Here is a 59,216-nt window from a genome sequence, read left to right as displayed (position 1 = left end):
CGCCACGCGATGTATTGAAATGCATTTACAGTTATTATGCTTGTCTGAGAAAAAAAAGGTTGAGACGCAGAGAAAAAGTGTCTGCGTTTCCACCGTTTGTGTGCTGTTTAGGCTATCCGCTTCGATATCGCTACCGTATTCAGACTGCAAAAAATACTCTCTAAAATTTTTTTTCTCAGACAAGCATAATATGTCGCGAAATGCTTTGAAATACATTTCGCGACGCTCATGCATTGAATTTCGAGGGCGCGGAAATGCATTTCAATACATATTTTCGCTACATGAATAACCCCATTAGTGACGAGATGTTCCATCCCTCGATTGCATTACTCCTCCAGTTATCAGAACTTCGACACTATGGCTTTCTTCGTCTTCATTTTTGTTCACGACATTGTAGACCGCCTGAAAACATAACCATCGTGTTTAAAATGGTTTTTTTTTCTTCCAGAGCGTTTTTTATAATACTTTTTTTCCGCACTTCAACTGATGAAATGCAGGCACCGCTGATTAGCGATTCAGAAGTTCAATTCAAAGCTTTCGCGTCGAAACCAACGCTAATTTTCCTGTAGAATAACTCAGGGAAATCGTTTCACGTCTAATTAGAAGTTAACTAAATCTAAACTCACCACCCTGAGCTTCCAAAAGTCACCAGTTGCGCGTCATATTGCGCACGCAAATCGCGCCAGGGGTCCTCTTGGCGCAATAAAGGATTTTTGATTTTTTGCTAAAATTTCAGTTTTTTCCAAATTAATCCGTTTTTTTCGCAATTTTTTAAAATTCTGGTTCATAGCAATTGTAGAGCAGTTCGAAATACATCGCAAATGGGTAAATTCTTGAAGTTTTCTCCTTATTTCCAAGTGCTCATTTTAAGAAAAATGTGACTTTTCGATGTACTCCTGAGTGCTTTTCAGCTTCTCAAACTTCTTTTTTTTCACTTTTATTTCTTTGTATCGACTATTCCTAGCATGAAAATAATTTTTCCAGGTTGTAATCGATCTTTAAACTACTTTTCTTCGATTTTTTCAACCAAAAAGGAAAAATCATTGATAAGAAGGAATTTGCGGTTAGTTAACAATAACAGAATCGTACTTCTCCGCCAAAATTATTTTCAGATCAAATTCAACTCGCGAACAACAAAAAGTGGACATAAAAAACGGCAAAACTCATTAGTTCTCAATAGTTTAGTTCTGTGGTTTTTTAAATGCTCCTCCATCGTCTAATACACATGTTCAGAAAACTATTTTCGTTTTTACCTACCGAACCGATTCATTTAATAACTCTTTTTGAGCATTCTACCCGTCTATTTGTTTTCTTTTTCGGCTCTGCAATTTGACTGATTTCAGGCAATTTCTCATAAGAAACGCACAAAAAAAACAACTGGAATCAATACTAATTTATTGTTTTTGTTATAAGATATTTTCCAGAAGAGATTTATCGTTTTTTCTCAGCTGGCTTTATTGAAGTTCTGATCTGGACGTCCGCTTTTGGCTAAATTTTAGTTGTTCGCGAGTTGAATTCGATCTGAAAATAATTTTGGCGGAGAAGTACGAGTCTGTTATTGTTAACTAACCTCGAATTCCTTCCTTTTAATGATTCTTCCTTTTTTGGTTGAAAAAATCGAAAAAAAACGTAATTTGAAGATCGATGACAACCTGGAAAAATTATGTTCATGCTGGGAATAGTCAATAAAAAGAAATAAAAGTGAAAAAACAAAGTTTGAGAAGCTGAAAAGCACTCAGAAGTACATCGAAAAGTCACATTTTTCTTAAAATGAGCACATAGAGTTAAGGAGACGACCAAATGTTGAGAATTTACTCATTTTCGATGCAATTCGAGCTGCTCTACAACTTCTATAAACCAGAATTTTTAAAAATTGCGAAAAAACGGATTATTTGAAAAAAAAACTGAAATTTCAGCAAAAAATCAAAAATCCCTTTTTGCGCCAAGAGGACCTCTGGCGCTATTCGCGTGCCGGCGCCTGGCGGCCTTCGGAAGCTCAGGGTGGTGTGAAACTAGCTAATTCCATGTTCTAACGCAACCGCTTCAGATCGGCAAGCCGGCTAGCTAGATTCGCATATCGCCTAGGTAGATTCGCATGTCGTCTAGTTAGATTAGGATGCTTCCTCATTAGATTTGCTTATTTTTTGAAAGTTTATTGATTTTTGAAAAATTTTCGGATTATAAAAAGGTTTATTCAACAAAAACAAGCAAAATACAACAAATGAGGAGACTAAGAAAAAGATTTAAGAATGGCAATCGAGGAATTATTAAATTATCCTGTTAAATTTGTAGAAATCTTCGCTTCCGCCTATATTTCGAATTTTGAGGTCGTCATGTCTTTGCTGGTATTTTTTTGAATTATAGAGATCCTTCCAAATATCGCTATGACAAGTCGATACCTTTGCTCCAGACAGCTCCGAATCCCAAATATTCGTCGAATTTTTCTGATCGTAGACGTTGAATATTTGGAAACTGAATCTTTTTAATTGTGTCATTTAAAGACGAATTTTCGAACAGTACTATCGATTTCTGCGATCGAATTGAAGTTTTTGGTAAAAACGGAATCCAGATCAGCTTGCAATCTCATTTTCATCAAAATTTCTAAAATCGGTTTAGATAACGACATTAAACATGAAAAAATACATTTTGTGGGCGGACCCATGTCAATAAACAATGGACTCGATTCCGAGAAATTTAGGACCAGAAAATTTATTTCAAAAACTGTGAAAATACGGGCAAACTACGAAAAAACGATGAAAAAAAAAATAAATTTGAGCTAGCCGAATCTAGCTAGTTTCTAATTAGATTCGCTCATTCGCGCATTAGAAAAAAAACAAATCTATCTAGATTCGCAAATATCGACTGGCCGTACCGAATCTAACTAGATCCATATTATATGTGATTATTTTATAATTTTGCTACTACAATCTATTTAGATATGGCATTCCTAGTTAGATGTACAAATCACCTAATTAGCCGTGGTTTTTCTAATGAGAGCTAATTAGACGTGAAACGATTTCCCTGAGAAGGTAATCGCTTTTCAATGCATTCAGACGGCGTCCCGAAAAAACCACCATGAAAAAGAGCTTACATTCAAGTCAACAGCTTCTGCAGCGGCATCACAAATCTTCTTGACCGTCGGATCATCAGTCATTTTCTTGTCGAAAAGCACAGAAGCACCATTCCATCCAACATGAGCGATATGCGTGAAATTCCTGGGAAGGCTAATAGAATCCGCCGACGTTTTCAGCTTTTTCGAGCTTCTATCCACCGGTGGCTTTCTCAACGGGATCTGTACAGTATCCTTTGGTTGAATCAGTGATGGAAGAGGTGGCGGTGGTGGAGGAGGTTTTGAAAGAAGAACGCTTCTAGGCAATGGAATATTCTCTTTCTGTGTTGGAATTGGGGTTGATGGAAGTTCTGGAGGACAGGTGCATGATGGAGATGCTCGTAGTTTGTGCTCAATTAGGTTTCGTAGTGGTCCAATTTTGAAGTACACAGCTTCCCGAAGAATTCTCATCAGCTGATACTCATCCTTCGGTAGCGGACATTTGTCATGATCCCTGAGAAAGTTCAGGATGACAGGGAAAACAGAAGAATCACGGTCGATGAAGAGTCTTCCATCCTGCAAAACTTTCAAATTCTTCCCTTGCTTTTCCCCTTCCCCTGTTTCTTCCCCATCATTAATCAAATCCTTCTACTACGTCACCAAGTCCACCCAGTGAGAACGGGTACTTCTGTGACGTCATGGATCGCACCATCCGCCAAATGGTGGACATTGCTACGTCACACAATTCGGGTCAAATAAGAGGACGGAGGGTTGGTGGTAAAAGGTTGATGACGTAGACAACGGACTGTTTGGTGTGTGAAGAAAGGGACGGAATATGATTTGAATGTAATCGAAAGAACAGATGGTTGGGTCCAAATGATGTGGTAAAGTGTGCCTCTACTTTGGTGACGTAGACGGGTACGAAATCTGCCTACCCGTGACGTCAGACAGTGGCTAACAGGGTCAATTGTGACGTAGAAGATACCGTAATCTGAGAAAGAGAATCAACTAGAAAAGACCACTGTATTTGCTCAAATAGAAGCACACCCTAAATGTGCTTTTTGAGCTGAATTATCTCGGTTCCATTAAAAGATATCAAAAATCTGTCAACTGATAGAAGGTTGGCAATTTTACGACTAGAACTTTAGAGCTTCTATTTTTATTCAAATGGCAGTTTCAGATTTCTAAATCTAGATATCGTTCGCATTTTCCAGAATATTTAGTACCGTAATTGCTCTAACACCGTATTCGTCCGAGTAGAAGCCCACCCTAAAGGTGCACTTTGAGCTCAATTATCTCGTTTCCTATGCGATGTGTCAAAAATTTGTTGGCTGATAAAATATTTCTCATATTATCAGCTACATTTCATCATTTGATAAATTTTTGCTATCTTCCACAGAAATCGAGATAATTGAGTTTAAAGTTGACAGTTTGAATAGGCTTTTATTACTGCAAATATGGTAATTGGAACTCAAAATCTCGAAATTTCTTTACATTTTCCGAAATTTCCAGTATCTCAAAAACCATTGAAAATTCAGAGTTTCTAGACATCACGAAGGCAAAATTCAATTTTCCCCAACTCACCCTATCCAACTGTTCTCTCCAATTCGTCTCAAATAATTTAGTGAAATAGGTACCTTCAATAGACTTCAATGTGGCAATTCTAGTTTTAAAAAATACACCTTCAACATCCAAAGAAATCAAAGGCGGCGGTGGCATTCAAAATCAGTGAAATTCACGAATGAGCACTCAAAAGGCGGCGGTGAGCCAATTCACACGGAACCCGCCCTGTTGAGTGCAATTTAGGACGAAGTTGTAGGTATTTCTACCCGAGACACCAAATAACAAATAATACCATACCAGCTCTCAATTTCCCATTCTTCACTTTTCGGCGCCTATTTGTCCAATAATACATCTATATATTGAAAAGTGAAGGATTATGTTTGTGTTGGTTGGCTGTGTGAAAATTATTGTTCTTTTTCGTCCGTTCGTCTTTTTCTTCTGGCTTTCGTATGCAAATTTGTTCATTTTGAGGAATAGTTTTCCGGTTGATTGTTTTGACGTATTGTAATTTTCTGTCAAAAACTATTTGGAAACGGACCAAAAACGGACCAAACACGGTCCAAAAATAACACAAAAATGGGTTGGTTAATTCCCAAAAACTGGCGGAAGATGGTCAAAAACGGATCAAGACGGACCAAAAACGGACGGAAAGCTGCTCGAACGCTGGTGAATAGCAGACATACAACAGTTGAAAAACAGGTCAAAAACGAACCAACTTCTGGTCAAAAACAAACAAAAAAGCTCTTGAAGACCTAAAAACTATATTATTTGGAAAATTGTACCTGGTCTATGAAAAAAGTCAAAAATCCTAGTCATAGTCCTAGTTATAGATGCAATGTTGATATTCCAAAATGTTGGAAGTTTCTGGAAATTCCAAATATTTTCAGAATTCCTTTTTATAGAAATTGAAATTAACGGAATAAAAAATAAATATTTGACTTGTTCAGTTTATATACACTCTGGATTTTTCAACATTAAAGTATTCTAAAATGATTGCCGTCTTTTTCAGGTTTCTCGAATTTTATAGATTTTTTGAAAATAATTTTGAAGTACTTCAAAGTGCTATCATTTAAATCTTATTTTATCGAAAAGTATAGAATTTCACAAAGTTATCGATTTTTTCATGAGCAAAATAATTTTTTATCCAAAGTTATCAACGAATTCTTCGTCGAATCCATTCATTGTCTCCTTGAAATGGACCTTTCGGATCTGTATCTCTCCAAACGTTGAACATAAAAGTGTTGTTACCCAACAATACAGTGGCCAATAATCCATCCTCATTTCTCTCAACATCTTGTGCTTCCGAGCAATCCTGAAGCAAAGGGCTCAATCCCATGAAATCACGCATTCTGTAAAAATAAATTCTTTGGATCGTTAATATTCTGAAAATTCGCTCACGCAGATCTTATATAAAAACCGGATGGTCTCTTCGCCGAATCCCATGGCTTCAATTCGATTTCTTCTGGAATGCTTTCAGAAAAGTTATCTACCGCTCGTGAAAATATGACGAGCGTCTCCAAGTTTTGTAATCCAAATCCATCAATCCAGTGTTGGATAAAACGAACAATCTCTTGGACCGTCAAATGAGACTGGGATAGAAATGCATGCTTTCCCTCGAATCGAAGAAGATGTTCGATATTAAAAGTTTGTGCATTGCGTAAACAAATATTCTCAACCTTGAGAAGACTTGAATCCATATTCAAGTCGCCACGAATTTTAGTGTCTAAGATTGCACAATATGAAACGGGAACGGCACCAAAGAAAGAATTCACAAGCTTCGCATTTGTTTCAGATCCTATTAGTCTCACATTCTTCACGAATTCGGTGTTGGGTAAACTGTGTAGATGCTTAAGATCCATCACCATTTGAACATCGCTTGGAACATTGAATAGGCCACAGAAATATCGATGAATGAAAGATGGAAACACTTTTTTGAGACGAGAACTACACCAAATAGTTGGGATTCCAGAATAAGGAGATATAGTGATTCTGGAAAAAAATACTGCATTAATCCATTTCCACAATACGCTTACCTGCACGGCGAATCAATTCCTGGGATATTTAGAATTTCCGCGCTCAGAGTCTCTTCTGAAACTGGGGGTTTTCTGAACGCCCACCTCACCACATCGATGTCTTCGGTCCATTCTTCGAAAACCAATGTTGAAATTCCAGAATATTTCGAGAAATCGAAACAAGTTCCAGTCGATTTGAATTTTTTAGTACTGACTATTTTTCGAGCATTTTTGGATGTTAAAGAAAGGAGGAATAACTCGTGAATCTGCATTTCTAGCAGGATCTCTTTACGGACAACAGATGGATAAGTTGGGAATTTCATGGTTCGGAATATAGAGAATACGGATTTTTAAATAGAAATCGTTATTGTCCAATTAATGGTGAAAGTGTAGGATGGATTCTATTGACTAATTTTCCAGTCAATAAGAATTCTGAAGACAAGACGCAGAGAAAGGCGAGATGGTCCATAAATTATAACCAAGGTAAATCTCGAGGTTTATTGATTTTCAGTTCGATGGGGGAAAAGAGAGTTGCAGGCATATAAAATCGAATCTTTCAATTGGGCCTTTCAATTGGACCTTAAATATTCTATAAGAAAAATGGCTATGACCGGTTACCGTATTCAGGTGTATTTTATTCCTTTTTGTTTGGTTTTTTTGGGATCAGGAAACTTTATTAGGTGATTGTTGTACTGTAATGAAAAATGAAAAAATGGGAGACGTGAAAATGAAAAAGTGTTTGGGAAGAGACGAGGAAAGTGTGTAAAAAGGGGGAAATCAGAAAGAAGAAGAACATCGGAAAATTCTAAAAAAGGGAATGAAAGTGTAACTTTGGAAAGTATAAACGATAAGAGAAAACCAAGGATTTAAAAGATGAATTTAAGAAGTGTGTCAGAAAAGTGACAAAAGAGAAAAAAGTTCTATTTTTAAAGCATAATGTCACAGTGCGGTTGGGTAGTTGGAATCGGAATGTACTCGGTTTGGTTTGGCCTCTTTCGATAGGGCATTGTCACTCGTTCCCATTTCTGAAAATTTTTGGAAATTTGGGGTTTGAAATCGATATACTGCAAGCACTCTCATAGAATGGGCCACCTAATCTTCAACTTTGAGCCAATTTATCTTGCTTCCTGTGAAAGATATCAAAAAAAGGATTAGGCGGAAAATATGTCTGATTATCTGATGAAATTTTTTTTTCAGTGGACCACTTTTTGATATCATTCACAGGAAATGAAGTTATATTAGCTTCACGTTGATGGTTTGGAGACTTCTACTTATTAGAGTTTTTACGGTATATTCAGATTGTGAGCTTCTAGAAGTGGATGTACTCTACTGGACGAACATACCGTAAAACCTGTAATATAGCGTCATGGCGTTACATTTTTCGGAGAGGTGTTTTAGGATGATGCAAAGTGACACAAATTAGTTTTTTACTTGATTAACGGTGTACCAAAATGCACAAAAATTATGCAAAATGTCTAGATTCCTTTTAAAATTTTTGTTTGCTTCCTCCAATCACCCCTTAAAGGTGGCGTTAAATTAGAGGGGTCTTCTGTTACAGGTGGCGTTATATTACAGGTTTTAAAGTAGTTCTTGAACCTCCAATCGAATTTTCAAAAATCCTCACCTCAGCCATTGTATTTCCCCTTGCATTAATAAATTTGTAGATGCCTACAAACGGAATAAACGAGGCGCCGGAAAGCGCAAAAATGATTCCTATCACGTTAGCAGCAGTTGGATAAGTGTAGTCTTGGTAGGTCAACGCTTGGTAGTTGATGAAATTCGAAGTGATCATGGACTGAAATCTATTGTAATGCTGAATATCAATAGGAACCTCTTACCAGAAGAATAGCAGGAGCTGCACAACTCCAACAGAACTTCCAGTAATTTCCTGGACGGAATCCCATCATTTCCTTGACATCACGAACGAATTGGCGGAGTCCATAAATATAGGCAATAACCATCGCTTCACAGAAGACTGCAATCAGAAGACCCCAAGTGGTACCATAGATGATTAGCCATTCCATAATCAAAATTCCTCCCTAAATTTCTAATTACCAAATTCAATTCAAAACTCAGGTTTTAGACCATACATCTGTACACATTGCGGTTCCGATGATCATATAGAACGAGAACAAACATCCCACAAAAATTTCACGGTTCTTCTTCAGTATTGGAAACTCGTCTGACAAACCAGTGATGATTGCTTCAGATCCTCCAAATGAAGAATCCAAACCAAGAGTCATAAGCATCAGGAAAAAGAGAACCGACCAAAACGGAGCATAAGGCATTGTAGATAGAGCTTCCGGGTAGACAACGAAAACGAGACCAGGACCCTCTTGAGCCACTGCTTCGATTGGTTTTCCGGATTTGCAGGACATGTAGCCCAGAACAGAGAAGATCACAAATCCAGAGAGGAATGAGGTGGCACAGTTGATGAAGGAAGTGAATAGGGCATCGCTGGAAAATGACTTTTTTCATTTTTTGTTTCCATCTGAAAATTGTTCCTGTCAACTTACACATAAACATTATTATGGAAATCATTATACGATGAGTATGCCATCAAAACTCCAAATCCAGGACCCAATGAGAAGAACACTTGAGTAGCAGCATCTTGCCAGACACTTGGCTTCTGAAAAATATAACATATTCTCTCTCAGATCTTCCTTTATTTGCCTTACTCTCAACATTTCGAAATTAGGTCTTAAATAGTACTCAATTCCTTTTTGCCATCCTGGAAGAGTCACTCCGCGAATAAACAAAATTCCCAAGACCACATATGGAAACAGAGCAGTAAACCAGACAACCTTTCCAGAAGTATGAATTCCTTTCCACATTGAGAAGTAACAGATTAGGTAGACAACGAACAGGGAGAGAGCGATATCCCAACGGACACCTCCAAGATCTGTCATACTTCTGATGACGTGGGAGTTTGGAGCATTGGCTTCGTGGAGACCCAAGAATCCCTTGCTGAAATTGGAAGCTGGCTATGCTGGAAAAATTTTGGAAACTCACTAGAAGTATTCTTCAGCAGCAGATATCTTTTCAGCAGAGACAGATTCGTTGGCACTCCGACACATTGTGGTACCATCTTCAGACCAGTGTGGTTCATAACAAGCGGCCGAATTGTAAGTGTTATTACAGGAAGCCCATGGAAGGTTGAAACTAAACGAAGTGTAAAGATAATGAAGTCCCCATGCAAGAATAACATTGTAGAAGAAGTCAACATAGAATGCAGTAAGGATAACACAGTATCCGATTCCTTTGAAAAGTGGACAGATCCTTCCCCAAGTTGTAATCGCTCCTTTTCTATAATACTGACCAAGACACAACTCCATATAAAACAAGGGAACTCCAGTGAGCAGGACCATAATGGAGTAAGGAATCAGAAAGACACCTCCACCATTCTTGAAACAGAGATATGGGAATCGCCAGATATTACCCAGATCTACTGCAAACCCAACAACGGAGAGCAGGAAATCTAGCTGGAAAAAGAAAAGTTAGAACGGATTGGTTAAGACTATCCACTGGGGAGTGAGATACCTTTCCAGACCACTGTTCTCTAGCTGGATCTTTTTGCTCTTCGATGACAGGTCCACCCGTTGGCAGTGTGGCGTTTTGGATGCCATTCGACGGCCGACGGATCTTTTCGTCGGGATCGTCTGAAATTTATTGTTTTGAGATTGAAACATACAAATTCTAGGTGAAACGTTTTCTATCTGAAAGTTTTGGAACTTTTTGAAGATCCCAAACTTACGTAACTGAAGACATTTGAAATAGAGTTACCGTATTTTCTCTAATTTAAGCTCACCCTATACAAGGGCTTTGAGCTCAACTATCTCGCTTCCCATGAGAGATATCAAAAATTTGTCAATTAATAAAATGTTGGCCACTTTACGAGAAATATTTTATCAGTTTACTACTTTTTGATATCTTCTGAAGGAGCCGAGATAATTGAGCTTGCACGTATAGGATGGACTTCTATTGGAGCGGATACGGTAGCCACGTAATTTGGAGGGTACAAAGGTGTACAAAGTGATTCAGGGGTACAAAACTGAGCTTTTTCAGGTATTTTGTACCCCTAAATTGCTTTGTACTCCAATGACCCCAAAATTTTTGTAACTTCCGAATTATTTGCCGATACTGTGATCTAAAATCTCGTGAGTCCAACATCTTCAATTTCCTGAAATGCTTCAATCGCATATTTCTTGAATTTCAAAACCAAAACAAATTTTAGATCCTATACTTTAATTTTAAAAACCTGGTTCTTAAATTTGGACAGTCCTGTATCTTATAGATTGTGCATATTCTAATGAAAACTGAACTCTTCAGGTCTCCCGCAGTGTCGTGAAACAGAGATCCAAGAAGGCAAAACTTTCAAGAATAAAAAAAATGAACATTGAGCCATACTCGCAGTATTCCTTGGTAGTTTGGTAGATAGTTACAGTAGTTCAAAATAGGAGAATAACTGCTCAGAACCTAACAAGATGGTCATTTGACCCTTCATCGTCTTTTGAGCTGTTTTTACAGTAACCACAAGCTCACAACATTTAATCCTACCTGTTGGCACCAACTGCATAACTAGAGATTTCGGTGACTCAGGAAACGAGAATACAGTTTTTCGATGGGACTTTTCAAATCTGAATTTTAACCTTATCCGTTTATAAATTATCAAAAAAATTAATAAAAAAGAGCCACTTCTCCAGGAACCAAATCCAACAAAAAAGAGAAAAATGTGAGAGGGTCTCTCCTGAGTTCGGGAAAAATCGGGAATATCCAAGAAGAGAGTGGCATGTCGAAGTATTCCGGTGTGTGTATACCTTCTCCTCCTCCCTCAATATCATCGTCGTTTTTCTTCTGAATCCCCGTTTCTGAATCATGTCTGTCGTCTCCTGACGACCCACAAACTCTGCTCCCGATAACTACGGTGCGGTGGATAATTGCCGGAAAGCATCTATCTACTTATACTTCTTTTTTCTTTTTTTTCTACATGAGCTTATGTCATGTATCTGGGGTTATGTGTGTGCAATTACCTAGAGGGGCTTTCTTGGTAGAAACAAAAAGAACCACTGAAATAGCAATAGATTCATTTTAAAAGGACACAGGGAAATATTTGAGGAGGGCATTGTATATATATAAACAAAAAAGAAACTAGCGTCTAATTTTTTGAGACTTAGATTTACATGAATACGAGGAAGACAAGAGTATGAGGTCATTGTAATCGGAAAAATGAAGATATTATATAAATCGGATTTGAAAAATAGTATAAATGCACAGATATTTAGATGAAACTGGACTGTTGTTGAGGGAGAAACACTTTGTACTTATCATAGGTGGCTGCAGCTTTGTTTCGAATTTTTGAAAGCAGTGGTTCAGAGATGAGGAATGATGCATTGAGGATGTCTTGACTGAAATAGTATCTGTTTAATTTAGTGTCTATAAACGATGATTGTCTTTTCCATGGAATTTGGGACTTTGAAAACTAATTGTTCAAAATATGTTCTATTTATTTCAGTTTAAAATAAAATATTTTGATTCAGTGTAAGCTGGCATTTCAGACTATAATTACGAGCAATTTTCAGTCAATTTGGCGGTATGCAAATGCGCGCTACTGTTGTCCTCGTGTACAGTTCGTGGGAAACCGCAGAATTTTTGCGTTTTTTTCAATGACTTTTCAGCGATGTTTTTTGAAATTTTCTCTTTTTTCGTTGAACTTTTTTCTTTTCTTGAATTCTTTTGCATTATCCGTCGTTGTTGGAAGGAAGTGCTGCTCGGCGAAGCAAGTTCTAATTCGAAACATTATCCATCGACAAAAAAGAAAAAAGATAATCATTTCCTGCCCCTACTCCTTTTCTCTCTTTTTTCTTGCTGTTACCTTTAAACATTCATAACAAACTTACAAATAGTTAGGGGACACGAGTTGACGGGCGTCTTCAGCAGCGAGTAGATAGCATCTACCAGGTGCCCGAATCAGCCGGTTTTGATCGTGAAGAATGTTCTTATCGTCTTCGTCGCACGAGTACTATAATAATAACAATAATTAGACGGCATCTCCATGTCAACGGAGACTAACTCTAAACATCCGTGGATATTTGTTGAACAGAATCGACGGTGGCATTCCCAGCACTTGCGCGATCTTCGTTGCAGTCACAAAACGAGTGTTCATATCAATGCGGTCCGGATTCCATCTAATAACCTCGTTCATTGTCGGTGGCGTCATTTCCAGTCGATATGCCTCTTCGTCTTTTCGTGGCCTTCCACGACGACGTTTTGCGTCAGAGCAATGACTGACTCCAGACACATCAGAGCTGTCTGACTCGTATCCTCTCTGCAAAAAGTGCATGAATATTATGTCATGAATTTGTTCTTCTAGTTTGACAAATGTCTTTATTCTATTCTTTTTGCAATCAACGCATTCTAGGTTTTTTTCTGAGTTTTAGACTGAAACTTTTAGTTCTCGGGTTTCTGTAGAAATTCTCACACTTCTTCCATGATTATATTTTATCCAGACTCTCATCAAGTCGCTGAGTGCGAAACGATTTTTTAAAAGTCTAGTCAAACATCACGGAAACTAGGAATTAGTTTTTAGAGCTCGAATTGTGTCTCGGCATTTTTTTGATAGGTTTCTTGCTAGAAAAAAATTAATTAAATTATGTTTTCAACTTGAGATGCTCTGTGTCGAAAAGTCGTTTTGATGCTTATTTTTATAATTTGAGAAAATTCGAATTGGTTTTATGAAATTCTCCAGTTCTACGATCCTTTAGAAAGAACGGAGCCGCCCGAATTTCAAGATTTATAGTTTTCCACTCTAGAAATCAAATTTTTAATAGTCTCATTGTCATTTTGTTGACTTTCCAACTATCCGGTATACCCTTGTAGTTGGTATCTTGTTCTTCTGTATAGATAGAGTGCATCCCCACTCACTTTCAAATTATTGTCATGGCTGTCCTGATCTTGAATCCCCACACCAAGACCAATATCCAAGAATCCGTTTCCATTAGTTGGTGGTGGCGTTGGCTCATCCTCCTTCGTCTGATACAGTTTCTTCGCTGCCTCCAGAATGTTACAGTACAATCCATTCAGTACCGATTCATCTACAACGTGTCCGTTCTTTCTCAAATTCTCGATGGCTGGCCAGAGTGTAGTTCTCGTATGCCTTTCCATGATCTGATGAATTTCTCGAGAGATTTCGGCTTGAAATATCTGAAATAAGATTATCATAAAATGGTATTTCATCGGATGATTGTCCTACTCGTCTCATGAGATCTAGAGAAGATGGTGCATCGTCAGCCATATCCATTTTATTTCTCTTGATCACGTGCTTCAGCGAATTGACCTGAAAGTTTTATATTTCTTGCCTTTTCTAGAAGAAATGTTCTTCTCCAACAATATTTCGTTCGACCAAAAAACAACAAGTAAACTCAATTAGCTATCGGTGAATTACATTAGGTAAATCGCATTAATATTCACAAAAAAAACTACGAATATTTCTAACTCATTAGCTTTGGTCTCGTTCTGTTTCGATTTTTTATGTTGAAAATTGACTTACTCTGGCTGACGACCCATCACTGCTTCCGTCCATTTCCCGATTGAGCAACTCGTCCAAGATGGAAATGCGCATATTCATCTTATTTCCATTACCATTGCCAGTCATTCGGTCGAACATTTTGATGCTAAAAACCGTTGACATTTCGAGGATAAATATGCGAAGGAGAAGAAGAAAACTACTACATCGAAAAAAGGGAAATAGAGAAAAAAGGCAGCCATAGGCTATGGCAAGACAAAATACTATCATTTATTGGGGAGACGCAGAGCTGACGCTGGCGTCCCCACTGCCTGGTGTGGGTCTCTCTCAGGCGGCATGCTTTTCTAATGCTCTCACCATAAAACGCTATTTTCTGTTTCATAGTCGGCCTCTAGTCTTTTCGTTTTTCTTCTTCTTCCTCTTTTCCCACAACGAAGTTGGGAGGTTTTTGGTCTCGTCTCTTCTCTGTTACTAGTTATAATGTGTCGACACACTCCCGTTTACCTTTTTCCGCACCTTCGTTCTTTTTTTCGATAGAGGAGAAAAGTAGATTGATAGCTTGATGATATCGAAGGTCAGTTCTTTTCTGATGTTCGTTCTTTTTCTGTCCTATTGTTCAGCTGTGATAACAGTTCCCCGAAATAGAAGGAAAACAAAGAAAAAAGAGTTCCTTTCCTGCTAAACTAATCAATTACACAGTAGTCAGTTTTGTGTTTTCGTGTTCCATCCATCCCGCGAGGTCGTCCCCGACGCTGTCAAACCTTGAATTGTTGACATTGATGTTTGGATTTTGAGAGATTTTTTCTACAAATAAGGCGGAGAAGAGATAGTAAATAAATATGTGTGTTTGGTTTTCAGGATAGTTGATTTAGTTTTAGATTGTTGTTTGGTGTAAACATCCACTTGACACTTGAATAGGTCGTTAATTTGGAGTTCGCCGCTGATCACCAGTCAATTTTTGTAGATTTCTGTTTCTTAGGGTTTTTTGTTATATTTTTTTTTCTAATAGAAGCTTATCTGAACCGTCAGCTTTGAGCTCATCTATCTCGATTCCTGAGAAAGATATCAAAAATTTGTTCAACATATACATTTTTATCATTATATCAAAAACATTCTATCAGTTGACAGATTTTTGATATCTCTCATAGGAACCATGATAATTTAGCTCGAAGAGGAATCCTCTTGAAGAGGATGGTTCGGGCAGGCTTCATTAGCGGAAACACTGTAAATTGATTAATGGTTCTAGAATTTCTGAAAAATGAAATCAAGAACGTTTAACTGAAGATATGTTATCAACTTTCAAAGGGTTCTTTTTGTGTCAGAAAGTTCATTATCTTTTCAAAATATGCATTCTGTAGATCTCATCACAACTACAGTATCCCTAGTCTGTTGTGAGGCTTTTAAACCATTTGTAGTTTGTTAAAATTATTTAGGAATTTTTTCAATACTTATCACCTGCCTAAAACTTGCTCAACGACCCCTTTGTATTCTGGTTTTTTGGCACTATGACATACTGATCCCTAAGTTTCCTTCCAACGTCACGAACGTCGTCTTACGTGGGTTTCCTTGAATTCTAGACCACCTAAGCACCACCGTTTGCGTCGAACATCTTCCCCTCTCATAGAAACAAACTTTACTTTTTTGGCATTTAGCCATCTTGTTTTCAGGCGCATAGCTCGAAATCTCAGTTCTTGCCGAACTAATTGTATTCAAACTAATGTACACATATTTCTGCGGCAGTTGACACTATTTTTCTAGTCGATTCGTGTTGTTCTATCTCCCGTTCCGCTCTCATGCCGCGGAATAAGTTTGCACTGTCTACGTTTTCTTTTCACTTGCCGCTTTCAAGCTGACCCCCAAAGATCCTCAAAGTTATTCTTTTATGGCTCACTCTTGGTTCAAGAGTCTTGGAGACAATAGGAAGAGACCTGGTGGTTCTTCCTAAGACACCAACTAGTCATTTTTGGGAGAATAGCTGAGACGAAGCGGTTTGCACAAACAAAGTGATGGGTTGCTGTTTGTGCCTGCTCACGGATCCATTCTTTTCTTCTTCCCATTTTCGTCTTTGTATGTCTGTCTGTCTGTGTGTGGGTATGACTGGAAGCTAGCTCTTTTTTGTTGTTCGTCATCTCAAAATATTATTTCATTGTTTTTCATTTTGAAGTTTATGTTTTGTGTGGAGTGAATGAATGTGTGACAGATCTGTTTTCACTAAAAACAGTATGTTCTGGTACCAGTCCCCGGAATTCAGTCTTCTTCAATCAGTAATTTCTATTTAACTAAATTTTCCAAGCACACGTGAGATTTTAGGAAGTGGAAGGAGGAAGGAGTTTAGTGGAAGGAGTTTTAGGAAGGAAGCCTAATCCCTTGAATATCGCATTACAGAAGAAACGTTTCTTGTAGTATAAAGTGTGTTTATGTGTTCTTTCTACTAGTTTCTGGTGTCAAATTTCGTTCAATTTTCGTTGTTGTACTTTTTGGAAAAGTCACATGTTGTGTGTCTTGATCTTTTTGTGTTCCGTGCCACTGTTATTATCTTCCAGCTATCCACTTCCTGTTTCTTTCAACGCTGAGAAAATAACACATTTCCGTTTCTTTAGAAGAACACGCGAGCCGTCGCGAAGAAGAAGCACCTGTCGACTTTATCGATTTGGTGCGAAAAAAAGTGACTGAGTAAATCTAGAAGAAGAAGCACAAGCACATTCTCATTCAAAGAAATTAGGGGGCCTCTTCTCGTTTTTCAAGTCTTCCATTATTTTCTCTGTCGACTCTCTTCTCTCTCGTTCCTCCCTCTTCCTCCAGAATGCTGTTTCTAATATATACACAAAGTGCCATTTCAAGACCCTCCCTGTCGTTCTTGGCATTTTCTTCTCGCCACCCGTCAAGTTGGGGCGTCAACTGCTGGCTCTCTCGTCTTTTTGCATTCATCTGCTTGCATTTTTCTCGGTTTTTTTTTCTTCCTACAATCTTCTTCCTTTTCAAATAATTCTTTAGAAAATAAAAAATTGTTTTTGGTTGAGCTAAAGAAAGTCCATAGACTTTGAACCAAAGATTACCAAAAAACCTCCTATAGACCAGGAAATAGAATTGAGAGGACAACTCCAGCTGGAAACAACTTCAGCGGTGCCGTACTAGTGAATTTTTCCTGTTCATTAGAAAACTTTTTTTCCGCCAACTCGTAGGAGTATTACTTCAACACCTTTTTCCGCCGATCAACACTAAGTGACCATGATCAGGTTTCACTCTAGAACATTCTCTTAGTCCAGCTGATCTATGCATTCAGCCATATGTTCTAGTTTATCAGTAGTGTTGGTCACTCATTTCATTATCTATTTTTGGGGGGGGGGGGGGCGGCACCTCCTATTCCAGCTGATAAGACCATTTTGCTCCACTGTGTTGTACTATGTTTTGGCGGTTTTCCTATTGCTTCTTGAGATGTTCCTTTTGTATTCAGGATGATGATTCATATTTCATGCCTATTGTTAGTGTTTATATAGAGATCGAAATAGTCTCCACAATATGTTTCATGTTATGATAAATTTCATGCTGGAATTTAGCTCCGCCCACTAGGGCATTTCCCACTGTTATCAGCATCATGTACTAACCAACACCAGCATGTCCATCATCACACTCCTATTATCCTTGTTAGAGAAAAAAAAGGTTGAGTCGAAGTGTATGCGATGTTTGTAAACAAATATCTGAAATCGTGAACAACCGGAAACAGTTGAAACGAGTGCGACAGTAACCCGGCGGGAAAATATTAAATTTACTCATTTTTTAGCTTTTCGAATATTATTGTTGTGCGAAAAAATTGGAGTCGAGACGCAGACAGTTGAACAAAAATTTCTCTGCGTCTCCACCGAGTATGTGCTGTTTAGGCTTGCCGCTTCGAGGTGCCTACCGTATTCAGACTGCAAAAAATACTCTCTAACTCCAATTTTTTCGGACAACAATAATATTTTGCAGCAAATTTCGTCGAATATATTTTAAAATACCGCAAAAAACAATGAAAAACAAACCATATTCGACGAAATTTGCTGCAAAATATGCGAAAAGCTAAAAAATGAGTAAATTTAATATTTTCCCGCCGGGTTACTGTCGCACTCGTTTCAACTGTTTCCGGTTGTTTACGCTTTCAGATATTTGTTTACAAACATCGCATACACTTCGACTCAACCTTTTTTTCTCTGACAAGGATAATATGTTCGTGGTTTTCCGGCGCGACTCAATATCACATATCACATGCTTCATTCTCTTTTTTTGCCCACTATCACACAATCCAAATGTTTATATGCGACGAACGCGTGACCCATCTTTCCGTTTTTTCATTGTCTCCATCTTCAAGGCCATGAATAAACGAATTCTGTGTCAGCCAGTCTTTGATGTTTCATTGATGGCTGATACCCCAGATTATTACATATTCTAGCTCCGCGATGACGTGATGCCGCAGAAAATCCGAAAGTTCAGCGAACGTTTTCTTGTTTTTAGTTGTTTTGACCTCGAAACGGTTGTTTTGCGCACTTCTAACATCCACCAAATACTTCCTTTATTTTTTCTCTCTCTCTCTCTCTCTCTCTCTCTCTCTCTCTTTCTCTTTACCGCTTCAAACATCACTTCATTGTCGTTTTTCAGATTCGAGATGGTTCAGACGTACAGATCACCTGTACGTATCTATAAGCATCCGTTCGAGATAGTTATGGCGGTAAGAAATGGAACACTAACATAAGAAAAATTTGTCTGCTTTTGTAGGCTTATGAAATGAGATTCCCAACTTGCCCACAAATTCCGATTTTCGTCGGCTCCGAAGTGACATATGAATACAACAGTGACGATGGTGCCGAGTGGGTCATTGATAGAAAGTGTCAGCTGAACGTTGAAGCGCCGTATCTAGTAAAGAAAATCGCCGGAGTCGATTATGTCTACTTCTCGCAGAAGAACTCCTTGGATCGTCGAAACAGGACTCTCAACATCGAAGCCACGAACATCTCATTCGCCAGCAGAATCAATGTCAAGGAGAATTGCACTTATTATGTAAGACTTCTAACCTTCAGCGTCTTCAAAGTGTGATGATTTTTCAGGTCCATGCTGAGAACGAGAACTGGACCTGTTTCGAGCAATCTGCCTCTCTCGACGTCAAAAATTTCTTCGGCCTTGAATCTGCAGTTGAGAAGCTTGCCGTTCGTCAGTACGGTGCGAATTTGGCGAAAGGAAAAGAGATTCTGGAGTTCTTCATCGAGGAACTTCTGAAGACAACGACACATATCGAAAGATACAGAGATCCCAATGCGGAGGAGACCACTTCGACAGCAGGTAAGCGAGTGTTTCTAAAAGGAGTGTCAACTTGGAGTATAGATTTGTAGTAATCAAAATACTAGCTGTGATTCAATGCAGTGTACTGACCCAACACACATTTACAGACTCTGCAATCGAGCTGAAAGAGTCTTCAGATGGCGAGCCAGTCGCCGTTCATCAGAAGCCACCAATGTTGGCTGCAGAAAACGATGAGATGAGGACCGCCCGTGCGACAGCGAGCTTTGACGACGGTTCGTTGTGATTTCGGTTATCTCGCTCGCTGCTCTCCATTGTTGCTGAACGTTTTGTATAGGCACCTGCACTCATATATTTATTTTTTACAAATTCAATCGATCAATTCATCTACCATGTTCTTAGCCTGCTATTCGAATGGTGTTCCGTGTTAAATGTGATGTTGTTCCTTCATTCCTGTCAAATGCTCTCTCATTATTTTTTTGCAATTTCTAGTTTTTTTCTTTTCTAGTCAGAACTGCATCAACTTGGTTGTCATGTGTGTCTGTCTGTTGCATGTTAACTGTGTCCTTTTACGCACTTTTAGATCGATTAGTCTTTTTTTTCATTTCTGTTTCCTCTGGATCCGAGGTATCCGCTCTGACTCGTGAACTTTGGTGTAACCTATTTCTTCTTCCGAGAGTAACAGATTTTCCGGTTTACCTCTTTTCCCACACATTTTTATCGACCAATAAAGAAATCCAACCTCAATACCTCAAAAAACCCAAAGAACGAAGCGTTCTCTCTCACCGTACAGCAAGCCACCAATGCAACAGTAAATCAGAAGTGCATCTGCGGATATATCTTGTACTCCTCCGCCCGCCGCGACGATGCCCCCACTTCAGACTGTTTGGTCTTTCCCATTCTGCGTCTATTAGCTTCTCGCCATGCCTCGGAGGGGCGCTGGGCTCGCGGATCTCCCCTTGAAGCCCCCAGCGGATCTATCGATTCGGAAACGATCTCATCATCATCATCCTAAAATATTTAGTTGCATTTTTTACTATTATCCAGAGCTGTCACATATGCTCTTATGCTTTCACGAAAATATGATAAAAGTGGGAAACGAAGAAAATCGGTTAAATTTGTTATTGGTTAGTATACATAGTTTTGTGACTTACAAAAAGTGTGCATTTAGTAGACTTTTTGTTGGAAATGGTGAGGTTTTTTACAGCCGACTCGAAACTCGAAGCGGAGTACATCAGAAGATTCCTTGGACAGTTGAGCCCATTGGAAGAATCGAGACTTTGTGAGATCAAATACAGTCTCCAAGCACACCACAAGGTAAGTAACATCATTAAAAAACCAGAATCAGATAAATACTTTTCTAGGGAAAGCTTCCTAACGATGCCCACTTGCTGCGATTCCTGCGTGCTCGAGACTTCGACGTCGCAAAGGCGAAGGATATGGTACACGCGAGCATCATCTGGAGAAAGCAGCACAACGTCGACAAGATTCTGGAGGAATGGAATCGTCCGACAGTCATCAAACAGTACTTCCCAGGATGTTGGCACAATTCTGACAAGGCTGGCCGACCGATGTACATTCTCCGTTTGGGACAACTGGATACGAAAGGAATGCTCAGAAGTTGTGGAGTCGAGAATCTGGTGAAGCTGACGCTTTCAATTTGTGAAGACGGGTTGCAACGAGCTGCAGAAGCTACCAGAAAACTAGGGACTCCAATCAGTTCATGGAGTTTGGTAGTGGATTTGGATGGACTTTCAATGAGGCATCTTTGGAGACCAGGAGTCCAATGTCTTCTAAAAATCATTGAAATCGTTGAAGCTAATTATCCAGAAACAATGGGACAAGTGCTTGTTGTTCGTGCTCCACGCGTCTTCCCAGTCCTTTGGACCCTGATTTCCCCATTTATTGATGAGAAGACTAGAAAGAAATTCATGGTTAGTGGCGGAAGTGGTGGAGATTTGAAAGAGGAACTTCGAAAACACATTGATGAAAAGTTCATTCCCGATTTCCTTGGTGGATCATGTCTCACAACGAATTGTGGACTTGGAGGACATGTTCCCAAATCAATGTACCTTCCTGTTGAAGAACAAGAAGGTGCCAGCTCATCAGAAGATCCTCTCCACTCAACCTACACAAACACAGCTACATGGAGAGGTTATCCAGTGGAAGTTGTGATTCCAATTGAAACCGCCGGATGTGTGTTAACGTGGGATTTCGATGTGCTCAAAAACGATTGCGAATTCAGTCTCTACTTTTCAACAGAGGTATAGCATAATGTATGTTTCTTTAACAATTTTCATTTTCAGAAAATCGAGCAGCCAGCAGTCCGTGACGGCGCACAGTCCCCAACAACGATTCTGAATCCAGTGGAGATGGTTTCCGCGGCCATCGGAGGAGCCTCTCACCAGCATCCGGATCTTCAGTGTGCTCCGGAATTGAAAGTTGGAACACCGCAATTGAGTGTCGAGGAGAAGCCAGTGTTGTTCCAGGAGGGAGACTCCATGCAGGTAAGCATTGAACTATAAAGAAGTGGGCTGTCCCATAAAACTTTTGGTCCTTCTTCAAAGCGAATTCTCGAGAAAAAAAAACTGTTGTTTTCTTCGATTTTTTGCAAAACTTTTAGACCTTTCTAGGGTTTTCAACTATTTTCAATGATTCTTTTTCGATTTTTCCGGTTTGTTGTCTGAAATTTGGTGGGGACGGTGTTTGTGGAGATTACTGTAGATTACTGAAGAAAACGAATTTCCTTTTGTAGTTTGTATTTTGCGTCTGCATTTTGACGTGATTGTGTTTGCAAAAAAAACTAAAGAAAGAAGGTAGGTTTGTACAGTAATCTACAGTAATCTTCATGTACACCGTTCCATCAAATTTCAGTCAGAAAAAAAAACAAAAAAAGCAAAAAATGGAAGAAAAAATCTTTGTTTTCTCTCGAGAATTCGCTTTAAAAGGGGTCTACGACCAAGAACTTGTATAATTGTTATTGCTTGAATGTTTCAGGGATCGCATTACTGTTCTCGAGCTGGAACGTACATCATGCAGTGGAGAGTTCCAGAAACCACTGCCGGACACTCATCAACGTTTGATTTCGGATCACACAAGTGTCGATTAATTTATTATTTGAGATTTTGAATTCGGAAAACTTTAGGTTAGTTTGGTCAAGTCTTGCTACCGCTTTCTTGTCCGGGAGCACTGAACTGTTAATTCTTGTTTCAGAGGATCAGTCGCCTCTCTCGAATCTTGCCGCTCTTCATCGTTCAGTTCAATTGCCCCGCCAACTCCACCGACTCCAGGAACTCCTCGTAAATCATAAACCACCCCAAACGAATTTTCAGTTTTATCCCTAAAAATCAGTTCAATTCCATTTGTCTTTTTTCTCTCTCGATTTCAACTGTATTCTCACGTGATTCAAATCAACGTTTTTATCTATCTATTTGCACAATCTTATCCCTTGACTAATGAGCCAAAAAATACGAATTCCCTATTCTGTACGACAACAATCCACGGTTTTTCTCCCCCTTCCTTTTCCCAACTGACACTTTCCATTTCATCCTTCCAATTTCTTTTTGTCCCATAATCCTGTATGTCTATTTGAAATGTAATTTATTTTTGAAGCAATGGGTATGTGCTCATATTTCGAGAACCCATCAAAATGTGTTTGAAATGAAGAATTTATATGTGTACATGTCTTCTTTGAGATATAGGGACCATTTCATATTTTTCTCCCGGACAGTTCTAGAATCTCCAAAGTTATACTTGGAGTATGGGTAGCTGGATGATGAGAAGTGAAGTAGATGTTCAAAAAACTGTTATTTTTTGATAGAACTTGAAAATCTGAAGCTACGAGCTTGATTAAGTGAGCTTCCTCATTGTTTCGATTTTAAGGGAAACATGCAATTCTTATGGAGACTTACCCCAAACTGTCAAATTTGAGCTCATTTCCTGTGAAAGGTATCAAAAAGTGATCAACTGATAAAATGTATATCAATTTATCACAAGTATTTTATCAGTTGATCACTTTTCGATATCTTTTACAGGAAATGAGATATATGAGCTCAAAATAAAAAGTCCGGGAGCAACTGTATTAGAGATTTTATAGTAACCCGACATTGGGCTCTGATCTGATTCAAATATTCAAACTTCATCGCTTCTTATTCGGAAAACTAATACATATTCCCTGAAGTTTTTATCACCGAATTTTCTGCAACCAGCCCTTTCAGAACAGGTTTAACTATAAAAAGGAACAAATTATTGTTTAGGAGTTGACACTTTTTGAATTTCCGAATTTTAATATGAATTATTTTGCTGAATAAAAGCTAGTTTTAACTGTTGGAATTTGAAACTTGGAGAATTGAAAAAAGGATATTTGCAGAGTGCAAAATGGTTCTTCATTTTTTACCGTAAGCACTCTAATAGAATGACGCCTTACTTTCAACTTTGAGCTCAATTATCTCGATTCCTATGCAAAATATTTGAAAAGTGGTCAACGGAGGAAATGTTATTCATAACATAACCTATATTTTATCAGTTGACAGTTTTTTATATCTCTCATAGGAACCTAGGTAATTGAGCTGAAAATGAACGTAAAGGGTTTGTTATTAGAGAATTCACGGTATTTATTTCAACTTCAAAATTCAACGGTTTTCAGAAATGGGAACGAGTTACAATTCCCTATCGAAAGAGGCCAAACGGGTCACTAACTCATAGGGAGCATCTGAAGTTGTGTCCTAGGGGGCCTCCCACCATGTCTCATAGGGGGCATCGGACCAAATGCTCCCAGGGGGCATTGATAGCCTCATAGGGGCCATTGAGATCAATTTGAGTATATGATTCTGAACATGATGAATTTTTATTTTTACATCTTTTTCGTAGTTTTTTGAGGAAAAAAACACAATTGCAGACTATCGAAGGTGTTATTTCGGAGGGTCAACTGGGTAGAATTTCGGCCAATTAATTTTTTTCGATCAATTACCACGAAAATTTGAGCAAAAACAATGGAAAACGGAGAAAAATGGGATTTGCGAAAAGCTGTGATTTTTTCGAAATTTTCCCATGGAAGAGAAAACTCCCTACCTCGGCCACGGCCATGGATTGATGACGTCATCGCTGAAAAATTAGATTTTGGATTTTTCTCCGTTTTCCTTCGTTTTCCATCGTATTTGCTCAAATTTTCGTGGTAATTAATCTAAAAAAATTAATTTTATAATTTTTGTAATGTTTTATTGCTTGTGCGAACAATTTTCGATAGCAAATAGCTCATTTTGGGCCAATTTCTGGGATTTTTGAATTTTTGTGTGTAATTCACTGAATTGTGATTGTTTCCTTCATTCAATGATCTATAAAATTATGAAACAAATGAGAAATATTCAATTACCACGAAAATTGAGCAAAATTGAGAAAAATTGGAAAAAAAAACGAAAAATTAAGAAAAAAAAAGAGAAGATTGGGAAAAACCGAAGGAATATTGAGAAACAGAAGAAAATGAAATAGAATTGAGAAAAATTGGTAGAGAAAAAAGTATCGACTGAGTTTTAAAACATAAATTAAGCATTAAAGTCCTGAGTTTGTAAAACTTGTCAAGATTATTTTACAGTTCTCCGTTGTATGCTTTCCTGAAATTTCGAGAATTAAACATTCAAAAAAAAACTAATGCCTTTCAGCACAGCACAATTTCCACAATTTTTTTCATGATGAGTGAAAAATATGACACGAAATCAAAAAGAACAATGTGACAATGAGAAGTGAAAATTTTCTGTCGTAATTTTTAAAAATTCAAAAATATTGAGATTCTGAAGTTCTGCGATTTCGAAGTTCTGAAATTCTAACATTCTGAAATTCTCAGACTCTGAAGTTCCGAAATTCTCAGATTCCGAAATACTGAAATTTCAAAGTTCTGAAATTCTAAGAATTCTGAGATTTTCAAGCTCTGAAAATCGGGAATTCAAAAAATCCCTCAAAAAAAACTGTACCCCCGAATCACAAGCGTTGTACCCCTGAATGAAATGAGTTGTACCCCCGAATCATTGTACCCCCGAATTTTTGGCCGAAATTCTACCCAGTTTACCCTCCGAAATAACACCTTCGATAGTCTGCAATTGTGTTTTTTTCCTCAAAAAACTACGAAAAAGATGTAAAAATAAAAATTCATCATGTTCAGAATCATATACTCAAATTGATCTCAATGGCCCCTATGAGACTATCAATGCCCCCTGGGAGCATTTGGTCCGATGCCCCCTATGAGACATGGTGGGATGCCCCCTAGGACACAACTTCAAGATGCCCCCTATGAGTTAGTGATCCCTATGAGTGTATGCCCCCTTTGAGCACGATGCCCCCTATTTTGATGCCACCTGGGAGTATGGGCCATTCCAACCACCCAACCACATCGTGACATTATGCTCTAAATATAGGTTCTCCTTTTTCTCTTTTGTCACACTTTTTCAACTAATATTTGAAATCCTCAGTGTTCTCATCCTCTCGTTTACACTTTCACACATTACACCTTTACACTCTTATTAGACTTTTCCGATGTCCTTCTTCTTTTTCTTTCAAATTTTTCCCTTTTTACACACTTTCCTCTTGTCATTTCCTTTCCCAAACAATGTTTTCTTCTGTTCATTTCTCCAATTTTCATTTTTCATTACAGTACAACAACCACCTAATAAAGGTTCTTGATCCCAAAAAAAAAAAAGCAAAATAAGAAGGAAATACACCGAGATACAGTAACCGGTTATAGTCATTTGCTGTGTTGTTCCTTTTTTCTTCCAGCCACCAGACAGAATGACAACGTCTTCTTGTGTTTTCTCTCATTACAGCACTTTCTGTTCTCCGCTATCTATTCCGATTGGTTTGTAACTGAACCGTCATGGATGTCGTCGTTTTTCCTGTCACTTCTACTTCAGAATTGTCAAGAAGTTTAGTTTTGATTGAAATTTTAGTTGCTCCCAAAAACCAAAATTTGTCTATTTCGGAGGAAAAGGAGGAGGAAGAAATTGATTGTTTTTCGAACCCACTGTGCCTTGTTTATTATTTTGAAACTGAAGAATGTTCTGAGATTCTGAGATTCTGAGATTCTGCGATTCTCAGATTCTGGGAAAAACTTGATTCTCACAATCAGAATCTCACAATCTCACAATCAGAATCTCACAATCTCACAATCAGAATCTCACAATCTCACAATCAGAATCTCACAATCTCACAATCAGAATCTCACAATCTCACAATCAGAATCTCACAATCTCACAATCTGAAAATCTCAGAATCTTAGATTTCCGTTATTTCAAGTTTTTGAGAATCCTAGTATTCTGAAATTCTGAGATTACAGTTTTAATATTCCTGAACTTTCGAAATTTTCAAAAAATTTTGGTTTATAATTTAAAAAATCAAGAATTTTGAAATTTTATGAACGTCGAATCTTTCTTTTCCTCCATACAAGCTCCTCAACCCATCCTACCTGGGACAATAAATATGCTCATCCTTTCTCTCCCTTGACAAATAACCCATCCTTCAATCATGTTGTCATATTATATTACTCTCTCTTCTCATATCTCCCATTGACCCTTCTTCCTCCCGTACCTCTACCCTTCTTTTTCTTTCCGATACAAGACAGGTGTTCTTCTTTTTCCCGGTTACCTTCTGCTCTCGGACCATTTCTTCTGCGTCTCCTACTCTCTCTGATTTATGAATAATCAACTGTTCTAGCCACCGGAACCTGTGTATATGTGATTCAGAAGCCGCCCTTTCATCTTCTATTCAAGCCAAAAACTCATCTATTAATTCGATTAGATTTTGCCCTCCGATTAGTACATCATTCTGTCCCATTCATCTCGTTTCGATTATGCATGACGAAGATTTCTGTTGCGCTGTATGCTTGGACTTTTTCGTTGAGGTTAGTAATTAATACAAGTTGAGCAAATTTGAAACTTCTTTTTCCAGCCATGTATCATAAAATGCGGTCATTCGTTCTGTCATTTATGCATCGAGAGTCATTTGAATGTCAATGAGAAATGTCCGTTGTGTCGTTCATATACAGGAAGTCCCATAAGAAATAGGTGAGATTTTACAATAAGAACACACCATCAACTTTAGGCCCATTTATCTAATTTCCGGTGAAAGATATCAATAAGTGATCAACTGACAAACTTTTTTTGATGTTATGATAAACATTTGTTTAGTTGATTAATTTTTTGATATCTTTCACAAAAACCGAGATAAATATGCTCAAAAGTAGAAGTTAGGTTGACCTTCTTTCAAGGTGTTTACGGTATGTTACTATAACTAAAAATTCTAGACAATATTTTTCATCTCATATTCCAGACAACTCGAGTCGTTGACAATGAGCTATGTTGCTTCTCGAAACCTATCCAACGCTTACTACGAACGAATGAAATTTAATCAAAAGAAGGTTCTTCTTCAGAAACGAGCACTGGCATTGATTTACACAGGACTCAAAGATAAACCAGGTCAATCTACAGAGCTTTGTAACTTAGTTAAGGTAAGATTGACTCTCATTTTTTGAGGGACTATGGTGAAAATTATGCTAAGAATCTTGGTTTCTAAAGCGCGAAACATAAGTATAAAGCCACCCTAAAAACAATTCGTAACATTTTTGAACTAAATTTTTTCGAATCCAAAAACATTAGAATTGTATTCAACATCAAAAATTGAGTTTGGGTAACATGATTCATAAAATTGATTCAAAAATTTAATTAAAAAGACTGTATACCATATACCTTATTTTCTCCAATAGAAGCCTACCCAAATCGTCAACTTTGAGCTCAATTATCTCAATTTCTGTTAGAGATATCAACAATTTGCTAAATAATACATTTTTAAATCATAATTCGACAAACATTTTATCAGTTGACAACTTTTTCATATCTTTCACAGGAATCAAGATAATTGAGTTCGAAGTTGAAGGTTTGGGTAGGCTTCTATTGAAGGTCATACGGTATATCCGTTTGCTAGTTAATTACTTGCTTCTAAATATTCCAAAAATAAGAATATCTTGTATTTTTTTTAGAATGTGGACGACGAGGAGCTGAAATCAGAAATAAGAAGTCAAGTCAGACAACAAGTCGGAGTCGGGTTGGAACATGTCGGGGATCTGGAAAACGATACGGTCACTATTCGATTGAAAAACTCAACGAGATGATTGATACTAGATACTCTGTACATAAACATTATCTGTAAATAAACATTTGTTTGACGTCTTTGTATGCTCATGATTGCGCAATTAGCATGATCATCTTGCCTTGTCAGGAATTTCTTCCCCTAGGATTTCCCTAACACAAAAATAATTTCTACTTCTCTTCGGGATGTCTTCGTGATGTCTGTATACCCACGTCACCGAAGTGGCACTCATCATGTTTACTCGAAGTGAAAGCTGATGTTGTCATAGTTTCAAACGAGCTCCAGGGAGTGTTCTGCCTTTTCTTTTTATATGAAACTTTTGGAAAGGAGAAGGTAGACAAGTTACTACTTCTCATAAATTATCGCTGGTTTTTCATACTTTTGATTGAAAAAGGAAAAAAACCAGAAGTTGACATAAAGAAAATAAATTTTGTCAATCAAAAAAATATTTTTTGAAAACTAGTCTGCCTTTTTTGGAATATTTTTGCATTATGATAGGCGCACAATTACCCGGACTAATAAAAACGGTTATATCTTTGGACATAAGTTTCTTGGAAGCACGAAAATTGAGAGAAATACGATTTTAGGCATGATTCGAAGCTTCTAAAATTTTCAAAGAGATTCCTCAAGTCTAGGTATTTTTATGATTGTCCAATGATGAACGGCGTAGTGTTTCTTGTGATTTTCATAAGAAGTAGCAACTTGGACAAGCGATAACTCAGCTCAAACTTGATTAAATAGTTTGAAACTTTGCCAGTTTACTGATAAGTTATTTGAATTCTTGCACTCCAATTTTGACCCCATTAGAACAGTTTTCTCAAATGGTATACTAGTAAAAACTTTAGTCCGAGTATGCGCCATCATGCGCCACCTTGTAGCAGCCCTCTTGACGAGCTGCAAATCTTTCCTCTCCGGCTGTGGAAGGGACCAATGTTCCATCCTGTCAAATTAATCAAAATCCATGTACCCCTCTCTCATTTTTCCAAATAAATGTAAAACCTCTTTTTCTGTTTGGGGTGTCCATTTCGTCCCTCTCATTTCGGCCTTTCCAAAGGTTCTGCGACCCATTAAATTTCGCCCCCACACGTTGTGCACATCATACAATTGTCTTTTTGAGATCTATTACTCACACGCTCATTCTGAGGGCGAGAAGATTGATGAGGGTCTTGGCGTTCTTGGTTTTTAGAAGACATACGGTAGCTTCCTTTCTTTTTTGTCTTTCTTCCATTGATCGTCCAACTCACAAGTGCAAAGATTTTCAAACCCTTTTGCAGGGCAATGTGTCAACTATTTCCTCATTAACTCCACTATAAAAGTGCAGACCATTACTTTTATCACCATTGAGCAAACGGTGCATTTTTCACGTGTGAAGGCTAATAAAATGATTTATCTTGCTCCAGGCATACTGTAACGGGCGCTCATAAAATTTTCAAATATTTATGCCTCCTGGGTTGTCGATTAGGGATACGGTAACTCGTTTTATGATTCCAAAAAATTAAGTTTTTTCCATTTTCCAAGCTTTGTGAGTCAAGGTTTTATGACCAAAAAAGAGTAGTAAATGTTAGTTATAAGTTTTTTTTTACGTTTTTGAAGAAAATTTTCGGTCATAAAGTTTTCTAGTTTTTGAAGGAACCCTAGGAAGAATAACTTTGAGTTTTGAGACAAAAACACCGCAAATACCTGTATTAGAAGAACCATCTAAATTTAAACTTTGAGCCAATTTATCTCGGTTCCTATCAAAAATATGAAAAAGTTGTCAACAGATAAAATGTTTTTGATATTATGACGAACAATTTATCAGTTGGCAACTTTTTATATCATTCACAGAAACCGAGAAAAATAGGCTTAAAGTTGAAATTTAAGGGGTCTTTCTAATACAACCTTTCCGGTAGCCAGGATTGAGAGCTTCTCTCGATCTCTCCCTCTATCTAGAACACTAATATAAAACTATTTTTTATTTTGCACTTTCTCGGAACGACTGACCTCTGAACGTTTCTGCTTATCTCATAACCCAATGTATATTTATTTTGTTTATTTCGAAAATTTTTTTTCAAGACTGACTTGTTTATGATAGCACAAAGGTTTGAAATTTCAAACCGACCAGACACAAATTTTATTGCAAAAATGTAGACATCTTCGTTTGGAAATGTTTTTCGATTGTACAATTTCTGGAAAAACTGCTCATAGACTGTGTCGAGTGAGTTTCAATTCCTTCCCTTTTTCCTCAATAATCACGTCACCCAAATTTTTGTATTCTCCAAAATAAAGATACAGGAAGCAGAACAGAAAACCACATATATAAATATGCATTCCCACCTCCTTTTTTCCTCTCATTTTTATTCCATTTTTTTTCATTCATCCATCTTTTTTTCTGTCACTTTTTGCCGGTTTTGATTTCTGCTCGAAACGTGGCTGTTTCCTGTTTGTTTAGATCGGATTTTTGGGGCACCCTATCGGGTTATTCAGATCTGACGAAAAGGTTGACATGCCCGAGGTAAGCCGCCTAGTGAGAAAATTAGAAGTGTAGATAGAATCTTATGAACTTTTGAAAGGTATTGGAGGTTAAATGAGAACACAAGATGGTCTATTTTGGAACATGGTTGTGTTGACATTTCGAAAAGTTTAAGGACTTTGACCTATTCCGTAACTTAAATGCATCCTCTGCTCTTACCGTATTTTTTTGGAACCCGCCCGGTGCATGCTCTTTGAACTCAATTATCTCGGTTTCTTCAAAATATACCAAAAATTTGCCAACTAATGAAATGTTACTAATTATTAGCAAAATTTCATTAGTTGACACATTTTTGATATCTCTGCCAGGAACCGAGATAAATGAGCTCAAAGTGCGCGTATCGTGTGGGCTTCTATAAGAGACACTACGGTCAAAGTCGTTCTAACCGCTCCTTTTTTATACCACGCTTCGAAATTTTTTCTACCGTAGACCTGCAAAGAGAATGCGTCCCTGCCAAAAAGCATCTCCAGCTCTTCGTTTCCAGTTTGTGGGCGGAGCCAGTGAGTCCTAGCAGTATTTCGCCAGCATCTTTTTGGCTCAGTGTTGCGTTCACTAGGGTCATCTCTTGTTTTCATCAGTTTTTTTTTCAATTTTTCGGGGGTTAGTTTCTCTAAAAGTTTGATCTTGTCAATCGAAACACGCTTTGAAAATTCAAAATCTGGCACTCATCCAGTTTTCGTGTACTTCGAAGCGCCCTTTTTTTGAGGTTCCCAACCGCGATACCGTGCCAGGGGGACACATGCTTCCGCACATGTGAACAACAGATTCCTTCCAGGTGCAAGTACTCTTCCCAATCCAACAAAAAACTGTTCTCTCTTTCTCTGTTCCTTGTGTTCTCTTTCAACCGACCCAAAACCAACACATCTCTTCCTCCGGTCACTTTCTCTCTTCCCCTATTCTTCTTCCCCCAATCATTCATTTCACACTTCGTGTCAATTTTACCATTCACTCTTTCATTATTCTTCTTCACCCATTTTTTCTAGGCGTACACCATGGTATGTTGCTGCGATTTCCGTATCGCCCCGGTCATCTACTTGATGTGCTTTTACTGCTGCTACATGATTCTCGTTTTTCCTATCATGGAGTTCGTCGGATGGTGTTTGCAATACGCTCTTGGATATGAGTTCGGACCCGATTCACCTGTCTCCAAATGGATATATTTTGGATGTCTACTCATGTTCATTCCAATGTACATTGGACTCTTCTATTGGAGTTGGGTGAAACATCGTGCCAAGCAACTGTTTACGCCAAAGTGGAAAACTAAGTTTGTTGGGGAACATAGTGTCAAGGGGATAAAATTTTCAAAAAGTTTTAAAGTTAATATCAGTTAATCTTGTTTATTGTATTTCCTCTAAAACAGTAAAAGCCCGCCTAAACACCGTAAGGCAACTTTGAGCTCAAGTATCTCAATCCCAGCGATAGATATCAAAAACTTGTTAACAGATAAATTTTTTTATCACGAACATTTTATCAGTTAACAAACTTTCGATATCTTTCACAGGAATGAGATAATTAAGCTCAAATTTACGGCATAACAAGCTTCGTCGAAACTTCATCATCCTTTTTCTAGAAGAATGGGCTCAGAGGTTTTTTCTGATCCTCACTGATCCTTACGTTAGGGTGGCAGCATATCTCCAAACCTGTGCCACGGCCGGCCGCAGATTTTTGAATAGCGTACTTCTAATTGTAAGTTAGGTTGAATATATCTAGCGGCACTAGTGGTTTCTGTGTCGCTGAAAGTATTTCCGAAGGAACGGACTGATTGGATCATGGCAACCTACCCACGGCCAGCCGCAGTCGCGAATTGCACAGACTTGGTTATCTCAACCTAGCCTTGAGGCCTTGGATCTTTCTAAAGAACTGTTACTTAATGTAGGCGTATTTCTAGGCCATAGTGAGGCCAACCTGCGATGCTTGATAAAATTTCTGTGGATTCACCAGCAACGCTCACAAATCCAGTTCCCCTGTAATTAACGTTTTTTCAGCGAGCCCCTCGACGAAGAAGACGTTATATGCACCATTTGTTACGAGATCATTGTCAATGTAACCCATCCCTTGTACATTTTTTCTGACACCTCCCGATTTTCAGCCCCGCACTCTCCGCTGCCAACACTCGTTCTGCAAAAAATGCATCGATCAATGCCTTCCCCAGTCGAGACGTTGCCCATCGTGCCAACAGTGGGTTTATTGGAGCAGCAGAAATAAGTGAGATATTGAATTTCAGTAGTTTATGATAACACACATTTGTTTAGACTTTTCAAATCGAAAGTTTTGCGTTGGGTGAAAGAGAATGGGCGCGAGGAGGAGTACAAAGAGGTGGTTGCCATAAAGAAGGAACAGAAGGTGCCGAAGATTGGATTCTGGAAGAAGTTTTGGCCAATGATTGTTCCTTTCTTGGAGGTTCACATGGTAAGATTTAGTGGGGAGGGATAAACATTATTTTAATCGAGTTTACACCTAAATTACCTTCGAATTCCCGTAAACACTCTACTAGAACAACCGTCCCAACTTTTAACTTTGAGCTAGTTTATCTCGGTTTTTGTAAGAGATATCAAAAAGTCGTCAACAGACGAAATATTTCTGATATTATGCTAAGCATTTTGTCAGTTAATCACTTTTTGATATCTCTCGCAGGAGGTGAGATAAATTGGCTAAGCTGACGGTTTGGGTGGGCTCCTACTGAGGGAATAAGATAATTCTTTATGAATTGCTTGAGTTCCAGACTTAAATACCTCCAAGTACAAACTATCATTCTAATAAAAATTACACCTAAACTACATCCAACTCAAAGTATCCAGCTAACCAGTAATTATTCAGGTTCCTCGCGAAGACCGACGTGCCCGCCGTGTTCGTGGATTCCGTCTCCGTAGAAACAACATCGAACCAGCCGCCCCAGCCCATGCTCCTCAAACTCTCATCGTGAATGTCATTGATGAAATGGAAGATGTGACTGATCAAGAGTTGGATGTTTCCTCCGTCAACCCACCAGTCGCCGCCCTTCACATCCCTATGCCAAACATTGTTGAGGTTCCCGAGACTTCTGGATCTTCAGATTCCCTGGAATGCATCTGCCACACTTTCCCCGACATTGCCGTATCTCCATATTCTGATGAACACATCGTCGCTTCTTCCTCCTCCCTATCTTCAATCTCGAGTCATGCATCTGACGTCCAGCTCTAAACGACGCCATCTGATAATTGATATGTCCCTGATATTGATTTCTCGTCCTTGTGTCCCCCTATGCTGTCCCCATGTTCATCAAGACTCTCGAGATGATAATCTTCTTCTATTTTTCTTTATTTTACTTCCGCATTTACTTTTTACTTTCCATCATGTTGATCCCGTTTGATTTTTGTACCCATTTCTTCCCAACCCTCAGTAGCACGGTCCCTTTAATTTTTCACTTTGTAGTTTTCAGAACCTCGCCAAATTTTTTTTCAGGTCCCGGTAAAGATCATCGCTCCTTCCTCTCCCTGCTTTAGATTTTCCCTCTAAACGTACAGTTTCCCTTCTCCCGCTAATGTAGACAAATGAAAATTTCGGCTTAATTATGACACACCGAAAGCCAATTAAAACACCGAAATCGGAATATCGGGGGGCCGTGAGAAAAAGAATGTCCGTTTACCACCTGCCTGGGTGCATTGGGGCAAGAAGAAGACAATAAAATGATTGAAACGGATTTGGAAATATGGTGAATGTGGGGGCAGGTGTCAACCTCGACATCAAATCGTACAATTCGTCGCATTTTCTGTTTCTTCTACACATTTTTCTCATGGCTCGTAATCTATGCGAAAAACGTTTCTTTCTTTTTCTGTTCCTTTTTCTATTCCTTTTTCTGTGACTCACTTTTGGAAAGTAAACGGAAAAGCGAAAAAAAGAACTTCAATGATATACTTTGATAAAGTTTCCCCTTGTTGAATTTTTCCTAGAAATAATAAAAATTTTTAGGTTACGATAGTTGTCGTTGTGGGACCTTTGGTCATTGTTATGATTATCAATCTTGTAAAAATTCAAGATTGAAATTGATTAAGGTTTGCCTTATTAATTAATGATCACCGTATTCCAGTAGAAGCTCACCTAAACTATCCACTCTGAGCTGAATTATCTCGATTCCTGTCAAAGATATCAAAAAGTTGTCAACTGTCAAAATGTTTATCATAAAATCATCAATAATTTATCAGTAGACAAATTGTTGATATCTCTTATATTGACGAATTAAAAAAAGTGGGACCTGGAAAATTTCGCGGGCGGCTTCCCGGTCAATTTTCGAGGCCTTGTCCCAGTAACACTACGGTAGTAAACGAAACTTTTTTCTGTGAATTTAGTGGGATTTTCTGAACAAAATTTAGATTCTTGGTAGGAAAATGATCGCTAGCATCTTTAGAATCTGTTTTTTATCGAAAAACCGAACTTAATTACGAAAGTAGCTCGAACGAGGCGAAAATCTGAAATATTACGTTTTTGCCGCACTTTTTCGTAGATCAAAAAAAGCTACGCCTTTCAAATTTTCAGGACCCACTTTTTTTAATTCGACAATAGCAACCGAGGTAATTGAGCTCGAAGTTGACGATTTGAGTGGGCGTCTATTGAAGGGAATACAGTAATATACATATTCTGCAATCTCTGTAAAACTGTAGACAATTTTTCAAAAATCTCATATTTGCGATAAACCAAAAAAATTGTCCTCAAACCTTTTCTGTTCCCATTATAAAGCCCTAACATGCTAGGATTAGACTCACATGTTGAAAACGTGAAGAATCTAATGAAAATCTTAATCTTCCTCGACAATTCCGAGTACTTTTCGACCCACTCAATTTGTTTGCCTTATATAATGAATGTTTATATAAAACACATACTATTAGTCAGAAATCTGTAAATTTTTTGTCTAGAAGATTCTTTTCTAGTTTCGGGGAATTCGAGATCCAACTTGCTTAAAATTCCTTGACTTCAGTTTTTGCATTTAATTCTTACTTTTTTCAATTAATCAGAAGTGCTACTCCTTTTTTAATTACCAACTTTTTTTTGAACCTTAAAAATTCCATTCAAGTCGTAAAAATACTCATCCTCATCTAGATAAGTGATGGAAATCAATCACCTTGAGTGCTATTCCAAAGTTTTATTATTCAACTTCTCCTTTTTAAAAATTTTCCATTCCGCACTACATGAAGAGCTACGTCAACTGAATTCTACTCTGTTCTAGAGATTTCTATATTGTTCTCGTTCCGTCAAAAATCAAAAAGGTTTAACGCAGTCAGCAGGATTCGAACCTACGCGGGCAGAGCCCAATTGATTTCTAGTCAATCTCCTTAACCACTCGGACATGACTGCTGCGAGAGAACAAGGGCGAAATGACATTGAGGTTGCGGCAGAGGAGGAAATTTGTTTAAAAAAATCCGCCTCCTGTCAATTTGAAACCTTCACCAACATTCTAAAAAAGTTGAAAACTGTATAATTAGAATTTGCAGATGATAAAAGTGCTTGTTTCCTTCTATATATTTACTGATATAAGTTCAAAGGTATATAATAATCCATCAGCTGAACTAACAGAGTATTTCTACTCTTCTCTTTATCAAAATAGTACGAAAGTTTGCACAGTCTAAAAATGAATCACATATATATGCAGAATGTGAAGTTCCCAGGTCAAAAACACACAAACTTTTCCATGTTTGCAAATTTTTCGAAACTTTTAGCTTAACACACTTTTCTTAACATATATTTTTCTCCTCTTCTTTTTCTCTAAATTTTTGACATGAATTTTTGACATAACGTCATTTTTTGACCCTCATTCATCAGTCACATGAAACTGTGCTTTCGACCGTGTCGTTCTCTCCCTCAAGATAACAGAAAGAGCAACACAATCTGATAAAAATGGGCGGCCCGTTTTGTGGAGAATTCGTACAAAACAACCGGGAAAATCATAAATTCATTCTGCCTCGTGATACATTATAGTCGGAGCTCTGTGAGCTACATTTTTGTGGAAATTGGATTTTTAAGAAAAATGTATCATGAGGGCGGAGGTGATGGTCAGAATGATATATTTGACAGCATAGGAAAGAAAATATATAGGTGGACAATTTTTTTCGATGTCAAAAATATTTGGACTGTTTAAATTTTTTAAATAGTTCTTCTGGGCACCGAGGGCTTGTTTTTTAGAAAGTAATAGATTCTCATTGGAGAGCATTATTTTAAAATTTTATTATAAAATTCTAAAAAATGATGCCTTTTTTTCGGTTTTTAGAGTTTTTCTTCTGGGCGGAGCTTACAAGGGGTTAGGCCCGGTATTGAAATCCTTGAAGGTACAATTATAGGGTTTTTCGTTATCATTTTCAGTCCTACTTTTTCGATTTTTAGATGAGTTTCATCGATTTTTCGATAATTTTCACTGTTTTTATGCTGTTTTTTTTTCATTTTTCGGATTTTTGGGGAAAAAATTTATGAAATTCATTGGAAATCTCGAAAAAAAAACGTCTGGAATTTCCATGGGGCTCCATGGAATTCCATATAAATAATTACGAAAATTATATGTTTCTTCAAAGATTTCGCTACCGAACTGAAGCTCCGCCCACCATCGAATATTTGCCCGCGACGAAGATTTTAAGAAATATATAAAATCTTTAAAAAACCGAACCTCGTTTGTACTCATTTTGAAGCCCAGCTCATTCTAAATTTAGTTTCTAAATTTTTGAACTTCTTCAATCTCCCAATTTTATGAATTTTACATACCTAAAACTTCCATTTTCCGTTATCAAACATCTCAAAGATCACAAAACCTCCTTCCAGAACTTTTCGCTTTTCTAGTTTTATCACTCTTTTCTTTTTTATCTTCGCCTTTCCACAACTTTTAAAAGTTTTATGATGAACCACTTTTCCGTTTCTCTGATCATCAGTCAGTTTTTTATCAGTAACTGATTTCAGCTGACATTAGTTATCGCAGTTCTTGCAGTCCTAAAAAAGTAGTTCATCCCATTTTCAATAGTCGGTCAGTTCGTTTAAACCAGGAGTTCCTACTCGTGATTTGGAGACATAAACATCGTCATCTTGATAAGGGAGAAGAGATTGTTATTGTTTCTTTCTCTCTTAATTCACAACAATCCCATCAATACTTTCTTTTTTGTTTTGTTTTTTTTGTGTTTCGAGATGATGTAGTTTCTTTTTTTCATCATTCCATTCCCAAATTTTTGAGGATTCTGAATCAATACCACTCAAAACCATGTACGTCCTTCTATCAGTTATCTTTTTAAACCCATCCCATCTCTTTGATCTCTCTACTTTACATTCCTGCGCCTCCGCTGCAACCTCATTGTCATTTCTCCAATGTTCTCTCGCCTGCAGTCATGTCCGAGTGGTTAAGGAGATTGACTAGAAATCAATTGGGCTCTGCCCGCGTAGGTTCGAATCCTGCTGACTGCGTTAACACTTTTTTGAATTTTTGCAAAGCACGAGAAAAATTCCAGAATAGAAATTCGTCATGAATAAGTTAGATGGAATATGGAAGCGAGAGCGCAGAAAGCAAAACCAATCTGGTAGGTCATGATGCAACTTTTCTCCTATGATGAAACTAGACATTCTAATCAAGCATCAAATATTTTTTACGTGCAAGTGTGCTCCACTGATAACAGTCTAATCTTCTAGTATAAAGTATCATGTACTCTTCGGGCATGTGTGTTTCAAGTCAAACAGTCTTAGTATTTGTATTCTTGATATAGAGTTGTTCAAACACAAAAGTTTCTCTTTAAAATATTATTTAAAATACAATATTTTGTATTTTTAGAATATTTTTCTTCCTCCTCCCACATTTCCGATCCTTCTCATTAGTCACTTTCCAATATGCTCGCACCGACTCCTTTGTTTCATTTTCAACTTGTTGGTGCAAAAATATTGGAAAGAGCATATAAATGTTTGCTCAATGACACGTTTAGAGCCCCCACACATATTTAGAAAGACCCCTGTTCGCCTTTTTTTGTGTTGTATGTGAATCATCCTGCATGGTTTTTCTACTACTATAAATATTGCTTCTTTCCGATTACTGATTTTTCTGATAGCAAAAAATACAATTTTTTTTATTCTCTAAAGATGTCTTTTCTAGCCATCCGAATGCCTTTCAGTCGGAATACTTCGCCGGCGGTTGAAGCTTCACCAACACCAACGCCAGAATGTTCGGTGAGTCATTTTTTCTGAATTGAAAACAAATATTTTTTGAAAATACCACCTGCTTGTCGCGCCTTCGGCGCGATACAAACTTCCATATTCAAGTTGATTTTCGGTCATTTGTACCATTTTTAAGAGTCTGAAGCTCGATTGTCAAGATTTCGACCTAGATTGAAAAATTTGCATCCACTGAATTTTTTGAGAGTTCCTAGTTTTTCAGCTATTCGCAGATTTCTGACAGACACCTGTTTTTCAGGTTTTCAGTACAAAAACGGGTGTCTTTCAGAAATCGGGAAGTATCTGAAAAACTAGGAATTTTCAAAAAATTTTGTGGATGCAAAGTTTTTAAACTAGGTCTGTTTTACACTCCAAATTTCTAAAAATGATCGAAATTTGACAGCCGAGCTCCAGACTCCTGAAAATTGCCGAAAATCTACTGAAAAATATATTTTTGTATATCTCATTGACTGGTATTGTACATTTTGAGAAATACATGTTTCAAAATTTAAAAAAAATCAAAAACTAAATTTAAATTTTTTCCAGCCTAACGACCCAAATTGTGACCTAATGAGGTATCTGGTCGCTTTAGTGGTATTCATTGGACTCATTGCTCTATTCATGTTCGGATGCAAAGCAGTCATGAGGCTCTTCACACGGAAAAGGTTCATTTTTTGAATTCTGTTTTTTCAAGAAGTTCTCTGGTGACCAGTGATCAATTAGAGATGCTAGATAACGACTTGTTTTTATGGGGAAACTTGGTGTTTCAAAATTTTTATGAGTTTGCTGGATTATTATTTTGGGGGGGGGGGGGGTGGGTGCAGGAGCTCTGCAGCCCTGTTTATTATTGTGTACTGAAAATTTTGGCTTCCAGACACCATACAACATTATTTGAGGGATTTTAAATATGCTTTCTTCTGATAGAACACACTCTGAAATTCTACAGATTTCAAAATTAAATTTTTTATAGTTTTTTTTTAATTTCTTGACTTTTAGGTTGTGATCTATCAGAAAAAAAAACAAATTTGAAAACTTAAAAACTGTTTTACTGAAAACCTATCAAATTCGCCTCCTAAATCTCGAAATGAGTTCCCACCCCGACAGTCTTTTTTGAGCTCAATTTTCTGGGTTCCTCTGGAAGATATCAAAAACTTGTCAATTGATAAATTATTTATCATAATATCACCAAGATTTCATCAGTTTACAGATTTTTGATATCTTCCCCAGGAATCGAGATAGTTGAGCTGAAAGTTGACGGCCAGGGTACTATTCTATTAGGTTGGCGGGAAAGTCTTTGTCACTTTTTCAATAGTTTATTTCTCAAAGAAAAAATAACCGAATAATTAATTATATTGTCCATCATTATAACAACATGTCTCCAACGTTCCCTCAATTTATGGATTCCATTGCGGTAGAATCCAGCCGGGCGTGAGGCAAAGTATTGTTTGAGTGCCGCTTCGACCGCTCCACGGGAATTGAAGCTTCTTCCTTCGAAGGCACGTGTCATATCGCCAAATAACCAATAGTCGGAAGGAGCAAGATCAGGAGAATACGGGGGGTGAGGGAGAACATTCCATCCATATCCCATCAGCTCCTGCTTCACTTGTTTCGAAACATGTGGGCGAGCGTTATCATGTTGATAGTACACTTTCTTGTCTTTCAGGGCCGAACGGTCGACTGCTTTCTTGAGGTTTCGTAGTTGAGTAGTGTAGAGGTCTCCAGTTATTGTTTTGCCCTCGGGCAGAAGTTCCCAGTAGATGGGGCCGTCCACTCCCCACCACACAGAGAGCATAACTTTTTTCGGATGAAGGTCGGGTTTGGGGACATCCTGTGGGCTCTCTCCTTCTCCAACCCACTGGGATTTCCTGTGGTGATTATCGTAGAAGACCCACTTCTCATCTCCGGTTATTAGCCGGTCCAGCCATCGATCGCCCGCGTGGAGAGTGAGAAGAGTAATCGAATCGTCGACTCGGCGGTCAAGGTTGGCTTGAGTCAGGTGATGACGTATGAATCGACCAAAAAGTTTTCTCATTCCAAGAGACTTCAAACCTTCAAGGACTGTGCTATGGTGAACTCCGAATGTGACAGCTAGTTCACGGCTAGATTGAAATGGATCCGATTGCAATGCGTGCTTCAGCTTGTCCAAATCCAACTCACGGGGTCTCCCAGAGCGATCCTTTTCATCGAGCGAGAAGTCATCTTTTTCGAAACGATGGAACCAATTGCGAATAGTATTGTAGTGAGGGGCATGTGTGTTGTACACATTCTTCAAGAAAGTTTCCGAATCCTTCATCGTGGTGTGAGATAGGAAGAGGTAAATCAAAACATGTCTGATGTGAATAGCAGTGGGAACAAACATATCGTTTCAATTACAGATGAGGAGCAGGGAAGGAAATGGGGACTTGTTTATATGGAAGGTTCTTATCACCTTGTTATTCACTAGAGTCGATATCATACACAGCCTCCATATACGAGAACAGTGATTAAACAAACAGAGTGACAAAGACTTTCCCGCCAACCTAATATCAGAGGTTTTACAGTAGCCCAACTTTGTTTTAGAAAACTGGCATTCCCCAAAATGTTTGCCCCTGAATTTCCAGAAAAGATAATTTCGCTAGTGCTATAAAAATTTTAATGACCCAAATAGTTTCTCGGAGTACTCCTATTTTTGGAGATGACAAATTTCAATGGCAGACCGGAAATATAGGTCTGGTCTAAGAACGTCACTAAAGATGACTGTTGGATCAAATTTGACCTGTTGGCGTCAAGCCTGACGTAGAATCTTTGTGAACTGTAACAGGGAAAAGAATAGTGAAGCTCACACAGTCTGACGTACTATCTAGGCGTTTTTCACTACCATATTTGCTTTAATAGAAGCCCACCATTTACGTGCCATTTGAGCTCAATATCTCACTTCCTATGAGAGATATCGAAAATTTGTCAATTGATAGAATGTTGGGGATATTATGATAAATAATTTATTAGTACTGAACGTTAAACATTTTTCTGTATTTTTTTGAATGAACTGACATAATTGAGCTCAAAGTGAACATACTCGGTGGGCTTCTATCAGAGCACTTACGGTAACAAAAACTTTTCGAGAAGAGTTAAAATCCGAAAGTATGTTTTTAAAGATTTAGCTTTGGAGTTCTTTAATAATTTAAACTATTTTGTAAAAGAAGAAACAGCTTTCGATATTGGTACAGGAATTTTAACGACCATGAAAACTCTATGGATGTTTTCTATGCTTTTTAAATTCAGTAAGTACATATATAGCCATAGCAATGTACTCCTGACTTTCAAATATTGTTTGTGATCCCAAAAATTTCCATTTGCTCTCTCTTCCTTCCTTCCCAAAATAAAACGCACATATATTTTTTTCAACATTCCTCTCTACTGTTCTCACTTTGTTATTACCATCTCGCCCTGTTTGCCCTTCCTTCCATGGTGCTTTATATTTCAAAACATTGTACATATCTCTCTGTCCATTTAGTACAAAAACATGCTCGTTTTGTAATATGTCAGACGAAGCGACGGCGGTTGGTTCCGTTTTCCTCTAATATTTGTGTGCTCTGACTGTCATTTTTTGGTAAAAAAAAAGGCGGGCATTTTGCATTTTGCCTCATCCAAACAATTCAAAACAAAACACTTTGGGTGTCTCCATTTCTTATCACACAATAATTGTGCCTTTTCCTAAATCGATAACACGAAGCCATCATCATCATTTCCTTACTCTTTAGTTTTTATTTTTCCCCGCCAAATAAGAAAGTCAGACACACCCCAAGAATATTCGGAACTAAAAATGTGTTGCTTTCTGATCTGTTTTCTCGATTTGTTCAGGTAATTTTTGCCACGAAGCCACTATTTTGGGACATATTATCAGGCTTATCATTAGTTGAAAAATTATCGGAATTGGAAATTCTTTAATAAAGTGTGACTTTTCAGGAACACAAATACCGCCCAAACCGACACCGATGTCATCTATCCAAGTGATGGTGAGTGAAGATAAAGAAAAAAAAATCAAAGATGAAAAGTTGCTGGGAATCAAGACTTCAAAAATCCAAAAATTTTCAGAACGCCGTGCCACCAGAAGCCATCAAAACTTTGGATTCATGGATCCTCCACCGCGATACGAGCAAATTTTCAAACGCGGCGGAGGCACGCCATCTGTGATCACTACCAGAGAAGCTCCAAGTGTCACGAGGTCTTCTGGAGATGCTAGTTTGCCACCAAGTTACGAACAAGCTGCGATTAATGCCAGAAGGGAGAGGTGATTTTTTTCAAAATTTGTGAAAATTTGTTCGGGTGGTCACATGAAATTATCAACTAAACAGTAGGGTCACATGGAAGTTATCAGCTACTAGAACTGTGCTCCCGACTCACAAAAAGCGAAAATCAGAAACTCAACATCTAAGAGTTCTTTATCTAAAGACATCAGATCAATTTCTCAATATTTCCAGCCAACTCCAATCAGTGATTGTCTCCCAGCCTGGTTTCCGGGAAGTTCCACTCACAGCTATTGATATGGAACAGTGAGTTCTAGACTTTTAAGAATTTTAAATTAAAAAATAAAATTTCAGCCCAGCGATGCCGTCACCGTCCTCCACAATTCTAGACATGGAGTCGGAGATTGCAAATATTCAGAATCACGCTCACGCCTGTGTTACTAGATACGATTCAAATCATGCAAATGGTAAGTGAGACATTTTGAGAATCAAAAAACCGTGCGTGCCAAATGACGAACCGGTTCAGCTTGCTCAAAATTCTTATATCTCTTAAATCAAGCAGGCCGAGCCGGCTCGGGTAGATGAAAGGTAGCGTAAAATTTCAAAATCCTTAATTTTGAGCATTTCTTTCTCGGTTCCTGTGAAAGGTGCCAAAATTTGGTCAACTACAAAAACGTTCACCATAATACCAAAGTTATTTTCTGTAGTTGGACAATTTTTAGTGTCATCACTGGGAACTGAGAAAAACTAGCTCAAAATGCAAAACTGCAAAATTTAAAAACCGACCTCTGGCAGGCTTTTGCTGGCACTGTCATCGTTTCTTTTAGAGTTCATATTTGTGGACCAACTAAAATATATTTAATAGAACTTGACGAGTACTACGAAACTATATTATTTGGAAAACTGAATCATTTCTATGAGCAAAGTGAGGCAACGGCCGGCCCGACCTGAATCATCTCATATGATTTATAACTTCGTTCATAGACAAGACACAATTTTCCCAATAGTACTGTTTTGTAGCACACGTCGAGTTCAATCATATCTAATTAGATTCGTCCATAAATATTGATTAAAAGACACTAGGGCCGGAACGGCAAAGACCCGCCAGTGGCCCGCTATAGGCCCGCTTTACAAGTATGCTAACAATGTGTAAGGTGACTGAACTGAATTTTTAAACACCTCCCTGCAGAAAATAAAATTTCTAAATTTTTAAAAAATTTGAACTTCAAAATCTTCAAACACTCCAGTTTCAGAAATTGCCCGGACCCTCGCTGCCACCTCCACGCCAAGTTCTTCAACCGCCCTTCCAGAACTAGAAGCTCCAGAAGGAGGACCACCTGGTTATGATGCAATAAGTCTCCATAATGAGACAATTAGTACTCGATAGCCACTTATCTCTTCTCTTTCTATCTCAATTTCCTATACTTTAGTTCCAAAATGATCTCAATTTTCAAAATTTTTGAATTTCCAATTCCATTTGCCTATCATGTTTGCCATCAGTTTGTGTATGGGGTTTGTGCATAATTGTTTGTTTTGATAATAAAAACATTGCAATTATTTATTAAAAAAGCATAGAGTCGTTGTACAGAAATACAAGTGACAGAGAGATCAGAGGGAGTTGGAAATTCAAAAAGTGCAAAACTGGAAAAAAGGGGAAAACGGATCAAATAGAGCCGGGAACATTGAAAATCAGCGATAGATAGTTAAGAAAAAAGTCATGAGTTAAAATACGGATAAGATCTAGAGAGAAAAAACTGAAGCTAAATACTTTGAACGAGGAAAATCACATGACTAGACCAATTCCAGAATCCGATGCGTTCCGAGATTCGCTTTTTAAAATTGGCTCTCCATCGTCTTCAATAGCGATAGCGAGACGCTGAGAAATCGAGCCACTCCTACTAGAAATAATCTCATCTGGAGCATAAATGACGTCATCTGCATGGTTTTCAGGGAGGCGGATGTGGCTGGTGTACATGGAAATAGTCGATCGATTCATACTATCGTCATCTGGAATTTCGGAATTTTAAAAAAGATTTTGGGATAAAGAAGGGATGGGACTTACGATGTGAGGAAGTGGAAAGTCTTTGATCTCCGTTGCTGGCTGCCATGGAAATCGGACGACTTCCGGATGCAGAAGATCGAGATCGGAATTGAACTTTTGTTCTGGAAAAAGATAATTCGTGATATTTGAAATTTGCGCACTGTCTTTCAAAGAGTTTTTGGATCTTCTGGAAGTTCCAAAAACATCTACGACCATATGTGTCAACGGGCCGATTCCAAGCGAGTATGGGTTGACTGATAACTTGCTTCAAAATCAAAATTGTGGGCAAAACAACATATCAGATGATAGAGCTTGGCTAGCTCTGCAATCTACAATAAGAATCGACTAGTATCTGATTCAGTAAACGGGTGCGGGCCGACATTTAATAGCTGGGCCGGGCAAAAATCGTCGGCTCGACGATAATGCCGGCCTGGACCATTATACCGCTTTTGAAGTCGGTCAATTCTTATTGGAGGCTGTGGAGCTCGCCGAGCTCTATCATCTGGTGTGCTGTGTTGCTCCCCATTTCAATTTTGAAGCGAGTTATCAGTCAGCTCTTAGACAAGTATGAGTTTCAGAATAAATCTTCGGAAGTTCCAAAAAACATTATAAGACCCAAATTTTCAAACTCACGGTGTGCCGAATCGACATTCCATTGGCGCTGACATAACACTAGTGACATTTGGATCATCTCCGTTTTCATATTTGAATTGCATCAAATCAAAGCTTCTCTTCATCGCCTCCTTCTCCTCTTCATCGTGAATTTGCTTCCTTCGAAGGTCTTCAATTTGTTGGACAAGGATTCTTAAACCATTTTTTTAGAATTTTAATATTTCTAAAAATCCTTTTTTTGAAACTCACTTCTCTCCATTGATCTTCTGATCCAACATCTGCTTATACTCATTTGACTTGTGCTTCCATTTGCTGATTTCCAACTCTTTCAACGGGATTTCGTCGACTTGTAGGGACAGCTAAATGGTTAGAAATAACATTTTTGGGTTTCTGAAAATCGGAACTCACATTCTGATTCTTCTGCCGCAGATCTTTCATCTCTGCAGATTTCATTTCTAGAGCAGTCTGAAGCGATGATATCTCCTTCGTCAACATCTGATTTCTATGATCACAATCGTTGGCCAGAGCTGCTTGAAGGGTCTTCTTATCAGCACTAAGTTGTTCACATTGTTTTTCAGCTTCTGCGATTTTCTCATCCAGACAAGCAACGACTTTTTGGTGTCGATTGTTCATGGCAAGGATTTCGGCTTCTCGACGGGCACGTTCGTCTTCAAGGTTTCTTTCAGACTCCTTGTTCTTTTCGGCATTCTGGAATTTTAGGCTTTTCTGTTTTGAGCAATTCTTCAAATCCCACTCACCTGAGTCTCATGAGCCTTCTGCATACTCTCGACGGTATTTGCATGATTTCGAATAACTGTAAAAACCAATAAAATGACAGGAGCCGCACCGGCAAGAACCGAAAGAAGCGATGATGACGTGGCACAGTCCTTGCTCACGAACATACAAGCACTAAATGAGAAAGCGGCGATTACTGTGGCCGCGAGAGTAGTTCGTGTGTTGAGCGAATGATGGCGCATGGAATTAAAGGAAAAGAAAGGGCTTTTGAGCGAAGAATAGTTTCTGGTGTTGAAAATGGCTAGATCGGTCGTCCGGATAAGCCCCAGAAAAAGGAAAAGAAGAAAAGAGACGCGGTTCCTTTTTGTCCGTTTCTCGCTTCTAAACAATATCTCGATCGGAATAGAGAGATGAGAAATCAGTTTGAACCGGGAGAGAGAGAGAATGGGAAGGGGAAGAACTTTCTCGATTTGGAAATGAAACCGAAAAGGAAAAAAGAAAAAAGAAGAAGCTGTTGAAATGGGGGATTTCCCGGCTAATTATTGCTATTTCCTTATGAGATTGGTGGAACATCACATGATCGTCTAGTGAGAAGAAAGTCATAATGAAGGCGCAGATGAAAACGGGTATATCTTCAGACTTAAGTATATAGAATGAACGAAAACAAGTAAGAACATAATTTCGCGTTCAATTCAAAGCTACTAAAATTTTCAAAGTGATTCCTCAAGTCTAGGTATTGATTGTCCAAAGATGAACGGCGCTATCCTGTGATTTTTATGAGTTGAATTAACTTTGACAAGCGATAGTTCAGCTCAAAGTTAATCAAATAACTTGAAATTTTCCTTTTAACGATGAATTATTTTTATTTTTGTACTACAATTTTCAGCCCAGTACAATTCTTCGGTCACATCTTATACTAGTACAAACTTTAGTCCGGGCAATTCTGTGCAACCCTGTATGCCTGTGCCACGTCATCAATAATCTTCTTATCATAATCACAACCTACCTTGTTGATTGTTACTTTTCATCTGCTCAACATCCGCTTCAAACTTCCTCCTCGCCTCATCGAGCATCTTCTTCAAATCTCCCAACTCGGACGTCTTCTTTTCTGGAAAAATAACCTTCCCTAAACTTTTTTTTTAATGATAGGATCTTACCATATTGCTCACTAATATGTCCTAATTTCTTTTCGTTAGCTTCATTCTGTTGACTCATAACTATCATAATGGCATCGAATGCTCGAATGGATTCATGCAGACGGGCGAGTTTTTCTTTCTCATCTGTAAATGGGTTTTGAATTTTCCAGCTTTCGGGGAATTGAGTGAGTCAAAAGCTACCGTATTTGCTCTAATAGAAGCTCACATGCACTTTTGACTCAATTATGTTGATTCCTGTGAAAGATATAAAAAAAACTGTCAACTGATAAAATGTTGATGCTATTATAGTGAATATTTTATCTGTTGACAAAATTTTGATATCTTTTACAGGAATCGAGATAATGGAGATCAAATGAGTGGATTGGGTAGGCTACTATTAGAGGAATTATAGTAATTCTTCAATAAATAGTATTTTCTCACCTATTGGCTTTTTTTTCTTCGTCACTGAAGACGCCGTCGACGCCTTCCGTGGCGCCTGAATCTTTCCACCAGCAAACGAAGACGTTGGGTATGTACCCTTTGGAGCTGAAGACGTCGATGGAATCGAAGATACAACTGGCTTTTTGTCCCCAGTTGATGGAGGGGACACAATGGCTTTTGTCGGTGGTTTCTTCTCTTTTTCCACTCTTTCTGAAAGAAATTGAGTTATCAAGACCCGAGAGATTCCAGCAAAAAACCTTTAGCCGGCGGAGGAGTATACAATGGTTTTCTCTCCTTTTTCACTCTCTCCACTGGTGGAGCTGGAGATGTTTTTGCCTTCGCATTGACGGTTTTTAGCGGCGTTTTTGAAATAGATCTTCGGGGGGTTTCAGTCATTTCTCCGCCTGAAATCAAATTCGGAATATCAGTAGACATAGTGTTTGGAGTAAAAGGAAGACAAAGGCACATAAATAAGAAAGGGAAGTTCTCTCCTTCTTAAACACTTTTTCATCTGTTTTATTATGAATGAATGACAAGAAACCAACTATTCTTTTTGCTTCTCTTCCTCTAAACATAGTTTTTTTATAGAAAAAACGCACCTTCTTTATTCTCCTTCTGAGGTTTTGGAGCTGGTGGTGGAAGCAATGAAACTCGACTTTTCACTTCTTTCTTTGGTTTATTTTTTTCTGCTTCGATGGATGCCTGAAAAGACGGAAAATTGGAGACAGGAAGGGGGAGGAATTCAGTTGATCTCTGGGAACTTTTAACGAATTTTCGTCCAAAAGCACAACAAATAATCTAATAGAAGCCCACCCTATACGTCCACTTTGAGCTCAATTATCTCGCTTTCTTCAAAAAGTATCAAAAACAGATTCAGGATTTCGAAGCAGATGTTCTCTGACAACGAACTGTCAAGGTTACCAATTTTTGATTCTAGATCATAGCTTCTGTATTCCAACTCACTTTCAACTGCTCCATCATCAATTGATGCTTGCTCGGTGCCTTCGCCTTGACTGGGAACTTTGGTGGTGGTGGAGGTGCTGGTAGCTCATCCTTCTTTTTTGTTGGTTTCTCAACCTTCTCTTCCATTTTCTGTTGTTTGACAGGTTGGACAGGTGGGTTCTGAAATGTTTACAATCTAAAATGAAAACAAAGATTGGTCTTCTAATTGATTAAAGGCACAGGTGGTGGCGGTGCAATTGAAACTACTGATAACCGCCGAAAGTGTTGTTATATGGCGAGGAAAACGAAAGTATGTTTTTCACTTTCAAATCAAACATCAGAAAAAGGGTATTCAGAATTTGCATAAATTATGGGGAGAAAGAGACACGCCCGTTATTCAACCTGGAGGTAAAAGAAATTCGTTTCCGAGAGAAGCGGAAAAGGAAAAAGTAATCAAAATGTTTGGATAGAGGGTTTTGAATTTACCGCAGTTTGAGGCTATGCGATTTTTAGATTCAAAATTTGTAAGTTTTAAGGTTTTTGCTTTTAAATTTCAAAAATTTGAGATTTAGAGAATTCGAGGCTCCATGATTCAAAAGACTGAAAAATGAGAATCTCAGATTTTGAGATTCTGAAGTTTTGACATTTTAAGATTTTTGCAGTTAACTAGGTTTCAAAAAAATCTAATTTTGGAATTCTGAATTTGCACTAAATCTACCGTAATAACCCTAATAGAAGCACTCCGAAACCGTCAACTTTGAGCTCATTTATCTCGATTCCTAGGAAACATATCAAAAAGTTGTCAACTAATAAAATATTGGCAATATTAAAGATAAATATTTTATCAGTTGACTATTTTTTGATTTCTTTTACAGGAACCAAGGTAATTGAGCACAAAGTTGGATGACCTTCTATTAAAGAAACCCGGTAGATTTGGTGCAAATTCAGAATTCGATTTCAGAATCGCAAAATCTCATCTGTCGGCAATACTGCAGACACCAGTCGTCAGAAATCAGACAAAAATCTCTAAAAGATCAAAAACTGGAAATTCTTCCAAACATTTTGAAATAGAAACATCTCGAACATGAATGAAATGAAAACCAAAAGTCGAATGTTCTCTTTTTTACATAGATTTTCCCACCAAGCCCTTCGTTCTGATTCCTTGTGAACGTTTCTTCCCCAAAGACTTGCCTTGTCACTTTTTGTCGTCTCTTCTTTTCTGGAATCGCTCTCCTGGGATACCATTGAACCACCCGAAGCCGCCGGCGATTGTTGTGACGTTGGAGTATCCATGTTTCCTTCAAAATGAATTCTCATCAATCATTCTTATACACTTCTTCTTAAATTTCCAAACTCACCATTTTCACGAACTTCCACTTTTGGGGTTTCCAATATAGGAGGCAGTGTGTCTTGGATGAATGGATTAGTGGGTGAGAGATTTTTCGATAAGTTCGCATTCACATCGTTTGGAATTGGCAGAGTTCTCGTCTCGACGAGAGGCGTCTCGAGTTCGTTCTCGTCTTCTATTATCGGAAGATGCTCGACGCCGATGCGCGACTCGCCGAGCACAACAGACGATTGCACTGAAAAAACTAATACATAGTATTGAAAAAAAAACCAGGGTTTTTTTCATCAAAATAAAATTCCCATGATTTAAAAATCCAGAAAGAGGGCTAAAGTGTAATTTGCTAGAAGTCTAGACAGTACCGGTCTATCAGATCTACAAAAATGTATGTTTCAGTTGATTATCAACTGAAAGTTATGTTTTTGTATATCTTAATGTCCGCTACTATGTATAAGAAAGGTCGTCCTTTCTCTTATCCCAAGCTGCCTGCGAAGGACCCTTTTATTACAGGATTCCTGCAATAAGAGGGAATCCTTCCATTTTTCCAAGCCCTTCTCTTACAATTAGGGCCTTTTTGTTAGAGGGGCCCTTCTGTTAAAGGGACCTTTCTAATACAGGCCTTAAAGTAATTTCAAAAACTCACACTGCTCTTCCCTTCGCAATGCCTCTCTATCAATATTGAACACTGATTGAACCATCGGAACACTCATCAGATCCGTATCATCGTCCATTGGTAATGGCGGCTGGAACATTTTCATTTTTTTGAAGATTTGAATTTTTAAACTCACTCCTTTTCGAACAGTGAAAGTGCAATTCGAGGTGATCATCGATTCGCCAATATCACTCCAGGACCCGTTCGAGAACTGGAAGAATATTCTTTTGAATCTTATACAACGGATTTAAAGAATTAAGCCACAAAACTATTCTAATAACTACTATTGATGCAAAAAGAGACGCGCCAGGTGTTTTTAAAGAAATCTTCTGAAGCAAGAGAGATATCAGGTAAAGAGAGAAAAAGTGCTCGGGGAGGTTGGAGAGCCCCCGTGTGAGCTCCAAGGGGCATGACAAAACACACACTTTACAACATGACCGGAATAAAAACGGATAAAAGATAAGTTTTGGAAGAAGACAGGATAAGAGAGAAAGTGTCTATTGAACAGACATTCTTTTGTAAAAAATTGAAGTGGCGAAAAAATTGAAAAGAAGAATGCGTCCCAGGGTTGTATGTATAGAATAAGAGAATTCTTCTGGCACGCATTCAGCCGTGCTATTATTGTTATTATATATACGTAGAGAGAAGGGGAGAAAATGGGCGAATGGACAGGAAGTGCAACAACTTGACCACTCGGATTTCGTGGGAAAACTTTGGGCTTTTTGGGATTTTTGGATTTTGTGGTAGAAATCTTGTTGAGTTGTATGGGTAAACAAACAAATAAGGTTTTTGAATACTATTCAATTTTGAAATTGTTTTAAAATTGAATTTGTATACATATTGGCATAAAGTATACGACCAAAGGGATCATAAACCATTGTCCCTCTAGGTAAAATCGAAAGTATACAATTTTTGTTGACCAGTGGGAAGGGGGAGATTGGATTATGTGGATAATCCGCAGACGAATTGTTTAGAAGGTTAGTTTTTTAGATGGATCTGATCCTTAAATACCGGGAAAATAGGATTTCTGGTTTCGATTATTTCAAAAAAAGACTACCGTGGACACTCTAGGCCACCCAAACCGCCAAATTCGAGCTCAATTATCTGAGTTCCTGTAAAAGATATCAAACGTGTTCAACAAAGAAACTGTTTATCGTACAATTATTAAGTTGTCCGGAAAGCAATCGATATTTTTTGAGCACAAATTTTATACATTCTTGTCGATCGATTTTCGTTTTCTATTTTTTGTTTTGACAATCGTCAACTCATGCTCAACAAAAATTGTCAGTTTGTTTCAAAAAATCTCAGTCCTTGGCCGAGAGCCTCACCATCATAACCGTTGATGTTTGAGGCTGTCGTTTTTTCGGGTTTCTCCAGGAGAATCCGATGTCGAAAAATATGCTCCGTAATTGGTAACAATTCACTTTAGTATGCTGTATTGCGACTTCGGCTCAATCGCCTTTGGAACGGCAATTATTCAATTGAAGGCAAACCCACCCATTTTCAAGTTTCGATGCCCATATCCAGAAAGGACTGGAAGCTGAGCCGAGACTCACTGTTTGTGAAGTGTCTTCTACTCTCGGTCTACCTACTATAAACGAACATTCGATGGGATCCATTATCTTGTGTCAGGAAACTATAAAGGGTGTCTGTAGATTAAAGAAAACAGAAAGCGTCAGTAGGTCAAGGTTTGCCAAACTCCAGGAATCAATCACAAAAGGGAAATTCGTGAAAAAGGGAGATGTTGATCATTTGGTGGAATTTTGAAGTGTGATCTTCAGAGAGATTTCTCCCAGTTGTGCGACCGTTACAACGGACAAGTACTGTCACAAAATGCAAAAAGTATTCAATGCGTATCGTGCTCTGTGCTAGAAGCGGACACATTTGTTCTGCTTCGCGATAATGCGCACCTGCACACGACTTTGGCCACCCGCCAAAAAATTCAAGGTCAAGATATCAAAATACTCGGTTACTCATCATATAGTCCAGACCTCGCTCTAACAGAATTTCATTTACTGAGCTCGCTTCAGAATGGTTAACATGGCAAGAACTTCGATAGAAGTTCGGACCTAAAATCGTATATGGATGCCTTCTTCGAGCAACAGCCACCCGCGTTCTAGGCGAGAGACATTGAGCATCTACCAAAACGTTGACAGGGTGTGATGGAACATTATGGAAAATATATTAATTACTGAAAAGATTTTCCGAATGAATAAACTTCTTCCGAAAATATGCTCAAAAATATCGATTACTTTCCGGACAACCTAATAATATCAAAAATAATTTATCAGTTACATCTTTTTATATCTTTTACAGGTACCGAGAGATATGGGCTCAAAGATGACAGTTAAAAAAAGAGGGGGGGGGGTTCTATTAGAGTGTTACCGTAACTTTGAGAACGTGTAAAGGAGACTTGGTTTTTTGATTTTCAGAAAACGGCTGAAAAAAGCTGGAAAAATTATGTTTCGAGCTGATAAAAATACCCTCCAGTGAAATCTTTGCTTGAAATTTGGAAATTTAGGAAAAGAAGCTACCGTAAGACTATAATAGATCAGCCCCCACACTGTCAACTTTGAGCCCATATATCTCGGTTCCTGTGAAAGATAACAAAAAGTGGTCAATTTCCAATATGTTTATCACAACATCAAAACTACTTTGTCCGTCCCCTTCTTCCCTTAAAGACCGTAGCGATCGCGCACCCCCATTTTTGAAATTTATGTATAAATTTTCTTAGAAAAATCCTAACTATATTAATTTCCGTCCGTTTCCGATTATTCTTTTTTTAATCGATAGGAAATTTTTCTGGTTATTCGGATACCAGAAATCGTCAAAAATTATATTGTTTGGACAAAGATATGATGGAAAACGTACGAGTGGTTTGAGTTTTTTTTGCCGTTTTTTCAGGTTTTCTTGCTTTTTCTGCCGAACTAGGACCTAAATCAAAAATCCGGCTTAGTACTTTTGTGCGTAATTTGATTGGCTATGATATGAAAAAAAAACAGCATTTGATTTCCTTAAAAAATGAAAAAGCCTTAGGGTTTTAAATGAAATGTTCGAAATTTCGAGAATCAAGCTTCCACCACTTGGTACGCGAGAGCCATGGATTTATTAGACTTGTTGTCTCCCTGAATCTGATTTCACTCCGATACAAATTTTGCATATTACAGGGCCGAAGACCCTCTCTGGTCTGTTTGACCTGCGCGAGCGGAGCGAACGAAGAGAGAACAGACTGAACATGAAATCAACTGATTCCGTAAAGCCAGGGCCGAAGGCCCTGCATCTAATTCCACCTGATTGCGCGGCATAGCCGTGCCTAGCAGAGTCGGCCGTAGGCCGAGGACGCTAGTCAGTTGACAACTTTTCTATGTCTTTGACAGGAATCGAGAAAAATAGGTTCAAAGTTGAAAGTTAGATATTACAGGTGTTACGGTAGTTCAGAGGTGGTCCATTTCCAAATTGCATATTTCTTTGAGGAGATTTTCACGAAAAATCATAGCAAAGAAAAATTCAATTTTTAATGTTTCAGAAATTACGATTATTCATAGGCATTTTACAATTCTGGTGAAAACTGCAAAGTCTCAAAAGTGAAAAAGTTGATTGAAGCAAGATCGCTCTATAACTTTTCTATTCGATAGCAATAACAATGATGACTCATGAGATTTAAAAAACCGAAATTGCAGTTCTTAATATTTCAAAACACAACACGACATGCCATGCTTCCAATTTACACACTTCACAAATTCACAAAACACGTCACAGATCCACTTTTTTGGCGTGCCTGTGACTAACCATCGAACCGTCCATCATATCCGAAAACATGGACATTTGCATTGGATCAGTCTCCGGCGGGCGGCACTGTTTTGGAATTGTAATGGGTTTAGTACCAGAGGATGAAATATAAACCGAAGTGGACATCACATCGTCTTCCGGTTTACGCCCTTGGGTTAGCGGATTGCGTAATTGGAGAGCCGGAAGAGCAGATCGTGAGAGACGCTGTATAGGGGAAGAGAAGAGGGTTGAGTGAATGGATGAGGAGAGAGAATGTTAGAAGGTGTAGAAAGGAAACAATTAAGGACTTACGTTTGATGGATTCGGTGGCGGTTGCTGTTTCGGACGTTCATCCGCATCGAGAGTCACTCGGAATATTGGAGCAAATATTCCATGCTGCGGAGTCGCGATAAAATAAGAAACACCTGAAAAGTGGGATAGAAAAAATAGAGAAGTGGATAAGAACCTTGAAAGGATCCATCATGTTTTCCGTTAGGTTCCAGTAATTCGATTCCACAGAATAATCCTTCTTTCCCGTGAATTGGTCCAACATATCTTAGGAATCCTTTTCCAACATTTACCACATCCACAAGACGTCCGATATCATGGGCTGTGACCACTTCTTGAGGATTGTCCGCCTGAAATGGAAAGAGAAAAAATGAGGAAGGGAAGTGAAGGGAATCGGGGGAAAAGAGAAAGTGATGTTCGGAAGTATTGGCATCTGGGGAGGAAGTGAATAGATTAGTGAGAATTGTCTGCGTTTTTGTTGTTTTTGGTAGGTTTGAAAATTCACGACAACTCCTTGAATTTCCACTGACAATGTTAACGGGGAAGAATTTAATTTTGACAGTAAAATGGCAAATTTTTGGCAGTGTGGATACCGTATAACCTATAATACACCCGAACACTCAATTTTGAACTCAATTATCTCGATTTTGGTGAAAAATATAGGAAATTCGCCAACGGGTAAAATAATGCTGATATTATGATGAACAATTTATCAATTGACCAATGTTTCATATCTTTCACAAAACTCGAGATAATTGAGCTCAAAATTGACTGTTTTGGTAGGCTTAAATTAGAGGAAGTACAGTATATTGTTTGTTTGGCTTTCTTATAGAATTTTCCAGACTTTTCGAAAACTCTGTATCGCTTCTCCTAGTTTTCGAAGTAGGCCATTTTCTCAAAAAATTTTAAAAATATATGACTTTTATGTGGTGAAATTTACCGTAAATACTCTAATAGAATGACCCTCCCCTCTCTCCCAAGTTTTCAACTTTGTGCCCATATATCTTGGTCCATGTGAAAGATATCAAAAAGTGGTCAACGATTAAAATGTTTATCATAATATTAAAACTATTTTGTCACTTGGCAAAACTTTGATATCTCTCATAGGAACCGAGATAATTCAGCTCAAAGTGCACAGGGTGGACTTCTATTAGTGAATTCACGGTAGTTATTCCAGATTCCTCAAGTAAAAAATACTGTCATTTTTTCAAAAACAATTTTCCACCAAAAAGTTCATTTTCGGATGAAGGAAAAATTACTTGCTTGTTCCCATACTAACTTGTATTATTATCACATGTTCAAAAACCATCAACCTGTCAGATTTTTTTTTATCACCTAGATCTCATGATTTCTTTGTTCTGGTTGAGAAGCAAAGTGAGAAACCAGACACCTGATGAAAATTTTGAGAGAACAAAAAATCTACATTTGGTTCCTACCACTTCAAAAAACCAGTCTTTTCATGTTGTTTTTTTCAGTACCCTTTTTTTTAAATACTATTATTTTCAAATCAATCCCATTCTGAACTTTCGAAATTGATCTATATTTTTATGCTAATCGGAGAGGATTATGTACTTTTATTGATAAGCAAAACTATGATAAAAGATTTGACCACTCAAAAATTTTGAAAAACTTTCAGACAAAATATTCAAAAGTTCAAATTCACTCACCGTTCCCAAGTGTGATTTGTTCATTGCAGTAGACGTCGTCGTCGTGACGTCTGAAGAATTGAAAAATAGTTGAAACAATGATAAAAAAGAAACAAAGGACGACAAAAACAGAGAGAGAGAGAGAGAGAGAGAGAGAGAGAGAGAGAGAGAGAGAGAGAAAAAGAAGCGATATCATTGAAATGTGATAAGGAAGAAAAAGGACAAGAATTCGAAGTGACACACTCACAGACTGACAGCATAAAACTATAGGAACCATTTCTTTCCCGAATTTTTACGATATGACCGTAAATCAAAAAAGAATTCGAACTTTAAAAGAGAATCGAGACACATATAAAACAGCAATCTAGAACTATAAAATGGACTGTCGAAACGGAGACATAGACAAAAAAAGAAAAAAAAGAAAGCAGCAAATAAAAAAAAAAAGGGAAATGGAGAATTAGAGAATAGAGAATTAAATTGAATTGGTGAATGGATGAGTGGATACGGGAAATCGTATATAGTCAGAAATTTTCGATGAGGAAGGGCTGCTAGAAAAAAAAAACCGTTTTGAAAAAGAGATAGAAACTGGTTGGTCAGCTGACTGGACAGAAGGTAATAAGTGAGCAGGTTTGGGTTTCAAAGTTCTATTTTTTGAAAATTGAGAATCATTTGGAATCTGCAGATTTCAGGATTCAGAAAGCTTCAATGTTCAAATTATAAGATTATAAAGTTTCGATAGTTTGAGGTTTTGAGATTCTAGTCGGAAACCTTTCAGTTCTCACAGTATTAAAATTGCAAGACCCTGAAAACCGGAACGATTCAAAGATTTGAATTTTTTGGAAAATCAGAAATTCAGATTTTGAGATCCTGGAATAAAGTTGTAGCTAGCGTTACCAATACAAAAGCGAATAAAAAGAAAAGTAACGATGGAATCTAGAAATTTTTGAGTTAATCAAAAACCAGAAGGCTTGAAAACTTTAGTATGTCATACTGGAAATACTCTAATAAGAGCCTACCCAAGCAGTCAACTTCGAGCTTAATTATCTCGATTCCTATGAGGGATATAAAAATTTTGTCAATTGATAAAATATTATTGATAACATGGCTAATACTTCATCAGTTGATAATTTTTTATATCTCTTATAGGAACTGAGATATGTGAGCTCACAGTTCATACTTCTTTGAGAGCATTTACAATATTTACGCTCGAACACCAATAGAACATTTAATTCAGAAAGAAAATATTTCCCAGTCCAGCAAACCGATTCTCTAATTTCCTTCGTTCTCCTTTTTCCAATTTCCGTCTTAATTCACCAAACAAAAAACCATCTACTTTTACTATTTCACAAAAAGTTCGTTGCTCGTCCGCCCTCCCAAAAAGAAACTCAAATATTTAATTTGGTTGTCTCTTTTCGCTCCCAACAGAAGAAAAGAAACACATAATAACTAGATGGTAGAAAGTGAGTGAGAGAGAGAGAGAGAGAGAGAGAGAGAGAGAGAGAGAGAGAGAGAGAGAGAGAGAGAGAGAGAGAGAGAGAGAGAGAGAGAGAGAGAGAGAGAGAGAGAGAGAGAGAGAGAGAGAGAGAGAGAGAGAGAGAGAGAGAGAGAGAGAGAGAGAGAGAGAGAGAGAGAGAGAGAGAGAGAGAGAGAGAGAGAGAGAGAGAGAGAGAGAGAGAGAGAGAGAGAGAGAGAGCGTGTTTATAAAGGAGGCCACCTAATGAAAAAGTGCGGATATACATGTGTTTAGGGAGAAGAAGATGCAGAACGATCGGAAATTCATGAGCAATGTGCATTCCTTCCGCGCGGAAGGGCACTAAATGAGAGATGAGAGGATTAGAGGGGCGGAAAAGAGAAGAAGAAGCTTATGTTGAAGAAGAAAGTGAGTAGATTGTTATCTGTATGAAATGGAGAGTTGAAATACATAGTAAAAGGCGTTTCTAGAATCTATGTGACATAATAAAGATTAATGACAGAGAACAAAAGAAAAGTCGTGTCAGAAGTAGATCACTGTTACCATTAACACTCTAATAGAGCGCCACCAATACCCCCAACTTTGAGCCCATTTATCTCATTCCCCGCAGAAGGTATCAAAAAGTGATCCACTGGAAAAATATGTTAGATATTATTATAAACATTTTATTAGTTGATAACCTTTTGATATCTTCTACAGGAAATCGGATATAT

The 59,216-nt window shown here is 38.0% G+C and overlaps 11 protein-coding genes and 2 non-coding genes across 13 annotated transcripts; 6 read left to right on the top strand and 7 right to left on the bottom strand.

The window, feature by feature from the left end:
• Positions 1 to 1,811: 1,811 nt before the first annotated feature.
• Positions 1,812 to 4,768, bottom strand: CBG10153 (the record flags this gene model as incomplete). The annotated part of the gene is made up of 3 exons (XM_045244301.1): positions 1,812 to 1,841; positions 3,092 to 3,625; positions 4,634 to 4,768. 3 exons carry the CDS (start codon positions 4,766 to 4,768, stop codon positions 1,812 to 1,814), a joined length of 699 nt encoding a protein of 232 aa, XP_045094214.1.
• A 997-nt stretch (positions 4,769 to 5,765) lies between these two features.
• On the bottom strand, positions 5,766 to 6,947 carry CBG10152 (the record flags this gene model as incomplete). Its single annotated transcript, XM_002641752.1, has 3 exons — positions 5,766 to 5,961; positions 6,011 to 6,601; positions 6,646 to 6,947. 3 exons carry the CDS (start codon positions 6,945 to 6,947, stop codon positions 5,766 to 5,768), a joined length of 1,089 nt encoding a protein of 362 aa, XP_002641798.1.
• Positions 6,948 to 7,550: 603 nt separating this feature from the next.
• Cbr-dat-1 lies at positions 7,551 to 11,200 on the bottom strand (the record flags this gene model as incomplete). The annotated part of the gene is made up of 9 exons (XM_045244300.1): positions 7,551 to 7,649; positions 8,249 to 8,419; positions 8,463 to 8,663; positions 8,715 to 9,081; positions 9,141 to 9,274; positions 9,303 to 9,591; positions 9,637 to 10,106; positions 10,165 to 10,283; positions 11,182 to 11,200. The coding sequence occupies 9 exons, from the start codon at positions 11,198 to 11,200 to the stop codon at positions 7,551 to 7,553; spliced, it is 1,869 nt and encodes a 622-aa protein (XP_045094213.1).
• A 702-nt stretch (positions 11,201 to 11,902) lies between these two features.
• Cbr-saeg-2 lies at positions 11,903 to 14,287 on the bottom strand (the record flags this gene model as incomplete). The annotated part of the gene is made up of 6 exons (XM_002641750.2): positions 11,903 to 12,029; positions 12,522 to 12,643; positions 12,695 to 12,949; positions 13,546 to 13,824; positions 13,874 to 13,957; positions 14,171 to 14,287. The coding sequence occupies 6 exons, from the start codon at positions 14,285 to 14,287 to the stop codon at positions 11,903 to 11,905; spliced, it is 984 nt and encodes a 327-aa protein (XP_002641796.2).
• A 4,498-nt stretch (positions 14,288 to 18,785) lies between these two features.
• CBG10148 lies at positions 18,786 to 22,724 on the top strand (the record flags this gene model as incomplete). Its single annotated transcript, XM_045244298.1, has 9 exons — positions 18,786 to 18,848; positions 18,896 to 19,177; positions 19,225 to 19,456; positions 19,564 to 19,689; positions 20,622 to 20,731; positions 20,779 to 21,678; positions 21,721 to 21,921; positions 22,412 to 22,512; positions 22,628 to 22,724. The coding sequence occupies 9 exons, from the start codon at positions 18,786 to 18,788 to the stop codon at positions 22,722 to 22,724; spliced, it is 2,112 nt and encodes a 703-aa protein (XP_045094212.1).
• A 1,264-nt stretch (positions 22,725 to 23,988) lies between these two features.
• Positions 23,989 to 24,111, top strand: CBG25917 (the record flags this gene model as incomplete). Its single annotated transcript, XM_045244297.1, has 1 exon — positions 23,989 to 24,111. One exon carries the CDS (start codon positions 23,989 to 23,991, stop codon positions 24,109 to 24,111), a length of 123 nt encoding a protein of 40 aa, XP_045098991.1.
• A 3,137-nt stretch (positions 24,112 to 27,248) lies between these two features.
• Positions 27,249 to 28,565, top strand: CBG10147 (the record flags this gene model as incomplete). Its single annotated transcript, XM_002641748.1, has 4 exons — positions 27,249 to 27,299; positions 27,347 to 27,462; positions 27,728 to 27,905; positions 28,434 to 28,565. 4 exons carry the CDS (start codon positions 27,249 to 27,251, stop codon positions 28,563 to 28,565), a joined length of 477 nt encoding a protein of 158 aa, XP_002641794.1.
• A 3,482-nt stretch (positions 28,566 to 32,047) lies between these two features.
• Positions 32,048 to 34,235, top strand: CBG10146 (the record flags this gene model as incomplete). Its single annotated transcript, XM_045244296.1, has 5 exons — positions 32,048 to 32,319; positions 33,041 to 33,098; positions 33,145 to 33,260; positions 33,308 to 33,464; positions 33,873 to 34,235. 5 exons carry the CDS (start codon positions 32,048 to 32,050, stop codon positions 34,233 to 34,235), a joined length of 966 nt encoding a protein of 321 aa, XP_045094211.1.
• A 2,066-nt stretch (positions 34,236 to 36,301) lies between these two features.
• CBG29015 lies at positions 36,302 to 36,383 on the bottom strand. The gene has a single exon. It is a non-coding gene (tRNA).
• Positions 36,384 to 38,383: 2,000 nt separating this feature from the next.
• On the top strand, positions 38,384 to 38,465 carry CBG28936. Its single transcript has one exon. It is a non-coding gene (tRNA).
• Positions 38,466 to 39,128: 663 nt separating this feature from the next.
• On the top strand, positions 39,129 to 44,813 carry CBG10143 (the record flags this gene model as incomplete). Its single annotated transcript, XM_045244295.1, has 7 exons — positions 39,129 to 39,210; positions 39,793 to 39,865; positions 43,146 to 43,195; positions 43,275 to 43,470; positions 43,661 to 43,732; positions 43,781 to 43,893; positions 44,680 to 44,813. 7 exons carry the CDS (start codon positions 39,129 to 39,131, stop codon positions 44,811 to 44,813), a joined length of 720 nt encoding a protein of 239 aa, XP_045094210.1.
• Positions 44,814 to 45,209: 396 nt separating this feature from the next.
• Positions 45,210 to 57,077, bottom strand: CBG10142 (the record flags this gene model as incomplete). Its single annotated transcript, XM_045244294.1, has 19 exons — positions 45,210 to 45,433; positions 45,489 to 45,589; positions 46,101 to 46,271; positions 46,329 to 46,438; positions 46,488 to 46,787; positions 46,838 to 46,893; positions 47,821 to 47,922; positions 47,972 to 48,094; positions 48,392 to 48,601; positions 48,649 to 48,795; positions 48,991 to 49,093; positions 49,355 to 49,513; positions 50,525 to 50,631; positions 50,692 to 50,916; positions 51,322 to 51,541; positions 55,105 to 55,323; positions 55,411 to 55,523; positions 55,565 to 55,736; positions 57,054 to 57,077. 19 exons carry the CDS (start codon positions 57,075 to 57,077, stop codon positions 45,210 to 45,212), a joined length of 2,886 nt encoding a protein of 961 aa, XP_045094209.1.
• A 476-nt stretch (positions 57,078 to 57,553) lies between these two features.
• CBG10141 lies at positions 57,554 to 58,771 on the bottom strand (the record flags this gene model as incomplete). The annotated part of the gene is made up of 2 exons (XM_002641744.1): positions 57,554 to 57,580; positions 58,472 to 58,771. The coding sequence occupies 2 exons, from the start codon at positions 58,769 to 58,771 to the stop codon at positions 57,554 to 57,556; spliced, it is 327 nt and encodes a 108-aa protein (XP_002641790.1).
• Between the last annotated feature and the right edge of the window lie 445 nt (positions 58,772 to 59,216).

Source organism: Caenorhabditis briggsae (assembly GCF_000004555.2).
Source record: "Caenorhabditis briggsae complete genome, chrIII, whole genome shotgun sequence".
Taxonomy (NCBI): domain Eukaryota; kingdom Metazoa; phylum Nematoda; class Chromadorea; order Rhabditida; family Rhabditidae; genus Caenorhabditis; species Caenorhabditis briggsae.
This window is presented reverse-complemented; position numbering and strand designations above follow the sequence as displayed.